The 72,089-nt window shown below is 46.6% G+C and overlaps 1 protein-coding gene across 1 annotated transcript; it reads left to right on the top strand.

The window, feature by feature from the left end:
• The first annotated feature begins 19,308 nt into the window (after positions 1-19,308).
• On the top strand, positions 19,309-57,371 carry LOC141152752 (intelectin-1-like). The gene is made up of 8 exons (XM_073637397.1): positions 19,309-19,436; positions 20,721-20,800; positions 40,822-40,989; positions 47,419-47,666; positions 51,985-52,143; positions 52,325-52,445; positions 53,406-53,509; positions 55,026-57,371. Exons 1-8 carry the CDS (start codon positions 19,330-19,332, stop codon positions 55,176-55,178), a joined length of 1,140 nt encoding a protein of 379 aa, XP_073493498.1. The 5' UTR covers positions 19,309-19,329; the 3' UTR covers positions 55,179-57,371.
• Positions 57,372-72,089: the final 14,718 nt, after the last annotated feature.

Here is a 72,089-nt window from a genome sequence, read left to right as displayed (position 1 = left end):
GACACAATAGGTGAAAAGTGCTTGTTCTTTCAGGTCTGCAATTATAATAAATAGGGATTTTCATATAAAGCTGTATGATCAGGTCATCAACCTGTATGTTTAAGTGCAATAATCAAGTACTGAGTGCATTTATCTTGTGCATGGAGGGTGTAGAGACAGATGAACAGTAGGGGGCAGATTCTAGATAATATTTAGAAGGAGGGAAGGGGGGAGAGTTAGTTTGCTGAGTAGGTAAGGTGGTGGGCTTGTTTAAAGAGATGAATTTTTAAAGCGCGCTTGAAGACATCGGGGCTAGGCATCAATCGGATCGTCTGGGGTAGAGCATTCCAGAGAACTGACGCAGCACGAGAGAAATTTTGGAGACGGAGGTGCGAGGTTCGGATTATGGGGGACGTTAGTCTTAGAGGTCATTTTTTTAGGGAGCACATGACATTTGAAGTGACTTTGAGGGGCCTTTATGACAGAAAATACCAAAAAGTGACACCATTCTAAAAACTGCACCCCTCAAGGTGCTCAAAACCACATTCAAGAACTTTATTAACCCTTCAGGTGCTTCACAGGAATTTTTGGAATGTGGAAAAAAAAATGAATGAATTTATTTTTTTTCACAAAAATGTTACTTTAGAACCCAATTTTTTTATTTTCTCAAGGGTATCATTAAAGAATGAACCCCAAAATTTGTTGTGCAGTTACTCCTGAGCACGCTGATACCCCATATGTGGGGAAAAACCACTGTTTGCGCGCACGGCGGGGTTCGGAAGAGAAGGAGCACCATTTGACTTTTTGAATGTAGAATTTGCTTAAATAATTAGCGGACGCCATGTTGCGTTTGGAGAGCCCCTGATGTGCCTAAACAGTGGAGACCCCACACAAGTAGCCCCATTTTGGAAACTAGACCCCTCAGGAAACTCATCTAGATGTGTGGTGAGCACCCTGAACCCCCAGGTGCTTCACAGAAGTTTATAACATTGAACCGTAAAAATAAAATTTTCACATTTTTCCAACAAAAATGTTTTTCAGCCCCCAATTTTGCATTTTCATAAGGATAACAGGAGAAATTGTACCATGCAAATGCAAATGTAACATTTTTTGAATAATTAGCAGAGGCCATGTTGCGTTTGGAGAGCCCCTGATGTGCCTAAACAGTGGAAACCCCTCACAAGTGACTCCATTTTGCAAACTATACCCCTCAAGGATTTTATCAAGGGGTTTAGTAAACATTTTGAAACCAGAGATACAACACAGAATTTGATAACATGAGGTCATCATATTGAATAAGTGGTCATTAGTCTTGAGCGCAAGTGCTCACTACTTCAGTTTGCATCGGGTACTCGGGTATGCACCATGTATCGCGGGTGCTCGAGTGGCATTCTAGAGTCCCCGCTCGCATGTTTCATGGTTATTAGACACCCCAAACAAAAATGCGGGGATCGCTCGTGCATGGCAGGCAATCCCCACGAGGTTTTTTTGGCTGTATAACAGCTGCAAAACATATGGGGAGGAGACTCAAGCATGTCACTCCAGCACCCGCTATATTCGGTGCATACCCGAGCACCTGATGCAAACTCAAGTAGCGAGCACTTCCGCTCAACACTAGTCGTCATATCGTGGTCATTTTTTTTTGCTTTACTTCTGAAAAAATCCCAACCCGAACCCGAACCTTAGCCCAACCCTAATACAACCCCAACCCTAACCCTAGCCCAACCCTAACCCTAATACAACCCCAACCCCAACCCTAATACAACCCCAACCCTAACCCTAATACAACCGCAGCCCCAACCCTAATACAACTGCCAACCCTAACCCTAGCCCAACCCTAACCCTAACCCAGCCTTAACCCTAGCACAACCCTAATCCTAGCACAACCCTAACCCTAGCACAACCCTAACCTTAGAGTTTATTTTTTACGCCATTCCTCATGCGGTATAAGTGATTAGACGTCTTTATTGTTCGGGACGGTGCAATTACAGCGATACAAGATTCATATCGGGTTTTTATGATTGACAGCTGTCACACACTAAAAAAACCTTTTTTCTTGCAAAGACTAGATTTTGCATCGCCATATTTTGAGAGCTATAATTTTTCCATATTTCATCTGACAGAGTCATGTGACAGCTTGTTTTTTGCGGGACGAGTTGATGTTTTTATTGGTACCATTTTTGGGCACGTGACATATTTTGATCGCTTTCTATTCCAATTTTTGGAAGGCAGAATAAACAAAAACCAACAATTCAGGAATTTTTTGTTTTTCTTTTTTATGCCATTCTACGTGTGGTAAAATTGATAAGGTAGCTTTATTCTTCGGGTCAGTATATTTACAGCGGTACCACATTTATATATTTTGTTATGTTTTGGAGCTTTTACACAATAAAAACTATTTTATAAAAAAATAATTGTTTTTGCATCGCTTTATTCTGAAAGCTATAATTTTTTTATTTTTCGGCCGTTGGAGCTGTATGGTGGCTTGCGTTTGATGGGACAAGATGACGTTTTCAGCGGTATCATTTTTATTTACATTTGTCAATTTGATCGCGTTTTATTCCATTTTTTGTTTGGCGGTATGATGATAAAGCATCGTTTTTGCTTAATTTTTTTTTTTTTTTTTTACCGTGTTCACTAAATAGGTTAAATAGTGGGACAGTTTTATAGGTCAGGTCGTTCCAGACGCGGCGATACCAAATATGTTTACTTTTATTGGTTTATTTTTATTTTTTTTATCATAAGATTATTTATTTATGGGTACAATATATTTTAATTTTTTTGTTGATTATTTTTTCATTTTTCTATATTTTTACAATTTTTTTTCCCTTTCTGACATTTTTCTTACTTTTATACATTGTCCCACTATGGGACTTTCACTTTTTACATTCTGGTCGGCTGTATAGTACAGGAATGCAGAACCATCCCTGTGCTATGCAGCCTGTCAGCGCTGCACAGGGAGAAGATACTTTGGTCGCGCACTGCGCATGACCAAAGCAACTTCCTGCCTCCTGGTGACCCGGATGTTGTCTTGATGACATCGGGTCACCATGACAACATCCGGGACCGGACTCCAGAGAGGAGGTAATTATCGGCGCTTACCTCCCCCTTGTTCCCGCAATGCTGCGATCGATTTCGATCACAGCATTTCGGGGGTTAATGTGCAGGGAGCAGCGCGGGACCACTTCCTGCACATAGCACCGGGTGTCAGCTGTGACAATCAGCTGACACCCGGCAGCAATCGCGCCTGCACAGCCTGTGCGCAGGCGAAATCGCTGAGGCGTACTAACACGTATCAGGTCCATAAGGCCCAGGGCGCAGATACGTATTAGCATGCCTTGGGCCAGAAAGGGGTTAAGATGGAGAGAGGACATGATGTTGGAGACAGCAGACAGACAATCCTTGGTATTTTGTATTAGGGTAGGGGTGATGTCAGGTGAAGAAGTGTATAATTGGGTGTCGTCAGCATAGAGATGATACTGGAACCCAAATCTGCTGATAGTTTGTCCAATAGGGGCAGTGTATAGAGAGAAGAGGAGGGGACCTGGGACTGAGCTCTGAGGAACCCCGATAGTAAGGGGAGGAGGAGAGGAAGAGGAGTCGGCAAAAGAAACAGTGAAGGAGTGGTCAGAGAGGTAGGAGGAGAACCAGGAGAGAACGGTTTCCTTGAGGTCTATAGAGCGGAGCATAGTGAGGAGGAGCTGATGATCCACAGTATCAAATGCTGCAGAGAGGTCTAGGAGAATCAGCAGGGAGCAGTGACTTTTGGATTTAGCTGTTAGTAGATCATGAGAGACTTTAGTGAGGGCAGTTTCAGTGGAGTGTAAATGACTCACCCCCTGGGCCGTGGGGCACTCGGAGCCGGGCAATAGGGAGACAATGGGGGTAGTGGTGGCAACCCGGTCCGTGGCTCAGGGTGGTCAGACCAGTGGCAGTCCTTTATAAGTTTTAAGTGATGTCTGACTACGCCACCTGTGGATTGCGGTCAGTGCTAACCGCCGCTGCAGTGCAGACCTCTGGGGCAGATGTAAATGTGCAGCACTGAATAGTACAACTCCCCATGGGAAGAGTAGGGCCCCAGGGCAGTATATGACGGATGATGGAGGGGATGATTCCGACCGCGATAGCCAGGAGACGGAGGCCTCTTAAACAGTTCAGGGTCTTTATTAGAACAGGTAAAACGACCCAGAAACAGGCCCGGCTAGGAGGGGGCCTGGATGTCTGAGAACAAGTGGGAAGCTGGCCCTGGTCAAGGTGAGGGTGTAGGCCTACCATGCTCTCTGTGCTCCTTCTGGCTATTTCCCTTCTGGTATTGTAACAGCCCACGTTCCTGAGCTCACCGTGTCCTCTAGCCCGTATGGCTTGCAACTTGGGTCCCTTTCTACTCCCGGCCTGGTACGGCTTTGCTGGTCCCTTCTGCTGTGGCGGAGCCTCCGGGCTTCTTAGGCCAAGGAACATACAGTCCCCTGCGGACTGGTTATCTGCTGTAGGACTTGGAATCCTCCCAGCCTCAGACACCAAAGTCTGGTAGATTAGTTTCTTTATCTGCCAGGACAGGCTCACTTCGCCTCTTGTCCCTGGCTCGTGGCTCTCCTACTGCCACACGTCCTCTTAGGCTGCAACACAACTGTCTCTCCCTGCTCTGGGACACCTCTCAATCCAGAGACAGGTCGTCCAGTTCTCCCTCACCCTGCCCCCAGTTCCAGCTTTTATAGGGGCAGCCTGCTCCCCCTACTGGTCTGTGACAGGAGGTATTTCATGCTAATGGTCCTTGACTAGAGAACCTCCCCCTTGCTCTCCGACACAGCTTTATTATACATTTGTGGCATCCAGGCCAGGGTGACACATTCCCCCCTAGTAAAATTTAGTACTCCGGGACTAAACAATAAACAAAGATAATATGCATGACCATAAAACATTAGTAGACAAACGACGCACAGATTGAGTTCTTAAGGTCACAGTGTGGTCTGTGACCGGGTGTCCATTTCACCAACACAACGGGGAGCCTTAACCAGGTGGGGGTCTGTCCTAGCCCCAAGTCCTTTACAGTCTTAGTTCATTCCTTGGTCAGGCTCCGAACGCAGTCCAAACAAAATACAATTAAAAGTTCATAACCTTTGAGTCCGTACGGTTGTTAGAACCTTGCTGTTAGGTTTTTTTTCCTTTGCTGGTCACATGACCTTGTTGGCCTATTTAATCCTGCTCCGCCCTTCTGGCTTTGCTGGACTTCATTGTATATCTACTTTCTAGCTAGCCTGTGCTCTGTATCTAACTCTGTTAGTTTGCTTGGTCTACGGACCTCTATGTTCTATCTATTTTGTTTGTTCGTCTTTCTGCTACTATTTCTGTTAGGAGGTGTCCCATATTCCTCCCAGTCCTTAGTACTTGTAGGGATTCCCTCCCCACATCTATAGGTCTCCGTACAGACTAGATTAGGACTTTAGCAGGTCTGATCGCAGGATCAGGTTCCCTGTTACATCGTAGGGATTCAGCTGAGTCTTATAGTAGGGACAGATCTCCTCTCTTTCCTTAGCTTTGGTAGCAGAACATAACAGTAAGTCCAGCCTGCAAATTCTCTAAGGAAAGATTTTTTTTTTTGTTCCATCATGGTGTCGGTTCAGGATTTGGCTAAACACCTGCAGGGACTCTCTCTGGAAGTGGCCGAGCTCCGTCAGCACGTGAGTAACTGTCCTGGAGCATATTTCTTGGAGCCTAAGGTATGTTTGCCGGATTTATTTTTTGGTGAACATCGAGAATTTTTTTCATTTAAAAATGCTTGCTTATTGTATTTTCGTTTGAGACCCAAGTCCTCTGGGGATGAATCCCAGCGCGTAGGGTTCATAATGTCACTTTTGCGCAAAGAGCCTCAGGAGTGGGCCTTTTCTTTGCAACCTAGTGATACATGCTTCAGATCAGTGGATAGTTTTTTTTCTGCTTTAGGACTATTATATGATGATCCTGACCGTGTGGCATCAGCTGAGACTGAGTTGAGACGTTTAAAACAAGGATCAGGTAATGTCGAAAAATATTGTACTCATTTTCGTCGTTGGTCCACTCAAACAGGGTGGAACGATTCTGCTCTGAAAAGTCTATTTCTTGCTGGGCTCAGTGAAAGGGTTAAAGACCTGCTAATTGCTTATCCTACACCTGAGGATTTGCAACAGGCTATGCAATTAGCTATACGGGTGGATAGGAGACTGCGTGCAAGGGTTAATGAGAGCAAATCCTCTGCTATGTCAGTTTCTGGTTATGATAATGTGTGTACTAACAGTGGTGAACCGATGGAGATTGGATCGGTGGCACCTCGCTCTCAAGAAAAAGACCGTCGTTTTTCGGAAGGCTTGTGTTTCTATTGCGGAAAATCTGGTCATTTGATTAAAGGCTGTGAGCTTCGTATGAAGAAAGAAAAAAAAATGGTCAGTCATGCCCGTATTGCCTGTTTAAATTCCAAGGGTGTATTTTTAGCTGCTTCCACGATTGCTCAGGAAAAATTAATGGAATTTCGGGTGTTTGTTGATTGCGGGTCTACACTGAATGTAATTGATGGGGGATTCGTGGAAAAACTCAATTTAAAACCTGAACCTTTATCATCCCCCATTGCTGTGGTTTCTGTGGATGGCTCCCCTTTGAAGAATATTACTCTCAAGGTCTGTGAATTTCCTCTCACTATTAATGGTGTTCACCATGAGAAATTGGATTTGGTAGTGTTGAATAACTTGCCTTCTCCAGTAATATTGGGTTTGCCCTGGTTAAAATTTCACAATCCTGTACTGGATTGGTCTACCAGTGAAATTAAATCCTGGAGCCATAAATGTTATGACAAGTGTTGTAACGGGCGTATTGCAGCTTTGGATAGGGGAGAATTGCCTGTTCCTATTCAGGATTTTTGGAGAGTTTTTTCTGAGAAGGAATCGCAGGTTTTGCCTCCCCATAGAGACTATGATTGTTCTATTGAATTTGTCCCTGGAGCGACTCTTCCTAAAAGTCGTTTATTTAACCTTACTATTCCTGAGAGGAAAGCTTTGGATGAATACATACAGACAAGTTTGGCCGCCGGTCACATTAGGCCCTCTAAGTCTCCTGTGGCGGTTGGATTTTTTTTTGTAAAAAAAAAGGACGGCGGTTTACGTCCTTGTCTGGATTTTCGTGAGATTAACAAAATTACGGTACGCAATCCTTACCCACTGCCATTGATTCCTGATCTGTTTAACCAGTTATTGGGGGCCAAGTGGTTCTCTAAAATTGACCTTAAGGGGGCATACAATCTGTTGCGCATGAAGGAGGGTGATGAATGGAAGACTGCTTTTAACACTCCTGTGGGTCATTTTGAGAATCTGGTTATGCCTTTTGGTCTTACTAATGCTCCTGCATTTTTTCAGAATCTGATTAATGACATCCTTAGACCTTTGATCGGTAAAAATGTGGTTGTGTATTTGGATGACATTTTGATTTATTCGCCGGATCTGGAGTCTCATTGGCGGAGCGTACGTGAGGTATTACAGTTATTAATGGACAATTCGCTTTTTGCTAAGCTGGAGAAATGTGAGTTCGCTGTACAGAGAATTAGTTTTTTGGGCTACATTATCTCCAGCAAAGGTTTTGAGATGGATCCGGTTAAGGTTCAGGCTGTGCAGGAATGGCCTAGGCCTATTGGTTTGAAATCGATACAGAGGTTTTTGGGTTTCGCCAATTACTACAGAAAATTCATAAAAAAATTTTCTAGTATTGTCAAACCTCTGACTGATCTCACCAGGAAAGGTGCTGATGCGGTTCAGTGGTCTTCTGAGGCCATTGAAGCTTTTGTGTATCTCAAGGAGAGGTTCACCTCTGCTCCCATCCTTATGCAGCCTGATGTTACTAGGCCGTTTTTGGTTGAGGTTGATGCTTCCTCTGTGGGGGTTGGCGCAGTATTGTCTCAGGATAACGGGGATGGATTACATCCCTGTGCCTTTTTTTCAAAAAAATTTTCGGAGACTGAACTGAATTACGATATTGGTAATCGGGAATTATTGGCTATTAAACTCGCATTTGAACACTGGCGCCACTTCTTGGAAGGTGCGGAATTTCCCGTTCAGGTTCTTACGGATCATAAAAATCTGATATATCTTGATGCTGCCAAGCGCCTGAATGCCCGTCAGGCTAGGTGGGCACCGTTTTTCTCGCGGTTTAACTTCTCCGTTACTTACATCCCTGGTACTAAGAATGTTAAGGCGGATGCCTTGTCTCGCAGTTTTTCTCCCATAGTCGGTGCTGAGAAAGAGGAAAACATTTTACAAGAAGGTGTTGTGATAGCTGCTTTAGACTCCGTTTTGGAAGATGAGATTCTTAAAGCTCAGGAGAATGCCCCATCTAACACTCCTCATGGGAGGTTGTTTGTGCCTAGGACCTTTAGGAGAGATTTGTTTGTTGAGTGTCACGAATCTCGGTTGGCAGGTCATCCCGGAATCTCTGAGACCAAGAGACTGGTGGGTCGCAGTTTTTGGTGGCCTGGATGGCAGAAGGAAGTCATTAAGTGGGTGCGCCAATGTACTATATGTGCTAGATCTAAGTCCTCACATACTCCTGCTGCGGGGTTGCTTTGTCCTTTGGAGGTCCCCAGTGCTCCTTGGACACATTTGGCTATGGACTTTATAACTGACCTTCCCCCCTCTGAGGGTTTTACTGTCATCTGGGTGGTCGTGGACCGTTTTAGCAAGATGTGTCACTTGGTTCCCTTCGTCAAACTGCCATGCGCTAAAACTCTCGCTAAGGCCTTTGTCAAGGAAATTGTCAGACTTCATGGCGTTCCTACTGACATTGTTTCTGATAGGGGTCCTCAGTTCGTGGCTCGTTTTTGGCGTGCCTTTTGTGACAGGTTGGGAATTCATTTGTCGTTTTCGTCCGGATATCATCCTGAATCTAATGGCCAGACAGAAAGGAAAAACCAGGATGTTGAGCAGTTCTTGCGTTGTTTTGTGGCAGACAATCAAGAGGGGTGGTCTGAGTTTCTGCCACTTGCCGAATTTGCTCTGAACAATCATACATCTTCTTCTGCTGGTTGTTCGCCTTTTTTTTGTTGTTCTGGGAGACATCCGTCGTTTGGGTCGTTCTCCAAGTTGGGATCTGCCGTGCCTGAGGAGGAGAATTTTTCCGGTGATTTGGAAAGAGTTTGGATGGATGTGCGTGGTAATCTTCAGGAGGCCAACAGAAAATCTAAAGACTACTTTGATAGGAAACGACAGGAGGTTTTGTTCGCTGTTGGTGACATGGTTTGGTTGTCCTCTAGGAATCTGCGGTTGAGGATTCCTTCTAAGAAATTGGGTCCCAAGTTTGTAGGGCCCTTTAAGGTGCTTCAGGTTGTCAACCAATCTGCTGTTAGGTTGGAGGTTCCTACCTCCTGGAGAATTAATCCGGTCTTTCATGTCTCTCTGTTAAAAAAAGCTGTTGTGTCGGATGGTGACGCCTCTGCCTCTGTTCCTCCGGTGGTGGAGGACGGGGAATATGAAATTTCTCGCATCCTTGACTCTAGACGGTATAGAGGTAGTTTGCAGTATCTTGTGGCCTGGAAAGGTTTCGGACCCGAGGATAACTCTTGGGTGAGGTCAGATGATGTTTCCGCGTCCAGACTTATCAGAGCGTTTCACAGGAGATTTCCTGATAAGCCTGGTCCTAGGGGATCCGGAGGATCCTCTTAGAAGGGGGGGTACTGTTAGAACCTTGCTGTTAGGTTTTTTTTCCTTTGCTGGTCACATGACCTTGTTGGCCTATTTAATCCTGCTCCGCCCTTCTGACTTTGCTGGACTTCATTGTATATCTACTTTCTAGCTAGCCTGTGCTCTGTATCTAACTCTGTTAGTTTGCTTGGTCTACGGACCTCTATGTTCTATCTATTTTGTTTGTTCGTCTTTCTGCTACTATTTCTGTTAGGAGGTGTCCCATATTCCTCCCAGTCCTTAGTACTTGTAGGGATTCCAACCCCACATCTATAGGTCTCCGTACAGACTAGATTAGGACTTTAGCAGGTCTGATCGCAGGATCAGGTTCCCTGTTACATCGTAGGGATTCAGCTGAGTCTTATAGTAGGGACAGATCTCCTCTCTTTCCTTAGCTTTGGTAGCAGAACATAACAACGGTAACTGCAAGAAACTGAAATACACAATTACTAATCATGCATGTAACTTTGCAAACATTTCAACACTTGGCAACAGGGTTATTTACAGTTTTAGAGCACCCTTATATTCTCCAGCGAGCGGGTATCTGCCCCTTTGTGCTCCTGGTTGACCTGCGTAGCCCACTGTCTGGTGGTGGACCGACCTGGCTTTCTCCACTAGCGTTAAGGGTACAGCTGCGAGCTGGGTGTACAGGCAGGGCAGGCAGCTGTCTGCGGGTCCTTTGGCTTACCGCAGGCATGGCAGGCTCACTGTCAGCAGAGGGTTGACTCTCCTGGCCTGCTGGTACAGGCTCTTCTGCCTCTGGAACTGCTTGCTCTTCTTCACCTTCCGGCTCTGGTGTAGGTTGTTGCTGAGCCGGTGGCAGGAAATGCAGGACGGGTACCACTATGGCATCGTTTATTCGAGTTCAGGACTGAGGGAACTCTCCGAGAACGGTGCTGATCATTTCTTCCTTGTCCTCTGCGGGTTCAAGGTCACTTTGATCCTCTTCTGCACTACGGAGTTGCTCGGGGCACCTTTTTAGGTGGTCTTTGGAGACGGTACTAGTGGTTTCTCCTCCATCCTTGGTGATCACGCACACCTTCGGGTTGTCGTGATCAGACTGCAGTACGGTGTAAGGTTCCCTTTCCCACTGGTCGTCCAACTTATGTAGCCTTCTCTTTCGCTTCAGGACCTGCTCACCAGGTTCCAGGGGACCAGCAGGGGCGTGTTGGTTGAAGAGTCTTCCTTGCCTTTTTCTCACCTGGGCCAGGCTCTTCTCCACACTCTCCTGTACCTTCTTGTACTGCAGTCGCCTTTCTGTATCCCAGTCAGCATCTGGGGAGGTGTCCTCAGGCATCAGGACTCCCATCTCCAGGTCTATGGGCAGCTTACCTGGTCTGGCTCGCATCAGGTAAGCCGGGGTGCTGTTTGTAGCATTCACCGGGATATGGTTGTATAAGTCTATCAGGTCCGGCAGTTTTTCTGGCCACAGGCTGCGTTCCTCCAGGGGCAACGTCTTCAGGAGATCAATGACTATATTGTTCATTTTCTCACACATCCCGTTGGTTTGTGGGTGGTAAGGCGTTGTCCGAATCTTCTTACAGCCATAGAGGTTGCAGAACTCTTGGAAGATTTCAGCCTCGAACGCTGGACCCTGGTCTGTCAGGACCTGTTCCGGATACCCGTGTGGACGGCAGAAGTATTGCTGGAAGGCTCTGGCCGGCCTTTGGGCTGTCAAGTCTTTTACCGGGACCACCACTAGAAAACGGGAATAGTGGTCCACGATTGTCAGGGCATAGAGGTATCCTGACCGGCTTGGAGCCAATTTGACATGGTCCAGAGCTACCAGCTCAAGAGGCTGCGTGGTGACGATGGGCTTCAAGGGTGTCTTCTGGCTGGTGCGGTCTTTTCTCCTTAAGTTACAAGGGCCACAGTCCCTGCACCACTTCTCTACAGCCCCTCTCATGCCAACCCAAAAGAACCGTCCTCTTAGCAGGAACTTCAGTTTCTTCCAACCGAAGTGCCCCGCTCTGTCATGGTAAGCCCCCAGGACCATAGCTGCATCCCGCCTTGGGACCACAACTTGCCAGGTCAGCTCGTGTGTCCGGTGGTTGACAAGTCTTCTGCATAGCTTGCCTTCATAGAGGAACAGCTTGCTCTTCTCTTTCCATAGCTGCTTGGCTTCCTCTGGAGCATCCGGATCTAAGCGGGCGTCTTCCTGGGTCAGCAGATCTTTCACCAGGCGGATTGCAGGGTCACTATCTTGGGTCTCGGCCCAGCTGTGATGAGGTAGGGGATTGCTCATAACGGTTGTTAAATCTTCCTCCTTCACGCGGTGGGAGTATTGAGCGGCTCCATACCGGTGAAACGCGGGGAGTTCTACCTCTTCCAGCTCTTCTGGGTCTTCGTCACCTTCAGGTAAGTGAGGCATTCTCGATAGGGCGTCAGCGTTGGCATTGGTTTTGCCTGCCCGGTACTTGATCACGAAGTCATAATTGGAGAGATGTGCCATCCACCGCTGTTCTAGGGCACCAAGTCTTGCACTGTCTAGGTGTGTTAACGGGTTGTTGTCCGTGTACACAGTGAACTTTGTGGAGGCCAGGTAATGCTTGAAGCGTTCTGTTACGGCCCACACCACCGCCAAGAATTCTAGCTTGAAGGAGCTGTAATTCTCCGGGTTCCTCTCGGTGGGCCTCAGCTTCCGGCTGGCGTACGCGATCACCCTTTCTCTGCCCTGTTGGTTTTGGGACAGTACGGCTCCCAGTCCCACATTACTGGCGTCTGTGTGGAGAATAAAAGGCTGGCTATAATCAGGGTAGGCCAGGCTCTCATCCCCTGTGAGGGCCATCTTCAACTGGCGGAAGGACTCCTCTTCCGGTTTATCCCACTTGAAGGGTGGCCTTTGGCTCCTGGACTTAGACTGTCCTATCAGGAGGTCTTGCATAGGAGTTGCCATCTTAATGAACCCGGAGATGAACCTTCGGTAGTAGCCTACCAACCCGAGGAATTGCCTCACTTCTTTGATGTTCGAAGGGCTTGGCCAGCTCTTGATTGCCGTGACCTTGTCAGGGTCGGGGGCTACTCCTTCCGCACTTACTACGTTCCCTAGGTACTGGACCTTTGGTTTCAACAGGTGACACTTTGATGGTTTCACCTTCAGGCCATAGCCTGCCAGGGCTTCGAACATCTCGGCCAGGTGCTTTAGATGGTCCTCGTAAGTCTTCGAATAGACAATCACGTTGTCCAGGTAAAGGAGGACCGTCTCGAAGTTTCGGTGCCCTAGACAGCATTCCATCAGCCTCTGGAAGGTCCCGGGTGCGTTGCAGAGCCCGAAGGGCATACAGTTGAACTCGCTCAGTCCGATCGGGGTGGTGAAGGCGGTCTTCTCCTTGTCAGCCTCTGCCACAGGAACCTGCCAGTACCCGCTAGTAAGGTCCAAAGTAGAAAAGAAGTTAGCTGATTTTAGTGCGGCTAAAGACTCCTCTATTCTAGGCAGCGGGTATGCGTCTTTATGGGTAATACGGTTAATTTGTCTATAGTCCACGCACATTCTCATGGTGCCGTCTTTCTTTTTTACCAGAACTAAGGGGGCTGCCCAGGGGCTACAGCTGTCTCTAATGACCCCAGCTTCTTTAATTTCTCTTAGCATGCCCTTTGCGTTCTGATAATGTGCAGGGGGTACAGGTCTGTGTCTCTCTTTTATTGGTGGGTGGCTCCCTGTGGGGATGTGGTGTTCTATCCCTTTTACTCTGCCGAAGTCTAGCGGGTGCTTACTAAAGACTCTCTCGTACTCCTGTACCACCCGGTAGACTCCTTGTTTTTGGTGCAGGGGAGTGGAGTCAGCACCCACATGGAGTTTCTGGCACCAGTCCTCCTTTTGTTTCTGGGAGCCATTACTCTCCACCTGTGGAGATGGAGGCAAAGGTTCCACGGCCCTGATAGCTGTGTGCTCAACAGCAAACAGTTTGGCAAGTGCAGCGTACCTGGGTAAGTGTACCTCCCTCTCCCCAATGTTGAGAATGCGAACGGGCACCCTCCCATGACGGACATCAACCACCCCCCGGGCTGTCAAAATGGTGGGCCTGCTGTCTGAGTACACGGGTTCTACCATGGCTTGGTAGTCTCTACCTCTCAACCCGATTGCAGTCCGACACCAGATCATTATTTCACTTTTGGGAGGCATGGAAATGGGGAATGGGTCACTCAGTCTTACGCTACCGATCTCACCACCAGACAGTTCTACCTGCTGCCGTCTCATCAGGGCTTTTATCTCCTTGTTGAGGACTCTCTGTTGGCTGGAACTAGCATTCACCGCCACCTGTTGTAGAATTACAATTACCTCTGAAAGACAATTTTCAATCACGTTAGTACCCACAGTTATTTTAGGGTGACTTTCACGACGGTCAATGTCCACAATAATCACTCCCTGTGCCGGTAGTTCAACTTTACCAATTTTAATGGTCATCTCCTTGAACCCCATCTGCGGCACGGGCAAGCCATTACTGGCGATGATGCTCAAGTCACGGTCTGGATACCGTGTTACATCAGCATCAGTCCAATACTGCTTAAAAAGTACATAAGGGAAAGTAGTTACTTGCGACCAGCAAGGCGCTCATGGGGATACCGTACAGCACCACGGGTAAAACCGGGCGCCCCCCAACGTACTTATCACGCCAATTATAAGGGCCTGGTGATCTTATGCCTGGGGGTCGGCCCTCTGCCCCAGGTTGGACCCGTTTAAATTACAGTACCTGGAAATGTGTCCGGGTTGGTTGCATTGACGGCAAATGGGCTGTCCCTCCTCTGCGTAGCGGTCTGTGGGCCTCCCTCGGAACGACGGGATCCTCCTCTGTCGACGCCACGGGACATCCTCCGGACTTGAGGCCAACTCGATGGGTTTTGACGGGTCCACTTGCAACGCCTGGACGGTTCTGGTCAACATCGCGACGCTCCTGGTCAGCTCCTGCCTGTGCATCAGCCCCCACAGAGTCCATAGAGGAGGGCGCTGCCTCCTGGTGATAGGTGAGAGCAGGGCGCCGGGGGTTTATAGCGCCACTTGTTGCGGGTTCACGGAGCACCCTTATGGCCCTGTCCTTGAATTGGGCAACAGTCAGATCAGGGCTCTGAAAGAACATGAGGCGAAGCTGGGTCCTGTGGGCGCTAGACAACAGACCTTCTATGAACTGTTCTGTTAGTAGCTTGTCCGTATCCTGCACGCTGCTAGGGTCAGCTTGTTTGATAGCTCTCAAGGCTTCCTGCAAATTTAGGGCATAGTCCCTGATGCTGTCCTGTGCCCGCTGCTTACATCCGTAGAACCGCATTTTAATTTCAGCGGAGGTACGTGTATCAAAGGTACCCCGCAGCCGGGCCAGAATGTCCTTTACGGTCCTTTTCTCCTCAGCGGGCCATGACTTTACCTCCTGCTGGGCTGCGCCAGTTAACTGCCCGGTCAGTATGCTAATCTTCTGTTCCTCTGTCAGGGGGTAAACTTGGAACAAACTGTACAGCCTTTCCTTAAAGTCAGTTAGGGCATGGGGCTCCCCTGAATACTTAGGCAACCAGGCTGCTCCAGGGATGTAGGGCAGGGAAAATGGCATCACCGCTGCTGCAGCTGCGTTGGTGGTAGTGGGCGCCTCCGTGTCCGACATCTTCCTCCCCCCTAGTTAAGCGTGGCCTACCTTCCAACGATCCTCTTCTGTAGGCTGCGGCTCCGCTGGTGCTGCTCCGGACGAGGACCTTGCGTCGCATCCTGGTGACGTCAGTGTCGCTCTCTCTCCCTTTCAGGACCTTGCGCAGCGTCGGTGCGTGGGGCAGAGATTCGGGTCTCGCGCGGTTTGGACGTCCACGCCCCTCTTCTTCCCACGCGGCGTCCCTAAGATGGCGTCCGATGGCGGGAAAACGGCTGAAGATGGCGGGAACCGACGGTAGATGACGGGAAACGGCTCCGGATGGCGGGAAACTTCTATTTAAGGTACGTGTACAGTCTTTTTCAGGCACGCAATACCCGTTTGTGGCGGGTTGGTCACAATCCTTCCGACTACGCCAAAGCTGACTCACCCCCTGGGCCGGGCAATAGGGAGACGATGGGGGTAGTAGTGGCAACCCGGTCCGTGGCTCAGGGTGGTCAGACCAGTGGCAGTCCTTTATAAGTTTTAAGTGATGTCCGATTACGCCACCCGTGGATTGCGGTCAGTGCTAACCGCCGCTGCAGTGCAGACCTCTGGGGCAGATGTAAATGGCTTGCAACTTGGGTCCCTTTCTACTCCCGGCCTGGTACGGCTTTGCTGGTCCCTTCTGCTGTGGCGGAGCCTCCGGGCTTCTTAGGCCAAGGAACACACAGTCCCCTGCGGACTGGTTATCTGCTGTAGGACTTGGAATCCTCCCAGCCTCAGACACCAAAGTCTGGTAGATTAGTTTCTTTATCTGCCAGGACAGGTTCACTTCGCCTCTTGTCCCTGGCTCGTGGCTCTCTTACTGCCACACGTCCTCTTAGGCTGCAACACAACTGTCTCTCCCTGCTCTGGGACACCTCTCAATCCAGAGACAGGTCGTCCAGTTCTCCCTCACCCTGCCCCCAGTTCCAGCTTTTATAGGGGCAGCCTGCTCCCCCTACTGGCTTGTGACAGGAGGTATTGCATGCTAATGGTCCTTGATTAGAGAACCTCCCCCTTGCTCTCAGACACAGCTTTATTATACATTTGTGGCATCCAGGCCAGGGTGACACATAAAGAGCGGAAACCAGATTGTAGAGGGTTGAGTAGAGAGTTATCTGAGAGATAGCGGATTAGACGGGAGTGGACCAAGCGTTCCAGGAGTTTAGAGATGAAAGGAAGATAAGAGACAGGTCTGTAGTTAGCAGCGAAGTTCTGGTCCAGGGATGGCTTTTTAAGTAAAGGGGTTATGATGGAATGTCTAAATGAGGTGGGAAAGATACCTGAAGAAAGAGAGAGGTTAAATATTTTTGTCAGGTGAGTGGTGACCACCAGTGAGAGAGACTGCAGGAGATGTGAAGGAATGGGGCCACTGTTGCATGTTGTAGGCCGAGAAGAAATGAGGAGCTGGGTAACTTCTTCTTCTGTAATAGGTTCAAAGATGGCAAGTGAGCTTGAAGTGCGTCAGGGAAGGGGAACCAGGCACTGAGGAGATTGGGCTGAGATGTCCTGATGGATGTGGTTAACTTTTTCTAGGAAATAAGTGGCCAGATCCTCACCACTGAGGTTGGTGATGGGGGCCTGTGCTTTAGGGCTCAGGAGGGAGTTTAAGGTTTCAAAAAGTCCTTTTGGATTGTTGGATAGTGAAGTGATGAGGGTGGTGAAGTAGGATTGTTTGGCCAGATGAAGGGCAGAGTTATAGGTTTTGAGCATGAATTTATAGTGGATGAAGTCCTCTGCTAAAAGAGATTTTCTCCACTGACTCTCAGCGCACCTTGAGCAACGATGAAGAAAACGTGTTTGCATCGTGTGCCAGGGCTGCCGTTGTCTGTGTCTGGTCTTTCTGCGAGTAGAAGGAGCTGCTTCATCTAGGACGCTCTTCAGTGTATTATTGTAGTGTGACAATGCTAAGTCTGGACAGGAGAGGGAGGAGATGGGGGCTACAGATGTGTGTAGATTGTCCATAAGCTGCTGTGTATTAATGGTACGTGTATTCCTATAAGTGTGGTAGGTGGGGGTGTCTCGGGTGAGGAGACAATTCTTGACAGAGAAGGAAAGAAGGTTGTGGTCCAAGAGCAGGAGAGGGGAGTTAGTAAAGTCATGCAGCAAGCAGAGATGGGAGAAAACCGGGTCCAGAGTATTACCGTCTTCATGCGTTGAAGAATTAGTAAACTGGGAGAGGCTGAATGAGGAGGTTAGAGAAAGTAGATGAGAGGCAGATTGGGAGAGGGGATCATCGATGGGGATGTTAAAGTCTCCCATGATGAGGGCGGGGATGTCACAGGATAGAAAGTGAGGAAGCCAGGTGGCAAAGTGATCCAGGAACTGGTGGGAGGAGCCTAGAGGGCGATACACAACCGTCACTCGCAAGGAGAAGGGTTTAAAGAGTCTGATGGTGTGGACTTCAAAGGAAGAAAACATAAGTGAGGGAATGGGGGGATGACCTGGAAAGCACATTGTGATGAAAGTAGCAAACCAACACCTTCACCTTGTCTGTTCTCAGGTCTGGCGGTATGTGAAAATTTCAGCCCACAAAACGACAGAGCAGCAGCAGCGGTGGTGTCTGACTGCTGGATCCAGGATTCTATAATAGCCAGAAGGTTAAGGGAATTAGAGAGGAAACAATCGTGAATGTAACATAGTAACATAGTAACATAGTTTGTACAGCCGAATAAAGACTTGCGTCCATCAAGTTCGACCTGTTAGTTCTGTAATTGCTAAAGTTGATCCAGAGGAGGGCAAAAACCCCAAATGATTTGGCCAATCTTCACCTGAGGAAAAATTCCCTCCCGACTCTGAAACCAGCAGTCAGAATAAATCCCTGTATCAACCTACTATTTTATTTTATTTTTAAGTATATGCTGAAATCTGCCTGGTATCTAGAAATGCATCCAGTCCCCGCTTGAATTGGTGTAGTGAATCCGACATTACCGTCTCCTCACTCAGTGAATTCCATATTCTCACTGCTCTTACCGTAAAGAACCCCTTCCTATGCTGGTGCTGAAACCTTTTCTCTTCCAGTCTTAGTGAGTGCCCTCTTGTTACTGTAATATCCCTCCTTTTGAACAAATCCCGGGCAAGATCTCTATACTGTCCCCTAACATATTTGTACACATTTATTATGTCCCCCCTCAACCTTCTCTTTTCCAGGCTGAATAGTTCTAGTTTTGCCAATCTCTCTGGGTATTGCAGTCCCTCCATTCCCTTTATTAATTTTGTTGCCCTCCTTTGTACCTTTTCAAGCTAAGCTAAGCTAAGTTAGTTTGTTACACACAGACCATTGCGTTTCAGAGAGTACAGTGGAAAGCAATAGGAGAGGGCATGCTCTGAATGTTAATAAGATTAGCAGGGTTTCTATATGCAGCTGGAGGAGAGTAGTGTATGCTAGTGGAGGGAGGCCCAGGGTTGGGGGAGATGTCGCCAGCAACTAGGAGATGGAGAAAAAAAGAGAAAGAGCAGGTGGTGCAAAGATTTGTATGAACGTTTTGAGTGCTGTATGGAGGTAGTGGATGGCTTGGAGTGGGTGAGAAAAGTCAATAAGGCCTCAGTGTTGTACATGGGAGAGGGGAGAAGGGAGGGGTGGATATGGAGACAGTGCACAGAATGTGTTAAAGGGCTGGTGAGTTGTGAGAAAGCAGAAGTTGAAACAAATAAGAAGCAGATTGATATTACCAATGCATAATGCAGTCCGACTGACCAAGAAGAATGTTTGTATGAATATCTTATGCACCTTACCTGTCTCCTGTCCAGCTGCCATTGTATAACTGCTTATTAAAAGCACTTAAAGTCTGTTGCACGCGTGACCCTGCAAGCGTGCTATCCTGAGCCAGAGCTGAATATATATGAATTGAAATGTCTGCTAGAATCAAGCACCAGTTGGCCACACTGAGTAATTAGCCAGTTAGCACAAGGCCACAGCCTGGCATTACTATGCAGGATAACCAAACCAATGTACAACAGAGGGCCATAAAACAGTGAAATATACAGCTTCGAACACTTTAAAACAGAACAAAAAAAAAACAACAACCTACATCTGTTCTGAGTTTACGACCTCCCCCCAACATTGCATGGACGACAAGATTACAGCATCATTTAAATATCTTCATGATCAGCCTCCATCGCACATATTTCTCCAGACTTCGCCTGAAGCAAGAAGGAAGATGGACCATAAGAGGTAAGAGCCTGGGTCCACCGGCTGCAGCATGTAACGATGCGGCAGGTATAGGGCTCGTTACTGCGTCATGTCAGAATCATACACAAACGTCGGAGGGATTTTCTGTTTTTGCCTCTTCTTATTCCAAGAGAAGCTATTTTTCCTTACCATGGCCACTTAAGAGCTTCATTTTAGCATTTTTCAACAGGATTATCAACATGGGGCACACAATTAGCATTTTGGTATGGGAGATTACAACAAAAACAAAATAAAAATGTATGTTTTTTTAAACTGTTACATAATAATTATTTTGTGTGGGTAACATGTTTTCATTTTTATTATTATTATTTTTTTTTTTACTATTATTATTTATGGGGCTTAAATTAGTGATTACTTATTTAAAGGGAATCTGTCAGCATGTTTTTGTTACCTAATCTCAGAGCAGCATATGATGTAGGAGCAGAGACCCTGATTCTAGTAATGTGTCACTTATTGGGCTGCTTTTTGTGGTTTTGAAAAAAATGACTATTTTATCAGCAAGAGATTATCACTAGAGGACTAGTAAACCTGCTGCCAGGTAGTCAAGCCATGCTGCCACCATTGATTGGCAGCTTTCTGCCTATGCACAGTGTACACAGAAAGCAGCCAATCAGTGGTGTGGGTGGGGTTAGACGGGGCTCAGCATTCAGAGAATTGGTAAATCTGCAGCAGAGAAAACAGGGATTTTATTAAAACTGCAGCTAACAGCCCACTAAGTGATACAATGCTGGAATCAGGGTCTCTGCCCCTATGAGCAGAAAAAGCCTGGTGATAGATTCCCTTTAACTATAACACATTCTAAAACATTTATAGATGCAAAACTTTTTTTTTTTTTTTTTTTTTTAATATATTGTGTCCTGCATGAAAAGCTATGACATAAGTTTCCACACTGGACAAAAGTATTACAAAAATGAAAGTTTAGTTACCCTTTAACTCTTTGACCAATGACTGAATGAGGTGGAACATACTTTACAACATTTAGAGCAGCAAAGTTGTAAAGTTTAAGAAACCCTCCCATGAACACTTGGAAACTTCCCTAAAATTGGCACTGATGCGAATGTTCATTTTGCCAACTTGGATTTTGGGGTAGGCAAACTCATGACGGTTGGTGAGTACGCGTGAGAGTATTGGGGACAACCATGGAACGTGAGAAATGAAACACCACTGAGTTTAAAAGCAGTTGTCATGCTGGGAGCTGTAGTGCTGACAACCTGGGGGCCACAGCTTGGTTGTTTTTGTATAGAAGGTTCTCTATTTGTGTCTTAGGGTCAAGATGATAATGCCGGTGATAATGCTGCTGCAAGTGATACAGAGCTCAGCTACTACACAAGACGCGACTTTCTGCAGTGAGTACAGACTATTGCATCCTTGTTCAGAATTAATCCTAATCAATGTGTATAAGTAGATAACTTTTACAGTTGGTTTCTTATCTCCGTTGACCCTAGTGACTACACAGTTTTTGTCCTTCGTTTGCTCCTGCTGCTCCCTCGATTCTTCTATTATTCAGATTTTTTTTTTTTTTTTTTTAAATCCACCATACGGTTCCAGAGATATGGACATTTATATTTTGTGCAAATCGTTATGGTCTTTTTAAAGTTGGGGCGAGGCCTACAGGATCCTCTGGGGCGTCTCTTCAGGTTGTTCTCTGATCTACACCCCCTTGTAAACGTTAGCACCTAATAATAACCCCCATATCTCTGGAACCGTATGGCGGATTTAAAAAAGGCAAACACCGAATTACTCAGGAATGTAGCGGAAATAAACTAAAAACAAAAACTGGACACTTTTCACCTAGTTCCATGTCCTCTTTAAAGGGAGTGCCCACTTTCAGTAAACTATTTGGTATAAGCTTTGGTATTCTAAAAAACAGACCGAGTATTATTTCCCCTCCTGGGCTTTCCACTGCTACATCTGTAGTGCTAATATGTCAAGAGCGCTGCTGCTAGTCACAAAGCTCGGCAGCTCGAGCCACACAGACTGCAAGAGCTGTTGAGCTTACTGATTGGCTACAGCATTGTCAACACTGCTAACAATCCATACAGACTGGGGCAGCGGTGTAGAGCAGGTATTGGACCTAAGAAGGGTAAGTAATAGTGTTGAGTGAACATGCTCGACACTGCTCGGTACTCGCCCAAGCATCACGCTACTCGGGATGTTCGGCGAGCACCGAGCATTTCCGGGTTACTCGGGCGGGAGCTCAGGTCTCCGCCCTGCATGTTTGGCGCTCTATACAGAGCCAATGAACATGCAGGGATTGCCAGCCAGTCACTGTAATGCTGCAGCCATGTTGTTTGTGGGCATTACAGTGATTGGCTGGCCGCACAGCGTCACCTCGAGTATTTAAAACGGGGCGCCGCCATCTTGGACACAGTCGCTCCGGATTAGACAGTGTAGGGACAGCACTGCTGATTTAGGGAGAGATATAAACTGCAAAATAGTTAGTGTAGGGTCTGTAAAGGCTGCGAGAACAAACAAACAGTCCTTCTCAGGACTAATATCCATCCCAGATACCAGGCAGGCAGGCAGGCAGGCAGGCTGTATAGGAAACGCAGTGGTTATACCAGCAAACGCTGCATTACAGTCCTGTGTGCTCCTGTTGCTGAAATTGCTGGACTTAGCAACAGGTGTCGGGGGCCAGGAAAAATCCTTTTTTTTTTATCTAAATCCTCCTTTTTTTTCCCTCCTTCACACTGTACAAATACCTGTCTTATTAACCTTTTGGTGTGTCCCCCCCCCCCCCAAAAAAAAGCGTGTCTCTGATTTTTCAGACACAAATATAACTGTTGAAAATAGTCTGGTGTAGGCTAGAGAAACAGAAGTGTGGTTTTGCACTTCCACGGTTCAAACCTCTTTATTATCCATTTTGGGCCATTTGTATCTAAAAAAAAAACAGTTTGAGTATGTCGCTCACTGTTCAGCCGCAAATCTATATATTTAAATAAGTCTGGTATACCCCGGTAAACAATAACTGGTTTTGCCATCCCACGGTAAAAATCTCTATTATTCAGGTTTTGGTATATTTTCCGTAAAGAAAACAGTAGTGTCTCCTGACTGTTGTGACACAAAAATATATCTGTTGAAAATAGTCTTGTGTAGGCCCGACATCCCAGTGTGGTTTCGCAGTTCCACGGGTCAAATCGCTGTACTATCCAGTTTTGAGCCTTTGGTATCTAAAAAAAAAGCAGTTTGAGTGTGTCGCTCACTGTTCAGCCGCAAATATCTCTATTTAAAAAAGTGGGGTAAACCCCAGTAAACAATAACTGTGGTTTTGCCATCCCACGGTAAAAAATCTCTATTATTCAGGTTTTGGTATATTTTCCGTAAAGAAAAATGGTAGTGTCTCCTGACTGTTGTGACACAAAAATATATCTGTTGAAAATAGTCTTGTGTAGGCCCGACATCCCAGTGTGGTTTCGCAGTTCCACGGGTCAAATCGCTGTACTATCCAGTTTTGGGCCTTTGGTATCTAAAAAAAAAGCAGTTTGAGTGTGTCGCTCACTGTTCAGCCGCAAATATCTCTATTTAAAAAAGTGTGGTATACCCCAGTAAACAATAACTGTGGTTTTGCCATCCCACGGTAAAAAATCTCTATTATTCAGGTTTCGGTATATTTTCCGTAAAGAAAAACAGTAGTGTCTCCTGACTGTTGTGACACAAAAATATATCTGTTGAAAATAGTCTTGTGTAGGCCCGACATCCCAGTGTAGTTTCGCAGTTCCACGGGTCAAATCGCTGTACTATCCAGTTTTGGGCCTTTGGTATCTAAAAAAAAGCAGTTTGAGTGTGTCGCTCACTGTTCAGCCGCAAATATCTCTATTTAAAAAAGTGTGGTATACCCCAGTAAACAATAACTGTGGTTTTGCCATCCCACGGTAAAAAATCTCTTGAAAAAAGGGAAAAGAGGTGTGCTATGAAGCAGTGATCACCCAGCAATACTTCAATAAATTATCAAACGTTATAATAAGTGACAATAAATTTTATTCATTACAAATATAAATACATACAAACAACGTCAAAAAACCCAAATAGCTAAAACACAAGTAAAATCAATATAGTGGGGTTACCCACTAATTTGAAGCCCACCTGCTCCAAAAAAACATCCCTAGTTACAACAGAACAAGCAGTACCATAATACAACAAGTGCCAGTATTATCCCTGGTGATCAATATCGTACACATGCAAATTAGTTATGACTGCCTGACATTAGTATTCAAGGAGGTGTACTATAGTCCAGAAAGATGAAGAGGGAAATATGTGCCTACTACAGCAGAGTATATATTGAAAAATACAAAGAGTCCCAAAAATAAATGAAGCCCATATAGAATATCTGAGCTGACAAATACTATATACTCACATACCACAAAAAGTACTATTCAGGGTATAAATAAATACAAAACCCTTTCATGCTGTAAGTATCCCTCCTGCACATAATAGCGCTACGATCAATCACCTCCCTGAGCACAAAATCCTATGCTGGGATGAAGCAGGCGGGCATTCAGTGCCCAACGCGTGTCGCCACTACACGTGGCTTCATCAGGGGTCTAACGGTAAAAAATCTCTATTATTCAGGTTTTGGTAGTTTTTTCCGTAAAGAAAAACAGTAGTGTCTCCTGACTGTTGTGACACAAAAATATATCTGTTGAAAATAGTCTTGTGTAGGCCCGACATCCCAATGTGGTTTCGCAGTTCCATGGGTCAAATCGCTGTACTATCCAGTTTTGAGCCTTTGGTATCTAAAAAAAAAGCAGTTTGAGTGTGTCGCTCACTGTTCAGCCGCAAATATCTCTATTTAAAAAAGTGGGTTAAACCCCAGTAAACAATAACTGTGGTTTTGCCATCCCATGGTAAAAAATCTCTATTATTCAGGTTTTGGTATATTTTCCGTAAAGAAAAACAGTAGTGTCTCCTGACTGTTGTGACACAAAAATATATCTGTTGAAAATAGTCTTGTGTAGGCCCGACATCCCAGTGTGGTTTCGCAGTTCCATGGGTCAAATCGCTGTACTATCGAGTTTTGGGCCTTTGGTATCTAAATAAAAAGCAGTTTGAGTGTGTCGCTCACTGTTCAGCCGCAAATATCTCTATTTAAAAAAGTGGGGTAAACCCCAGTAAACAATAACTGTGGTTTTGCCATCCCATGGTAAAAAATCTCTATTATTCAGGTTTTGGTATATTTTCCGTAAAGAAAAATGGTAGTGTCTCCTGACTGTTGTGACACAAAAATATATCTGTTGAAAATAGTCTTGTGTAGGCCCGACATCCCAGTGTGGTTTCGCAGTTCCACGGGTCAAATCGCTGTACTATCCAGTTTTGGGCCTTTGGTATCTAAATAAAAAGCAGTTTGAGTGTGTCGCTCACTGTTCAGCCGCAAATATCTCTATTTAAAAAAGTGTGGTATACCCCAGTAAACAATAACTGTGGTTTTGCCATCCCACGGTAAAAAATCTCTATTATTCAGCTTTTGGTAGTTTTTTCCGTAAAGAAAAACAGTAGTGTCTCCTGACTGTTGTGAAACAAAAATATATCTGTTGAAAATAGTCTTGTGTAGGCCCGACATCCCAGTGTGGTTTCGTAGTTCCATGGGTCAAATCGCTGTACTATCCAGTTTTGAGCCTTTGGTATCTAAAAAAAAAGCAGTTTGAGTGTGTCGCTCACTGTTCAGCCGCAAATATCTCTATTTAAAAAAGTGGGGTAAACCCCAGTAAACAATAACTGTGGTTTTGCCATCCCACGGTAAAAAATCTCTATTATTCAGGTTTTGGTATATTTTCCGTAAAGAAAAATGGTAGTGTCTCCTGACTGTTGTGACACAAAAATATATCTGTTGAAAATAGTCTTGTGTAGGCCCGACATCCCAGTGTGGTTTCGCAGTTCCACGGGTCAAATCGCTGTACTATCCAGTTTTGGGCCTTTGGTATCTAAAAAAAAAGCAGTTTGAGTGTGTCGCTCACTGTTCAGCCGCAAATATCTCTATTTAAAAAAGTGTGGTATACGCCAGTAAACAATAACTGTGGTTTTGCCATCCCACGGTAAAAAATCTCTATTATTCAGGTTTCGGTATATTTTCCGTAAAGAAAAAGAGTAGTGTCTCCTGACTGTTGTGACACAAAAATATATCTGTTGAAAATAGTCTTGTGTAGGCCCGACATCCCAGTGTGGTTTCGCAGTTCCATGGGTCAAATCGCTGTACTATCCAGTTTTGGGCCTTTGGTATCTAAAAAAAAAGCAGTTTGAGTGTGTCGCTCACTGTTCAGCTGCAAATATCTCTATTTAAAAAAGTGTGGTATACGCCAGTAAACAATAACTGTGGTTTTGCCATCCCACGGTAAAAAATCTCTATTATTCAGGTTTCGGTATATTTTCCGTAAAGAAAAACAGTAGTGTCTCCTGACTGTTGTGACACAAAAATATATCTGTTGAAAATAGTCTTGTGTAGGCCCGACATCCCAGTGTAGTTTCGCAGTTCCACGGGTCAAATCGCTGTACTATCCAGTTTTGGGCCTTTGGTATCTAAAAAAAAAGCAGTTTGAGTGTGTCGCTCACTGTTCAGCCGCAAATATCTCTATTTAAAAAAGTGTGGTATACCCCAGTAAACAATAACTGTGGTTTTGCCATCCCACGGTAAAAAATCTCTTGAAAAAAGGGAAAAGAGGTGTGCTATGAAGCAGTGATCACCCAGCAATACTTCAATAAATTATCAAACGTTATAATAAGTGACAATAAATTTTATTCATTACAAATATAAATACATACAAGCAACGTCAAAAAACCCAAATAGCTAAAACACAAGTAAAATCAATATAGTGGGGTTACCCACTAATTTGAAGCCCACCTGCTCCAAAAAAACATCCCTAGTTACAACAGAACAAGCAGTACCATAATACAACAAGTGCCAGTATTATCCCTGGTGATCAATATCGTACACATGCAAATTAGTTATGACTGCCTGACATTAGTATTCAAGGAGGTGTACTATAGTCCAGAAAGATGAAGAGGGAAATATGTGCCTACTACAGCAGAGTATATATTGAAAAATACAAAGAGTCCCAAAAATAAATGAAGCCCATATAGAATATCTGAGCTGACAAATACTATATACTCACATACCACAAAAAGTACTATTCAGGGTATAAATAAATACAAAACCCTTTCATGCTGTAAGTATCCCTCCTGCACATAATAGCGCTACGATCAATCACCTCCCTGAGCACAAAATCCTATGCTGGGATGAAGCAGGCGGGCATTCAGTGCCCAACGCGTGTCGCCACTACACGTGGCTTCATCAGGGGTCTAACGGTAAAAAATCTCTATTATTCAGGTTTTGGTAGTTTTTTCCGTAAAGAAAAACAGTAGTGTCTCCTGACTGTTGTGACACAAAAATATATCTGTTGAAAATAGTCTTGTGTAGGCCCGACATCCCAGTGTGGTTTCGCAGTTCCACGGGTCAAATCGCTGAACTATCCAGTTTTGGGCCTTTGGTATCTAAAAAAAAAGCAGTTTGAGTGTGTCGCTCACTGTTCAGCCGCAAATATCTCTATTTAAAAAAGTGTGGTATACCCTAGTAAACAATAACTGTGGTTTTGCCATCCCACGGAAAAAAATCTCTGTTATTCAGCTTTTGGTAGTTTTTTCCGTAAAGAAAAACAGTAGTGTCTCCTGACTGTTGTGACACAAAAATATATCTGTTGAAAATAGTCTTGTGTAGGCCCGACATCCCAGTGTGGTTTCGCAGTTCCACGGGTCAAATCGCTGTACTATCCAGTTTTGGGCCTTTGGTATCTAAAAAAAAAGCAGTTTGAGTGTGTCGCTCAGTGTTCAGCCGCAAATATCTCTATTTAAAAAAGTGTGGTATACCCCAGTAAACAATAACTATGGTTTTGCCATCCCACGGTAAAAAGTCTCTATTATTCAGCTTTTGGTATTTTTTTCCGTAAAGAAAAACAGTAGTGTCTCATGACTGTTGTGACACAAAAATATATCTGTTGAAAATAGTCTTGTGTAGGCCCGACATCCCAGTGTGGTTTCGCAGTTCCACGGGTCAAATCGCTGTACTATCCAGTTTTGGGCCTTTGGTATCTAAAAAAAAAAGCAGTTTGAGTGTGTCGCTCACTGTTCAGCCGCAAATATCTCTATTTAAAAAGTGTGGTATACGCCAGTAAACAATAACTGTGGTTTTGCCATCCCACGGTAAAAAATCTCTATTATTCAGGTTTCGGTATATTTTCCGTGAAGAAAAACAGTAGTGTCTCCTGACTGTTGTGACACAAAAATATATCTGTTGAAAATAGTCTTGTGTAGGCCCGACATCCCAGTGTGGTTTCGCAGTCCCATGGGTCAAATCGCTGTACTATCCAGTTTTGGGCCTTTGGTATCTAAAAAAAAAGCAGTTTGAGTGTGTCGCTCACTGTTCAGCCGCAAATATCTCTATTTAAAAAAGTGTGGTATACGCCAGTAAACAATAACTGTGGTTTTGCCATCCCACGGTAAAAAATCTCTATTATTCAGGTTTCGGTATATTTTCCGTAAAGAAAAACAGTAGTGTCTCCTGACTGTTGTGACACAAAAATATATCTGTTGAAAATAGTCTTGTGTAGGCCCGACATCCCAGTGTAGTTTCGCAGTTCCACGGGTCAAATCGCTGTACTATCCAGTTTTGAGCCTTTGGTATCTAAAAAAAAGCAGTTTGAGTGTGTCGCTCACTGTTCAGCCGCAAATATCTCTATTTAAAAAAGTGTGGTATACCCCAGTAAACAATAACTGTGGTTTTGCCATCCCACGGTAAAAAATCTCTTGAAAAAAGGGAAAAGAGGTGTGCTATGAAGCAGTGATCACCCAGCAATACTTCAATAAATTATCAAACGTTATAATAAGTGACAATAAATTTTATTCATTACAAATATAAATACATACAAACAACGTCAAAAAACCCAAATAGCTAAAACACAAGTAAAATCAATATAGTGGGGTTACCCACTAATTTGAAGCCCACCTGCTCCAAAAAAACATCCCTAGTTACAACAGAACAAGCAGTACCATAATACAACAAGTGCCAGTATTATCCCTGGTGATCAATATCGTACACATGCATATTAGTTATGACTGCCTGACATTAGTATTCAAGGAGGTGTACTATAGTCCAGAAAGATGAAGAGGGAAATATGTGCCTACTACAGCAGAGTATATATTGAAAAATACAAAGAGTCCCAAAAATAAATGAAGCCCATATAGAATATCTGAGCTGACAAATACTATATACTCACATACCACAAAAAGTACTATTCAGGGTATAAATAAATACAAAACCCTTTCATGCTGTAAGTATTCCTCCTGCACATAATAGCGCTACGAACAATCACCTCCCTGAGCACAAAATCCTATGCTGGGATGAAGCAGGCGGGCATTCAGTGCCCAACGCGTGTCGCCACTACACGTGGCTTCATCAGGGGTCTAACGGTAAAAAATCTCTATTATTCAGGTTTTGGTAGTTTTTTCCGTAAAGAAAAACAGTAGTGTCTCCTGACTGTTGTGACACAAAAATATATCTGTTGAAAATAGTCTTGTGTTGGCCCGACATCCCAGTGTGGTTTCGCAGTTCCACGGGTCAAATCGCTGAACTATCCAGTTTTGGGCCTTTGGTAACTAAAAAAAAAGCAGTTTGAGTGTGTCGCTCACTGTTCAGCCGCAAATATCTCTATTTAAAAAAGTGTGGTATACCCTAGTAAACAATAACTGTGGTTTTGCCATCCCACGGTAAAAAATCTCTGTTATTCAGCTTTTGGTAGTTTTTTCCGTAAAGAAAAACAGTAGTGTCTCCTGACTGTTGTGACACAAAAATATATCTGTTGAAAATAGTCTTGTGTAGGCCCGACATCCCAGTGTGGTTTCGCAGTTCCACGGGTCAAATCGCTGTACTATCCAGTTTTGGGCCTTTGGTATCTAAATAAAAAGCAGTTTGAGTGTGTCGCTCACTGTTGAGCCGCAAATATCTCTATTTAAAAAAGTGTGGTATACCCCAGTAAACAATAACTATGGTTTTGCCATCCCACGGTAAAAAATCTCTATTATTCAGCTTTTCGTAGTTTTTTCCGTAAAGAAAAACAGTAGTGTCTCCTGACTGTTGTGACACAAAAATATATCTGTTGAAAATAGTCTTGTGTAGGCCCGACATCCCAGTGTGGTTTCGCAGTTCCATGGGTCAAATCGCTGTACTATCCAGTTTTGAGCCTTTGGTATCTAAAAAAAAAGCAGTTTGAGTGTGTCGCTCAGTGTTCAGCCGCAAATATCTCTATTTAAAAAAGTGGGGTAAACCCCAGTAAACAATAACTGTGGTTTTGCCATCCCATGGTAAAAAATCTCTATTATTCAGGTTTTGGTATATTTTCCGTAAAGAAAAATGGTAGTGTCTCCTGACTGTTGTGACACAAAAATATATCTGTTGAAAATAGTCTTGTGTAGGCCCGACATCCCAGTGTGGTTTCGCAGTTCCATGGGTCAAATCGCTGTACTATCCAGTTTTGGGCCTTTGGTATCTAAATAAAAAGCAGTTTGAGTGTGTCGCTCACTGTTCAGCCGCAAATATCTCTATTTAAAAAAGTGGGGTAAACCCCAGTAAACAATAACTGTGGTTTTGCCATCCCATGGTAAAAAATCTCTATTATTCAGGTTTTGGTATATTTTCCGTAAAGAAAAATGGTAGTGTCTCCTGACTGTTGTGACACAAAAATATATCTGTTGAAAATAGTCTTGTGTAGGCCCGACATCCCAGTGTGGTTTCGCAGTTCCACGGGTCAAATCGCTGTACTATCCAGTTTTGGGCCTTTGGTATCTAAAAAAAAAGCAGTTTGAGTGTGTCGCTCACTGTTCAGCCGCAAATATCTCTATTTAAAAAAGTGTGGTATACGCCAGTAAACAATAACTGTGGTTTTGCCATCCCACGGTAAAAAATCTCTATTATTCAGGTTTCGGTATATTTTCCGTAAAGAAAAACAGTAGTGTCTCCTGACTGTTGTGACACAAAAATATATCTGTTGAAAATAGTCTTGTGTAGGCCCGACAACCCAGTGTGGTTTCGCAGTCCCATGGGTCAAATCGCTGTACTATCCAGTTTTGGGCCTTTAGTATCTAAAAAAAAAGCAGTTTGAGTGTGTCGCTCACTGTTCAGCTGCAAATATCTCTATTTAAAAAAGTGTGGTATACGCCAGTAAACAATAACTGTGGTTTTGCCATCCCACGGTAAAAAATCTCTATTATTCAGGTTTCGGTATATTTTCCGTAAAGAAAAACAGTAGTGTCTCCTGACTGTTGTGACACAAAAATATATCTGTTGAAAATAGTCTTGTGTAGGCCCGACATCCCAGTGTAGTTTCGCAGTTCCACGGGTCAAATCGCTGTACTATCCAGTTTTGGGCCTTTGGTATCTAAAAAAAAGCAGTTTGAGTGTGTCACTCACTGTTCAGCCGCAAATATCTCTATTTAAAAAAGTGTGGTATACCCCAGTAAACAATAACTGTGGTTTTGCCATCCCACGGTAAAAAATCTCTTGAAAAAAGGGAAAAGAGGTGTGCTATGAAGCAGTGATCACCCAGCAATACTTCAATAAATTATCAAACGTTATAATAAGTGACAATAAATTTTATTCATTACAAATATAAATACATACAAGCAACGTCAAAAAACCCAAATAGCTAAAACACAAGTAAAATCAATATAGTGGGGTTACCCACTAATTTGAAGCCCACCTGCTCCAAAAAAACATCCTTAGTTACAACAGAACAAGCAGTACCATAATACAACAAGTGCCAGTATTATCCCTGGTGATCAATATCGTACACATGCAAATTAGTTATGACTGCCTGACATTAGTATTCAAGGAGGTGTACTATAGTCCAGAAAGATGAAGAGGGAAATATGTGCCTACTACAGCAGAGTATATATTGAAAAATACAAAGAGTCCCAAAAATAAATGAAGCCCATATAGAATATCTGAGCTGACAAATACTATATACTCACATACCACAAAAAGTACTCTTCAGGGTATAAATAAATACAAAACCCTTTCATGCTGTAAGTATCCCTCCTGCACATAATAGCGCTATGATCAATCACCTCCCTGAGCACAAAATCCTATGCTGGGATGAAGCAGGTGGGCATTCAGTGCCCAATGCGTGTCGCCACTACACGTGGCTTCATCAGGGGTCTAACGGTAAAAAATCTCTATTATTCAGGTTTTGGTAGTTTTTTCCGTAAAGAAAAACAGTAGTGTCTCCTGACTGTTGTGACACAAAAATATATCTGTTGAAAATAGTCTTGTGTAGGCCCGACATCCCAGTGTGGTTTCGCAGTCCCATGGGTCAAATCGCTGTACTATCCAGTTTTGGGCCTTTGGTATCTAAAAAAAAAGCAGTTTGAGTGTGTCGCTCACTGTTCAGCCGCAAATATCTCTATTTGAAAAAGTGTGGTATACCCTAGTAAACAATAACTGTGGTTTTGCAATCCCACGGTAAAAAATCTCTGTTATTCAGCTTTTGGTAGCTTTTTCCGTAAAGAAAAACAGTAGTGTCTCCTGACTGTTGTGACACAAAAATATATCTGTTGAAAATAGTCTTGTGTAGGCCCGACATCCCAGTGTGGTTTCGCAGTTCCACGGGTCAAATCGCTGTACTATCCAGTTTTGGGCCTTTGGTATCTAAAAAAAAAGCAGTTTGAGTGTGTCGCTCAGTGTTCAGCCGCAAATATCTCTATTTAAAAAAGTGTGGTATACCCCAGTAAACAATAACTATGGTTTTGCCATCCCACGGTAAAAAATCTCTATTATTTAGCTTTTGGTATTTTTTTCCGTAAAGAAAAACAGTAGTGTCTCATGACTGTTGTGACACAAAAATATATCTGTTGAAAATAGTCTTGTGTAGGCCCGACATCCCAGTGTGGTTTCGCAGTTCCACGGGTCAAATCGCTGTACTATCCAGTTTTGGGCCTTTGGTATCAAAAAAAAAAGCAGTTTGAGTGTGTTGCTCACTGTTCAGCCGCAAATATCTCTATTTAAAAAAGTGTGGTATACCCCAGTAAACAATAACTGTGGTTTTCCTCTTCCACGGTTCTAATCTACTCTTTATTACCCTTTTTCCATTGATAGTGCAAGTGTAAGCTATTTTACTTCATTTACAATGGGCAAGGCGCGTGGCAAGGGACGTGGCAGTGGACGTTCTGGTGATGGTTCGTGCAGAGGACGGGACCGTGGCCAAGATGAAAATGTGCCACAACCAACAGCCACATCTTCTCGCTCCCACTTCTTGACCGAATTACTAGGGAAGCACAGAACAACACCAGTATTGAGAACTGATCAGTGTGAACAGGTTATTAATTGGATAGCAGATAATGCTTCCTGTTACCTGGGCACCACCACCTTTGGTCTGTCTTCCACACGGTCAACTCTTAGTAGCCGTGAGTCTCGACCGCATACTCCTCCTCACCCTGATGCTCCTTCCTCCCACCATGCCGAGTGTCGTCAGACAGCAAGTGATCCCACACTTGGACACTCTGAAGAGCTGTTCACTGGTCCATTTCCATATTTGGGCCCCTCGCCTGATACGCTTGAAGTGGTGGAAGAGGAGATCCCATGTTGCGATGCCCAAATATTTGAACAGCCACGGCCACAGGAAGTCGACGTTGGCAATCTGTCACAAGAGGTGGACGATGACGAGACACAATTGCCAGGAAGTGAGGAGGAGGATCGTGGTACGCAAGTGGAAGAGGAGGAGGTGGTGGATGATCTAGTAACTGATCCAACGTAATAGGAGGACATGCAGAGTGAGGCCAGCAGCACACAGGGGGAGGGAGGCAGAGTACCCCAACAGGCAGGAAGAAGCAGTGTGGTGGCCGCAGACAGAAGGCAGGCAACCGTTCCCCGTAACACCAACACGAGGGACGTTGCCAGTACAAGCGGTAGGTCTTCCAGAGTCTGGAATTTTTTTAAAGACTCTGCTGTTAACCCCAAAAAGGCCATATGTTCCACCTGCCATGCCAGCATCAGCAGGGGTGACAAAACTACCAGCCTGACCACCACCAGCATGATCAGGCACATGGCAGCAAAGCACCCGACTTTGTGGGGCGAAACCCAGGGCCCACGACCAGTGTCAGCGGGTGTCACCACTGCTTCTTCCACTGTTGTGCGTGCAATAGAACCCCCTGTTGTGTGTGCAAGGCAATCCCCTGTCCATACTGCATGTAAAGATGCCCCCTCCTCTCAGTCTTCACTAGTTATGGCAGTTTCTCAAGAAACAGCATCAACGTCCACGTCCACGTCCCACCGCAGCGTTCAATTGTCCATATCCCAGACCTTTGAACGAAAGCGGAAATTCGCAGCTTACGCCCCACAGGCCACAGTCCTAAATTCGCACATTTCATGACTGCTTGCGTTGGAAATGCTGCCTTTTAGGCTGGTGGAGACGGAATCCTTCCGCAATCTTATGGCGGTGGCCGTCCCTCGGTACTCGGTCCCCAGCCGACACTATTTTGCCCGGTGTGCCATCCCCGCACTACACAAGCACGTGTCCCAAAGCATCTGCCGTTCCCTCAACAACGCAGTTACTGGGAGAGTCCACCTGAAAACGGACACGTGGACAAGTGCTTGTGGCCAGGGACGGTACATCTCTCTGACGGCACACTGGGTAAACATAGTGGAAGCGGGACCCAGTCGGACTTTGGGACCGAACACATCCTCCCCACACTGAGGATTGCGGGCATTATGTCAGTCAGAGTTGCCCCCACAGTGTACAGCTCCTGCTCATCCTCCTCCTCCTCCTCCTCTTCATGTTCAGCCTCCATCTCAGATATCACCACATCAGTTACAAGCTGGAAGCATTGCAGTACTGCCTCCGCCAAGCGGCAACAGGCTGTGCTGAAACTCATAAGCTTAGGTGATAAACCTCACACTGCTTGTGAGTTGTGGACAGCTGTGAAAGAGCAGGCAGATCTGTGGCTGAGACCGCTGCACCTACATCCCGGCATGGTCGTGTGTGACAATGGCCGTAACCTGGTGGCGGCTCTGAGGCGAGGTGAGATCACACACGTACCATGCCTGGCTCATGTGCTTAACCTCGTGGTTCAGCGGTTTCTTAAATCGTACCCCGAGTTGCCAGATCTGCTCGTGAAAGTACGCCGCCTGTCAGCTCATTTTCACAAGTCGGCTACAGCTTCCGCCGCCCTTGCTGTGTTGCAGCAGTGTTTGCAGCTTCCGGCACACCGACTGGTGTGTGATGTCCCCACACATTGGAACTCTACCCTCCACATGTTGCAAAGGATTTCTGAGCAGAAGAGAGCAGTTGTGGAGTACCAGCTGCAACAAGGCCGTCGATATTCAGGTCAGACTCCACACATAAGACCTCAGGAGTGGACCTGGATGTCTGACATATGTACCATCCTGACAAACTTTGAGGAGGCCACCAAGATGGTGAGTGGCGATGACGCCATCATTAGTGTCAGCATCTTACTTGTCTGTCTTTTGCAATGCTCTCTGCAGAGAATTAAAGAGGAGGCATTGCAGCCAGAGTATGATGAGATGGATCAAGAAGCCGTAGCGGGCGATTACACACAGCCCAGCCTCATCTCATCCCAACGTGCATTGGGGGACAATGAGGGAGAGGAGGAGGAGGAGGAAGAACAGGAGCTGCTATCATGCGTTGTAGACGGTAGTACCTGTACAAGTGTCATACCGTTGGTTCAGCATGGGTGGCCAGAGGACAGGGCGGAGGAGGAAGAGGAGGAGGAGGAGAGCATGGTCAGTCGTCATCTTGGTGAGGACATGGAAATCTTGCCCGTTACCAGTATGGCACGCATGGCTGACATTATGTTACGCTGCCTTAACCGTGACCCTCGCGTTGTCAAAATGTTGGGTGACAGTCATTACTGGTTGGTGACACTTGTAGACCCCCGCTACAAGGAGAACTTTCACTCTCTTATTCTTGAGGTGGAGATGTCTACAAAAATGGGGCAGTACCAGAAGGCCCTTGCTGCAGAACTCTTAAAAAAATTCCCATCTGAACACGCTAGCGGCAGAGGTCACAGTTCGTTGCCCAACCAAGGCGTACAGGCGAGAGAGATGCAACTCCAATCCAGCAGAGGCAGGGGAACACTGTCAACGTTCTGGGACAGTTTTCTGACACCCGCCCAGCTTACAGGCCCTGAGGCGCGGGGTAATCTCACAAGGAGTGGAAAGTTTCAAAAGATGGTGAGGGAGTACCTTGCCGACCGTACCAGCGTCCTCCGTGATTCCTCTGTGCCTTTTAATTATTGGGTATACAAGCTGGACACTTGGAATGAACTCGCTCTGTACGCCTTGGAGGTCCTGGCCTGCCCTGCCGCTAGCGTGTTATCGGAGCGTGTTTTTAGTGCCGCTGGGGGAATTATAACTGATAAGCGCACTCGCCTGTCAACTGACAATGCTGACAAGCTGAACCTTATCAAAATGAACAAGGGCTGGATAGGGCCAGACTTCTCATCACCACCAAATGACAGCAGAGTAACATAAAGTCAAATCCACTGTGTTATTTCGGGAGGTGTATTCACATGCTCCGCTTCACACCCACACATGGGTATACGCTTCCTCGTTTCGGCTGTTTTATCTTCTTCTCCTTATCCTCAGCCTCCACCACCACTATACCACCAGGGTGCCAGCATTGCAAGTTCCTCCGTCCTTATTTTTGGCAGTTTTTGCTTGCAAGGCATAAGCAAATACTATGGGACATCCACTCCCCAATAATGGGACTTATGTTTGTAATATGCTGTACTGCATGGCTCTTGTAAGGGGCATTGCAAGTTGCTCCATCCTAATTTTTGGCAGCTTTTGCTTGGAAAGCATAAGCAAATACTATGGGAGACCCACTCCCCAATAATGGGACTTATGTTTGTAATATGCAGTACTGCATGGCTCTTGTAAAGGGGCATTGCAAGTTGCTCCGTCCTAATTTTTGGCAGCTTTTGCTTGCAAGGCATAAGCAAATACTATGGGACACCCACTCCCCAATAATGGGATTTATGTTTGTAATATGCTGTACTGCATGGCTCTTGTAAGGGGCATTGCAAGTTGCTCCGTCCTAATTTTTGGAAGCTTTTGCTTGCAAGGCATAAGCAAATACTATGGGACACCCACTCCCCAATAATGGGATTTATGTTTGTAATATGCTGTACTGCATGGCTCTTGTAAGGGGCATTGCAAGTTGCTCCGTCCTAATTTTTGGCAGCTTTTGCTTGCAAGGCATAAGCAAATACTATGGGACACCCACTCCCCAATAATGGGACTTATGTTTGTAATATGCTGTACTGCATGGCTCTTGTAAGGGGCATTGCAAGTTGCTCCGTCCTAATTTTTGGCAGCTTTTGCTTGCAAGGCATAAGCAAATACTATGGGAGACCCACTCCCCAATAATGGGACTTATGTTTGTAATATGCTGTACTGCATGGCTCTTGTAAGGGGCATTGCAAGTTGCTCCGTCCTAATTTTTGGCAGCTTTGGCTTGCAAGGCATAAGTAAATACTATGGGAGACCCACTCCCCAATAATGGGACTTATGTTTGTAATATGCTGTACTGCATGTGACGCGCCCCCTGGGCCGTGTGTACACGTGTGTGGGATACACGGTGCAGGGTCTCTGGGGTCTGTAGTCTCCGTGGCTGTGACCCGGTCCCGTGGCTCAGGCTGGTCAAACCAGTGGCAGTCTTTGTTAGGTTTTGAGGTTAATTGTCCGACTGCGCCACCCGTGGATTGCGGTCAGGGAGTACCACCGCTGCGAGGCAGACCGCTGAGGCTGGTGTTGTGTGCGCAGCAGAGAATGGGATAACTCCCCACGGGAGGAGTATAGCCTCAGGGCAGTGAGTGTGGATGATGGGGGTGATGGTGCACGAGCGCAGCAGGAACGACTCAGAGTCTTTGCAGTGCAGTTCAGGGTCTTTACTGATGATTATAAGGTAGACCCTCCCGGGAGTACTGGCTAGCATAAGAGGCCTGGTCAGTCTGTGATCAAGCAGGAGTTCCCCTGGCCAGGTGGAGTTGTAGGTCTCCCCGTATGTCTGCACTCTTCCTGGCTACCTTGCTGTAAGCGGGTAGAAGTAGCCCACGTCCCTGAGTGTACCGTGTAGTGCTCACCCGTATGGCTGGTGACTTGGGGCCTTCTGTTAGCCTCCGCTCCACGACGGCAGTGCTGGTCCCTTGCTTGTCACTGAGCCTCCGGGCTTCTATGGCCAGAGGACCTGAAATCCCCTGCCGGCTGGTTTCTGCTGCTGGATATATAAGTCCTCACAGCCTCGGACTCCTGTGTCCGGTTCCTATTGTCTTCTGCCAGGGCGAGCTCTGCTCAGCTTCCAGCACCTGGTCTTTAGCTCCTAGCTCCTACAGAGCTCCTTGCTGTTACTTTCCCTTGCTCTCACTCTGACTCTGACTGTTCTCTGTTCTCTGACTCACTCAACCCCGCCCCAGATCCAGTTTATAAGGGCAAAATTCTCCCCTCCCAGGACTGGGGCAGGAGGATGTTGCATGTTTAAGGGATCCTGACCAGGAAACCTCCCACTTGCTCTCCGACGTAATATCTCTATTACTGTGGTGACCAGACCCCTGGCGTGCCACACATGGCTCTTGTAAGGGGCATTGCAGTTCCTCATAATTTTTGGAAAGCCTTCCATTCACTGCTTAGGCCAACAGTGCACAGGAGACCCAGTTGCTATAAATGGAAAAAAAGGTTTAGTTAACGCCCTCTGACCTCCATGTCATTTCCAAGGGGCATTGGAATGCCTCGAAATTTTTGGTAGGCATTGCACTCACTGTATGCCCTATAACTGTGTATTCGAACCGCTCCTTTTGTTACAGAAACATATCCTACAAGACATATCTGGTTGACTGGCCTGATATTGATGTGAATGGTCCCTGTTCCTCCTGCTCTTTCTCCTTTGCCACTACCTCATCCATCATTTATCACCTGAAGCTTTTTTTTAACGGGAGTCATAGAACTTGGATAGTAGCGGGAAAACATCCAGCAATCCTCGGAGGAGGTAGGATATGCGCCAAAACGCTGACCACCTCAGGCCTAGCCGCTACTACATACATGCGCTTGCATTACAACAAAACAAAGCAGATGCTAACTTCTATCATCCTCATCATGCTTCTCACCTTGGCACTCTCAACTCCCCTGATGGAGAAGCCAGGGCCCACCGGAGGAGTCTGAGAGTCCGGTGGGCTCGGCCAATGCTGCCCTAAAGCAGGCCAGGCTAAGAAAAGTGTGGGAAAGGTTACCGGGACAAATAGGGGTGGCTGTGGACCGAGTATGGACACCCAGCCACCCCCTGGAGGCTGGGGAGCAAGCGGGGACACCCGGCCACCCGGCAGCTGGGGACTGAGTATGGATACCAGGACGCCGACACAGCCATGGCGTGGTGGCCAGATTCCGCCTCCACATGCCTAAAAGGCCCAATTTAAAGTGCAAGCAAGCAAGCAGTATGTTATTGCAGCCTGGGGGTGGGCGGGTGGCAGGCTGCATACTTGCGCTTACATTGCAAGGAATGGGAGAGGTACAATTGAACACTGCCCTGGGACTAGGACTTGAATGGGGATAGTTGCAAGTCTGCAACGACAGGTGCAAGGTGGGAGGCATCTTCGCATGTACCATGAACAGGGGTTTGGCATGCACACACTACAGCGGAATAGGCTCTCCTTCCCACTAAATGCACTGGGGAGGGCACAGGTAATGTTTTGGTATACGCGCTTAATCTTATCTATAAGGCACACCAGGACAAATAGGGGCGGCTGGGGACTGAGTATGGATACCTCGCTGCCGAAGCAGCCATGAGGTAGTGGCCAGCTTCGGCCTCCTCCAAACTAAAAGGCCCCATTTCAAGTGCAAGCTAGCAGTATGGAATTGCAGTCTGGGGGTGGGTGGGTGGCAGGCTGCACACTTACACTTGCATTAAAAGAAAACATAGCAGATGCTAACTTCTGTCATCATCATCATGCTCCTCACCTTGGCACTCTCAACTCCACCGATGGAGAAGTCAGGGCCCACCGGAGGAGTCTGGTTCTCTGGTGGGCTCATCCAATGCTGCCTAAAGCAGGCCGGGCTAAGAAAAGTGTGTGGGGGGATGTTCCAAGGAGAAATAGGGGTGGCTGGGGACCGTTTATGGACACCCGGCCGCCGGGCGGCTGGGGACTGAGTATGGATTCAAGGCCGCCAACACAGCCATGACGTGGTGGCCAGATTCCGCCTCCACATGCCTAAAAGGCCCAATTTAAAGTTCAAGCAAGTAAGCAGTATGGTATTGCAGCCTGGGGGTGGGTGGGTGGCAGGCTGCATACTTGCGCTTGTATTGCAAGGAATGGGGGAGGTACAATTGAGCACTGCCCTGGGACTAGAACTTGCATGGGGATAGTTGCAAGTCTGCATCTTCTGATGCGGCAAGGATCACTTATGATGGGCACACTTTTAGACAGTGACCTGGGAGTCAGAGATGCTTCCAGGGGTCTTCCCCATGCTGTTCCCATGTCTTTTCAGCACTTTATGCATGTGTCACAAAGCACATGGCCAGATAAGGTTGTAAAATGTTAAAATGACATTTCCCGGTGAATGCATTTGTCATAGTTGAAAGCAATACAAAAGTGCAAAAACGCATAAAAATGCTACTTGTGAACATAGCCGAAGGTGTGGAGGAGTATTTTTGTTTTTGGTCATTTATTTTAACTTATACACAAGTCTTTTCCCTGGAAAGAATGTTCCTTAACATATTTCACAGGAAAGCAGTTTCAGTTTTGTTTTTGAACGTTTTATTGTGAGCCCGTAAAAGTGGCTTAATACCTCTGACCACGTTGTTGACAGCAGTGACCTGGGGGTCAGAAATGCTTCCTGGGGCGATCCCCATGCTGTCCCCATGTCATTTGAGCACTGTCACTATCGTTTTGGGCACTTGTTAGGCTTTTAAAAGACTGCCGGGGGGTGCCACCGCAAAAATGCTCGAGTCTCCCATAGACTAACATTGGGCTCGTTGCTCGGGTCGAGCACCCAAGTATCACGGCGAGCTCGGCCTGAGCTTCGAGCACCCAAGCATTTTAGTGCTCGCTCAACACTAGTAAGTAACAGTGTTTTTTTCACAACTACTGAATCTTATACCCAAAAGTGTTCTGGAAGGGGACAACCCCTTTAATGGTTAGTTTTTATCCATTGGATCCTCAGGTTCTATTTTCTTTCATTACATTTTTTCAAGATCCGTATCATGAATTAATTTTCGATCCTTTAGTATTTAATATTAGCCCTATTGATTTGATCAATTTCCATCAAGCCTGCTTGTTACAGTATGTGAAATTTGCTGAATTCTTTTCCTTGTATGTTGTGTAGAAGACACATCGGTGTCATCAAAGAAAGAGAAGATCCTACATCTTCTGTCCTGCTGGGAAGATGATAAAGAAAACAAATATAAGACCGATAATTATAATGAGAACCGTGAGCGTGTGGTCAAATACAGGAGCTGTAAGGAGATCCAAGACTCCATCAATGATGTCAAAGGTGAAAATTAATATACTTTCCAAAAACAAAGCCAACAAGTCACAGAAGGTTTTGGGCAAAGTAGATGGCGGTAGCATAAATAGAGAGGTCCCCATGGCAAAGACCAAAACGTGTCTCCCCAAAAATGAGAGAAAGGCCTCATGGTTGTTTTCTGCTCCACCAATCATTCTATGATTCTTCGGTCAATTCCCTACAGTGTGTAACATCCCTGGCGGCGTGCTGGCATGGTTTACCATCTCCAACCATGCAAGACCGCCAACTTACCTACCAGTCCAGGCTGTGCACTATACTCCTCTACTTGCTGTGTGCATGTCTCTTGTCTGCTGGCTTAGGGCGGCGGTGCTGGAACTTCTTGATTCTTAAAGTTACAGCATGCTCAGTCCTAATGCTTCCCCAGCCTATTGCTGTGAGTCGCTGGATACTTAAACCTCCTCCACCCAGTGAGAGGGGCCTGAGCAACACTTTCTTTCAGTGTAGTCTGTGCAACTGAGTTGCCAGGTCCTGTCCTGTATCTAGTCTGTTTCCGCCACCCTGGGGGCTGTATACCCAGGCCCGGTTACCTGTATCTGTGACTTCTAGTCTATTTCTGCCATTCTGGGAGCTGAATGCCCAGGCTCGTTCCTGTATCTTGTTCCTGTGTCAGTTCCTGTCTGAACTGTGTCCTAGCCCGTTACCTGTTTGTCTCTATGTCCGATCCTTCCCTTTTCCTGCAGTGTCTGAACCAGTACCTAACTCCTACTCTTTTTCTCTGTACTTCTGTTTGTGAGTTCTGTGTCCACTCGCTACTTCATAGCAAGTACCTTGTGTGTATCTGGTTCTGCTTGTCCCGTTTCCCTGCTTCCATATCTACCTCCTGTGTTCTGCTATCTTCCTGTGTTTCCCTGTCCCTGTCTGTTCCATGTGAACAGAGCCCTGTCCTGTCTGTCCGCACCTGAGGCTCTGCTCTGCTCCGCTTCCCCTCCACACCTGCGGCTCTGCTCTGCTCCGTTTCCCCTCCACACCTGCGGCTCTGCTCTGCCCTGCTCCGCTTCCCCTATGCACCTGCAGCTTTGCTCTGCTCTGCCCTGCTCCGCTTCCCCTGTGCACTTGCTGCTCTGCTCTGCCCTGCTCCACTTCCCCTCTGCACCTGCGGCTCTGCCATGCTGCACTTCCCATTCACAGCTGTGGCTCTGCTCTGCCCTGCTCCGCTTCCCCTACACACCTGCAGTTCTGCTCTGCTCTGCCCTGCTCTGCCCTTCTCCGCTTCCCCTCCGCACCTGCGGCTCTGCTCTGCTCTGCCCTTCTCCGCTTCCCCTCCGCACCTGCGGCTCTGCTCTGCTCTGCCATGCTCCACTTCTCCTCCGCATGTGCGGCTCTGCTCTGCCCTGCTCTGCTCCGCTTCCCCTCCGCACATGCAGCTCTGCTCTGCCCTGCTCTGCTCCGCTTCCCCTCCACACCTGCGGCTGTACTCTGCCCTGCTCTGTCCTGCTCTGCTTCCCCTCCACACCAGCGGCTCTGCTCTGCCCTGCTCCGCTTCCCCTCCACACTTGCAGCTCTACTCTGCCCTGCTTCGCTTCCCCTGCACACCTGCAGCTCTGCTCTGCTCTGCCCTGCTCCCCTTCCCCTGTGCACCTGTGGCTCTGCTCTGCCCTACCCTGCTCCGCTTCCCCTCCGCACCTGCGGCTCTGCTCTGCCCTGCTCCGCTTCCCCTCCACACCTGCGGCTCTATTCTGCCCTGCACCACTTCCCCTCCGCACCCACGGCTCTGCTCTGCTCTGCCCTGCTCCGCTTCCCCTCCGCACCTGCGGCTCTGCTCTGCCCTGCTCTGCTTCCCCTCCGCACCTGCGGCTCTGCTCTGCCCTGCTCCGCTTCCCCTATGCACCTGCAGCTCTGCTCTGCTCTACCCTGCTTCCCCTCCCCACCTGCGGCTCTGCGTTGCTCCACTTCCCCTCCACACCTGCGGCTCTGCTCTGCCCTGCTCTGCTTCTCTTCCGCACCTGCAGCTCTGATCTGCTCTGCCCTACCCTGCTCCACTTCCCCTCCGTACCTGCGGCTCTGCTTTGCTCTGCCCTGTTCCGCTTCCCCTATGCACCTGCAGCTCTGCTCTGCTCTACCCTGCTTCCGCTCCGCACCTGTGGCTCTGCCCTGCTCCACTTCCCCTCCACACCTGCGGCTCTACTCTGCCCTGCTCCGCTTCCCTTCCGCACCTGCAGCTCTGCTCTGCCCTACCCTGTTCCGCTTCCCCTCCGCACCTGCGGCTCTGCTTTGCTCTGCCCTGTTCCGCTTCCCCTCCGCACCTGTGGCTCCGCTCTGCCCTGCTCCGCTTCCCCTCCGCACCTGCGGCTCTGCTTTGCCCTACTACGCTTCTTCTCTGCACCTGCGGCTCTGCCCTGCTCCGCTTCCCCTCCGCACCTGCGGCTCAGTTTCTGTATCCCAGTCTGTACTGGTCCCTATCCAGCCTGTTTACCTACCTGTCAGTACCCGCCTGTCTGTATTCCAGCCGTGCTTGCCAGTACCCGCCTGTCTGTATACCAGCCGTGCCTGCCAGTACCCACCTGTCTGCATACCAGCCGTGCCTGCCAGTACCTGCCTGTCTGCATACCAGCTAAAGCTGCCCGTTCCTGCATTCCTCGGTGTGGGTCAACAGCTGTGTGACCGGGATCTGACCTGGAGTAGCACCTGGCCACCTCCCAGGTCCCTCCTCGGCCCACTGAGTCAATTAAGCCGCCGTGCGTCCGTGGTCGGATCTGGCGAGGTCCCTAGTCACGCCCCTCCAGGCACTCCTCGGTTCGTGGCCCAGTGGGACCACTAACCACCCTGGCGCCAAACAGTCCGGGCGTGAGCGTAACAGTTTGCTCAGGCCATGGACCCCGTTGAGTTCCACGGCCCTTTGCTCTTGGAGACATTTGAATCCTTGTCTGGCAAATACATGCACCAAGAAAATTTTTTTTCCCAAGCTGAGGTCCAGGCGATTTACGCACCAGCCCAAATGGAGCTATCAGCACTCGTTCCTGCGGATCCACCACGGTACTATGGGGATCCAAAACAAAACCGTGCGTTTGTGGAGCAATGCATGCTACATTTCAAATTCTATGCCAACTATTTTCCCACCGATCGGGTTAAAGTGCCATTTCTGATGTCCTACCTAGCAGATGATGCCTAAAATTGGGTCACCACCCCTATGGGAAGCAAGGGGTCCTATCGTCTCTGACCTGCGGGCCTTCCATGTGGCCTTTCTAATGGTCTTCGATGACCCTAACGCTGAATCTTCTGCTAAAGCTTCAATACCCAATATCCTGGAGCTGTCCAGATGGGTGATGCGTGTAGGTAGCCCACCAGTTCCCCAGCCTGAAGAGGCTGCTGCCCACGCAGAATCCACAGAGGATGACAATGCTCCACAGAATACTTCCCTTCCCAACCTCAAGAGGCAGTCCAGACGAGCAAGGCGTAGAGGGTAAACCGTCACGTCAGGTCCTGTCCTCCCAAAGACCTCCTGTTCCCCAGCCTGTAGAGGCAGCTACCCGCGCAGAATTCATGAAGGTTGACCATGTTCGTCAGGCAAAGCAGGGGCCGGAACTCAGTCATAAAATCAGATTGCGGACCCACTGCGTTTGTTTGGAACACCCTGATGGTCTTTGTCCGGCGAAGGTTGGAGAGTCCCAAGACATTAGGCCTGTAGGAGAGGCTGCTCTTGGCGTTAGTGTTTCCTCTCCACAGATGAATGTGACTGTCTCTGTGGCAAGTGGAGGCTTCGGTTTAACCGGAAGTTTCGGGCTGAAAGCTGTGAAGAGTCGGTGTCTGATCCCTGTCTGACAACTCCAGAATCCGGTTTGGGCATTGTCAGGGGAAGGACGAGCCCTACTCAGAAACAGTCTAAATATGTCTGTACAAATTAAGCTCCAGATTGGAGCATTATACATGAAGAAGATCACATTCCAGGTGCTGTCTGGTTTACCCACAGGTCGTCCAGAGCCGAGAGCTCTAGTGCCCACTCAGGTCTGGAGATCCTGCATGGTGTTTCCTGGAGGACTACTGAGGTACAAGGGGTGTCCAGTCCCCATACCTTCTGGACAGTGAGCAATGTCTTCTTCACCAGATCTGCTAGTCGCTGACTCGCTGTGCGCTGAAGTCTCCGAAGGAAGGGAAGCAGAGGCGATGTCTCCACACAGTCTCGATGATTGTACCAATGATCTGGCTTCAGGTACTGCCCCGCCTCGTAGATGTGTCATCTCAGAGATCAGACTGAAGATGGTCCCGAAGCAAGGATCTTCCATCTCTAACAAGTCTGGCAATAAGTCCATCAAGGTGGTGGCTACCCCCAAGTCTCTGCACCCTCCAACCAGGCAGAGGACCTCCAGTTGTCTCTTGAATCCTTTGGGGTGCTACCTGATGTTAAAAAATGGAGAGAGACTTTCCTATGTCCTGTTCCTGATACTTCGTCCACTTCATCTGATGCTGAGGATGACTTGATGGGAGGAAGCATCCTAGTCACCAAGATGGTGAGACCTGTCTCGTTCCCTCTAGTGGACAGAAGAGGTAGTCTTCTTGAAGAGAAGTCTTGGGAGTCCATTGAGAAGGATCGGACTCCAACTTCTCTGCAAAAAATCCTTGCAGGCTTGAAGAAGAGGGGGCTTAAAGGGGGGGGGTACTGTAACTTCCCTGGTGGCGTGCTGGCATGGCTTATCATCTCCAACCATGCAAGACCGCCAACTTACCTACCAGTGCAGGCTGTGCACTATGCTCCTCTACTTGCTGTGTGCATGTCTCTTGTCTGCTGGCTTAGGGCGGCGGTGCTGGAACTTCATGATTCTTAAAGTTACAGTGTGTGCAGTCCTAATGGGTCCCCAGCCTATTGCTGTGAGTCACTGGATACTTAAACCTCCTCCACTCAGTCAGAGGGGCCTGAGCAACACTTTCTTACAGTGTGTTCTGTGCAACTGTGAGTTGCCAGATCCTGTCCTGAACCTTGTCTGTTTCCGCCACCCTGGGGACTGAGTACCCAGGCCCGTTACCTGTATCTGTGACTTCTAGTCTATTTCCACCACCCTGGTTGCTGAATGCCCATGCTCCTTCCTGTATCTCGTTCCTGTGTCAGTTCCTGTCTGAATTGTGTCCTAGCCCGTTACCTGTTTGTCTCTATGTCCGATCCTTCCCTTTTTCTGCAGTGTCTGAACCAGTACCTAACTCCTACTCGTTGTCTCTGTACTTCTGTTTGTGAGTTCTGTGTCTACTCGCTACTTCATAGCAAGTACCTTGTGTGTGTCTGGTTCTGCTTGTCCCATTTCCATGCTTCCATATCTACCTCCTGTGTTCTAGCTATCTTCCTGTGTTTCCCTGTCCCTGTCTGTTCCATGTGAACAGAGCCCTGTCCTGTCTGTCGGCATCTGCGGCTCTGCTCTGCTTCCACTCCACACCTGCGGCTCTGCTCTGCCCTGCTCCACTTCCCCTCCGCACCTGCGTCTCTGCTCTGCCCTGCTCCGCTTCCCCTCCGCACCTGCGGCTCTGCCCTGCTCCGCTTCCCCTGTGCACCTGCGGCTCTGCTCTGCCCTGCTCCATTTCCCCTCCACACCTGCGGCTCTGCTCTGCCCTGCTCCGCTTCCCCTCCGCACCTGCGGCTCTGCTCTGCCTTGCTCTACTTCCCCTCCGCACCTGCGGCTCTGCTCTGCCCTGCTCCGCTTCCCCTTCGCACCTGCGGCTGTGCTCTGCTCTGCCCTGCTCCGCTTCCCCTCCGCACTTGCTGCTCTGCTCTGCCCTGCCCTGCTCCGCTTCCCCTCCACACCTGCGGCTCTGCCCTGCTCCACTTCCCCTCCGCACCTGCGGCTCTGCTCTGGCCTGCTCCGCTTCCCCTCTGCACCTGCGGCTCTGCCCTGCTCCGCTTCCCCTCCACACCTGCGGCTCAGTTCCTGTATCCCAGTCTGTACTGGTCCCTATCCAGCCTGTTTACCTACATGCCAGTACCCGCCTGTCTGTATACCAGCCGTGCTTGCCAGTACCCACCTGACTGTATACCAGCCATGCCTGCCAGTATCCGCCTGTCTGCATACCAGCCGTGCCTGCCAGTACCTGTCTATCTGCATACCAGCCAAAGCTGCCCGTTCCTGCATTCCCCGGTGTAGTCGACTGCTGTGTGACTGGGGTCTGACCTGGAGTAGCTCCTGGGCCACCTCCCACGTCCCTCCTTGATTAAGCCACCGTGCGTCCGTTGTCCGATCTGGCGAGGTCCCTAGTCATGCCCCTCCAGGCACTCCTCGGTTCGTGGCCCAGTGGGAGCACTAACCAGGCTCACGCCAAACAGTCCGGGCGTGAGCTTAGCACAGTGTTTGCAAAGGCTCTCAACACCTGGTAGCAAAGAAAACAAGGCCAACTCGGGCAGGGTCCTCACTCCCCAAAAGCCCAATAGGAGCTTCATGGTCTGTCTGTATGTTTTCTGATAGTATTTTTATCCCATAGATGGCATTTATTCTTTGACCACAAAAAATGGATTTACCTACCAGGTGTTCTGTGATATGACAACTAATGGTGGAGGTTGGACTTTAGTGGCAAGCATTCATGAGAATAATATACATGGCAAATGTACCTCTGGAGATCGCTGGACAAGTCAACAAGGGAATAATGCAAATAACCCAAAGGGTGATGGCAACTGGGATAATTATGCTACATTTGGGACACCGGAAGGAGCCACAAGTGATGATTATAAGGTATGATGGGTGAAATAGGTTTACATCAGAAATTATGATGCTGTTATAATGGAACACCACCACTCTGGTCAAACAGGACATCATTGCAGTTGCAAAAAAAACATTTTTAAATGACCTTTTTAAGAATGTGAAAGTAGCATGATGGTGCAGCGTTGTAAATAATATTTTACCCGATTAGAGCCTTTGGGGTATAGGTTTGGGCAACGGCAACTATCTAGAAACATCACACAACCCGGGTTCATCAAGATTCAAGGATTAATTTTCATCAAGGTATAAGGTTCATGAATCAAGGTTCATCATGGTCTAAGGTTTACGGATCAGGGTCATCATGATGTAAAGCTAATGAATTAAGATAATCATGGTGTAAGGTTTACGGAGCTAAGGTCATCATGGTGTAAGATTTATGCTTCTAGGTTCATTATGGTGTAGGGTTCAGAAATAAACAGACGTTGTTGTAAACAGTTCATAGAGTAATGGCAGAAAGTGTTGGCACCCTTGAAATTGTTCCAGAAAATGAAGTATTTCTCCCAGAAAATTATTGCAATTACACATGTTTTGTTATACTCATGCTTATCTCCTTTGTGTGTATTGGAACAACACAAAAAACAGTGGAATAAAGGCAAATTGGACATAATTTCATATAAAACCCAAATGATGGTCCGGACAAAATTGTTGCCACCTTTTCAAAATTGTGGATAAACAACTTTGTTTCAACTATGTGATGCTCGTTCAAACTCACCTGTGGAAAGTAACAGGTGTGGGCAATATGAAAATCACACCTGGAACCAGATAAAAAGGGGAGAAGTTGATTCAATCTTTGCATTGTGTGTCGGTGTGTGCCACACTAAGCATGGAGAACAGAAAGAGGAGAAGAGAACTGTCTGAGGACTTGAGAACCAAAATTATTGAAAAATATCATCAATCTCAAAGTTATCTCCAGATATCTTGATGTTCCTTTGTCCATGGTGCACAACATAATCAAGAAGTTTACAACCCATGGCCTTGTAGCTAATCTCCCTGTACGTGGACGGCAGAAAAAAATTGATGAAAGGTTGTAACGCAGGATAGTCCGGATGATGGATAAGTGGCTTCAATCAAGTTACAAAGAAATTCAAGCTGTCCTGCAGGCTCAGGGCGCAACAGTGTCACTGCTGACACATAGACATAAAAAGCTAGTTTGTAGTTTGTCAAAATGTACGTGAGTACACCAAAATCCTTCTGGGAAAGCATTTTGTGGATAGATGACATCAAGATACAGCTTTTTGGTAAATCACATCATTCTACTGTTTACCGAAAACAGAATGAGGTATACATAGAAAAGAACACCGTACCTACAGTCAAATATGATGGAAGTTCAAAGATGTTTTGGGGTTGTTTTGCTGCCTCTGGCACTGGGAGCCTTGATTGTGTGTAAGGCATCATGAAACCGGAAGATTACCATAGTATTGGAGAGTTCTGAAGTGGCCAGCAATGGGTCCAGATCTAAATCCCATTGAACACCTACGGAGAGATCTTAAAATTGCTGTTGGGAGAAGACGCCTTCACATATGAGAGACCTGGAGCAGTTTGTAAAAGAAGAGTGGCCAAAATTCCAGCTGAGAGGTGTCAGAAGTTTGTTGATGGTTATAGGAAGCAATTGATTGCAGTTATTTATTCCAAAGATTGTGCAACCAAATCTTAAGTTGATGCTGCCAACAATTTTGTCCAGCCCATTTTTGGGGTTTTGTGTGAAATTATGTCCAATTTGCCTTTTTTTGTCAGTTTTTTTGTGTGTTGTTCCAAAACACACGAAGGAAATAAACATGTGAATAACATAACGTGTAATTCCAATAATTTTCTGGGACAAATACTGAAATAATTTCAGGGGTGCCAACACTTTCTACCATGACTGTAGAGCTGGGTTTATCATAGTGTAGGGTTCATGGCTAAAGGTTCATCCTGTTGTAAGGTGCATGTATCTACATTGTTCATGACAAAAGGTTCATTATAGTGTAGGGTTTACAATTTAAAATGTATTGTAGTGTAAGGTTCATCATAATGTAAGGTTAATAATGTTCATAATGATGTAAGGTCCGTGGCTGAAGAGTCATCATAGTGTAAGCGTTCATGATGCTCATGATGGTATATAATTCATAGATCAATAGTCGTCATGGTGCAATGTTCATGGATTGAGGTTCATCTTGACGTAAGGTTGATGGGTTAAGGCTCATAGCTGTTATAAACCTCATGAATAAGGATCATGGTATTGTAAGGTTCATGGATCGAATTCATCAATGATGTACCCTTCACTGATCAAGGTTTATCATGGAGTAAAGTTCATGGATCACGATTCATTATGTGTAAGGTTTATGACTTAAGTCATTATGTAAACTTCTTGAAACAAGGTTCATTATGGATAAGGTTCATAGATCAAGATTAATCCAAATGTAGACTTGATGTATAAAGGGCTATCATGATACAAGGTTTATGGATCAAGGGTTATCATGTTGGAAAATTCAGGAATCATGGGTTTTCATGAGTTGTCCATTCAAGATTCATTATATTGTTAGGTTCATGGATCAATATCCATTATGGCATAGGGTTCATAGATCTTAGTGTAAGTTTCCTGGATCAAATGTCATCACACAAACACCTTCTGTCAAGGATATACAGCCAAGAGGAGTCACGCTGACCCATCGCTGCCACCAATATGTCACGGAAACACAGCCAGGGAGGGGGGTCCAGCCGAACCCACCACTGTCACCACTTTGTCACAGATGACACCAGAGAAATCCCACAGATCCCACCGCTGTTACCTTAAAAGTTGGTCAAGGGAACGCAACTCTGCTGCCTCCAATCTTCAAGACAATTAAGCAATTGGCTGACGAATGATGGACGAGACCTCGGCTACTTCCACTACTAGACTGGTTATTGGGGAACTCACAGTGAGCGTATGGTATAAACACCTCTGATTCTAATGCATGGAATATATGTATACCCCCCCCCCCCCCAAACGGTGACTGCCAGGTCTGCAATACCAAAACAGCTACTAGCTGAGACCACCAATCGTTTATACAGACACGTTGCTTCAGGAGTGAGACTTACAGAACAAAAGAAACCGAGCTATTTTATTTTATATATTTAATCCAGAAAGTGAAGCAGTGTTTATAGAAAATATAAAAGATGATTCACAATGGGAACAAAATACAATATATACAATTACACAAAATAGAAAGGAATAACGAAAGAAAAGTACTAAACTTGGTCACGGAAATGACTCAGAGCTTATAGCGAAGGGAAGCACTCTGATTGGGAAAACGGTCTGAACCCACAACGATCTATGTCTTCCAAGGACTGACAAAGGACTCAACTACTGCTTATTATTAGCTCAAAGTTGTGCCCACACACCTCCCCTTGATGAGCTCATGTGGGGGCAGATTGTGGGACAGAATTTTATGAGATCCCAACTTACAGGATATCTTCGCCTTCAAAGGTTCCAGCCAGTAGATATTGATGTCATATTTCTTATCAGGATTTTATCGTTACATAGAGATCAAACATGGCCTGGTTTACATCATCTATCTGACCGTTATTGAGTTAGAGGGATTCTAGTAGCCCTAAGGTGATGCATCACGTTCGTCCTTTCACTACAACGCTGAATATCTATATCCCATAAATATCGGATTGATACAAGACCCCAATATTCATATCTGGACAATGGAGACACGGTCATAAATATATTTTGAACCCAGGATGCTTCTTTCTTTGCAACAAAGGCAGCATCTCCACTTCTCCGCCTAGGCATAAATAAATCTCAATCTGGCTGTCTTTTCCCCAGCAGATATTCTGTTTTAATCACCTGTTCATGGCAGTAGGTCCCGTCTTCAAATGTTATTAGAGTGTCAGCTCTTTCCCTATTTCCCCTGTGTTAATTGTTTTTTTTCCTGTTCTAAGGTCTAATTAATCCCACTTTAAAAAAAAGATATTCTCCAGCTATACCTTGTTTTCCCTCTTCCCATACGTTCAACGTGAGGGGGACAGGTCTTATGGATTTTAATTTTCCTCTATGACTCCTATTTATTTATTTTACTCACTTATATAATGCCATCATATTCCGTATCTATTTACAGACATTTTCCTCACTGTCCCCATTGGGGCTCACAATCTAAATTCTCTATCATTAAGTCTTTAGAGTGTTAGAGCGAAACCAGAGTAATCTTAGGAAACCCGCTCAAACATGGGGAGAACAAACAACTTATCTACATTCTTTGATGAACCGAAATTTTTTAATTCATAGCAACCTTTTGTCATTTTTTTTATTTCCCATTGAATCCCCCAGAACCCTGGATATTTTGATATCTTAACTAAAGATGTGAGTGTTTGGCATGTGCCTAATGATACTCCACTGGAGTTATGGAAGAACTCCTCATTACAAAGGTATCGGACAGACACTGGTTTCATGGAGCATGAAGGTGGAAACTTATTCCACTTATACAAGGTAATGTTTGCCCCATAATTGTCTCCTTCATCGTTGCCAGTCTTCACCTCATACTCAGTCCTTTATAAGTTTTATCACCATATGTTACCTTCCGAAGGCAGAAGGTAAAGGGATCAGTTGGTCCCAATTTCTTCGCTCACCGTGCTGTTGTAAAACAATGTATATGTACTTCATTCACTAGAAATATCCAGTTACTTTCAAGGCAGGAACCTGTTTAGCACATAACGGACCAGCTGTGCCTATAGTGTATGACTATGGATATGCGGAAAGGACAGCCAAGTTTTACTCACCCAATGGAAGAGGTAAAAGTTCCCAATGTCTTAACATCCTTCATTATAAATTTGTAAAAACACAAACAGATGTATTATTGACAACTCTGAAATGATAAATGTTACGTTTGCATTCATCTCGGCAGCACATCGTCGCATCTAAGCAGAACATGTGCTGCCGAGAGCAACGACTGACCATGCGCACAGAGCGCTCGATTAACAATTGTTCTGTGCACATCTAAACAGGCTATTGAAGGACAGCAGACATGCAGCTGATCAGCGGTCGTCCATGGACGACCAATCGGCATGTGAAAAATAGTCATTAGTTTCACCAATTTTTACCGTCACCAGGGCTCAGATTCATCAACGATTTTACTCCAAGAAACTGGCGTGATAAGCTTTGAAAAGTTGAAAAATTTTAGTGCAGTCTGAGTCTGCTTTAACTTTTGCGACTTTTGGCATGTTCACATTATTTTTGCCCAGCTCCGACAAAGTGGGCCAGCTGGGGTGGAAATGTAGGGACGTGATGGGGCGATCTCCACAAAACTTAATTCAGTCCGTGACCGGAGTAACATTAGTGGTGAGGAAAATGCAAATTTGGGGGTACCTCGTAATGAATCAGGTGGCTCTCATTTCATCCTGTCCCCTCAAGACCGATGTGAAAAACTGGCAGGCGGTCAGGGCAAGCGGAAGACAAGAATCAAGGTCAGGATTCACTGGATTGGAAGTAAAAGAAGAAGAATACCTTTGCAGTTAGTAACGAAAGGACCTCATTGCTCAGGCATAGAGCGATGAAGGAGTGTCTCTTATTTATCCAGGGGAAGCTTACGAATTGGTTTTGGCTATGGATCAGAGCAGGAAGAGAATACCGGCACCAAGGGACCAGGAGACTGGGGTGGCGGAGACAGTGAAGAACAGGAGACCAGTGTTAGCAGCCAGTGGCGGTGGTAAAGGCAGTCATCTGATTATGGTCATTTTATGTCATATTCACAGCTCAGTTCATTGCCGGCTTCATTCAATTCCGTGCCATAAACCATGAGGGGGCCGCCTTGGCAATTTGCCCAGGAATGAAAGTGATCGGTTGTGATGCAGAACAGGTATGTGTCATGATTTTTTTTAGCTTTTCAGACCCAAATGATGACATAATAAGGGCTAATAGTCCACATGGATTTGTTGACATGGTTAATTCTGCAATATGTAGGACTACTGTAACTGATGTGTGTTGGATGGATGTACCTAAAAAGTGGCTCGTTTTAGATGGGAGAAATAGTATTATTTTTAATTCAGATTTTTTTTTTCCATTAAATGCAGATATTAAATAAAACTATTTTTGCCAATGTATTTTTATTTTTTAAAGGTATTTTAATCATGTTTTTTTGGGGAAAGCGCACCAGAGAAGACAGAGAGAAGGCTGAGCACCAGAGAAGACAGAGAGAGGCTGAGCAGATAATGTGAATAACAGAAATAAGATATTTTAGAAGCTGATTTTGCTCCTTCTGTGTCAGTTGCAGAGGGTTTGTGTCAGTTGCAGAGGGTTTGTGTCAGTTACTGAGGGTTTGTGTCAGTTGCAGAGGGTTTGTGTCAGTTGCAGAGGGTTTGTGTCAGTTGCAGAGGGTTTGTGTCAGTTACTGAGGGTTTGTGTCAGTTGCAGAGGGTTTATGTCAGTTGCAGAGGGTTTGTGTCAGTTGCAGAGGGTTTGTGTCAGTTACTGAGGGTTTGTGTCAGTTGCAGAGGGTTTGTGAGCAAGAGCCATGTTATTGAATATTGGCTAGCAGATAAGGATTGGAAACATATTGGACCATCTGCTGCACGAGGTTACAGAGAGAAGATTGTCCAAGTTGTTGGAGACCATCTGTCAGTAATTGAGAGGAAGAAGAGATTGCCCTGATAAAGAGGAGCGTCTCTAAAGAACAATAGATTTTATGATGCAGTTTTTCCACGATGACAGAGGCATCCATGAAATGCCCCAGTTACAGGGAAAAGTAGCACCCTGCCATGACCAGTAGCTCTTGTACAGGAGTTAAAGCATTAAAGAAGCGAAACTGGGGAACTGCACCACCCAATTGAAATGAGAGTTGGTGGATGCCAAAAACATGAAGCATTGTCTTGATTACTATCGCAAGTAATTAATAAGGCTCCAAGCGTGTGTCTAAACTATCAACTTTGGTTAAAAGCTAACATTTTGGGTATCCCACCAATTAGACTCCCATTTCTAAAGATTTTCAGCCTATTGCCACATACTGGATATAACTCTTGCATCAAACTTGGAGGCAGCATCCTTTTTGTTCTTCTTTTCATTAGCCGGCCGGGCGCAACATCACATGTGCATCACCCGGAAACGATGATGTAGCACAAAACCGGTTAATCAAAAGAAGAGTCATGGATTGCGTCAAATAACTGATGGTTTTCACAGCTCTGGTTCAGTGGCCACAGAATGTTGGCATGGACGATTGACCGCGTTCAGCGACTCGATGGCCATTTTGGCACCAACTCTAGTGGCCAGGTTTCCATATATATTTATGATGGTTGAGCAATTCCTGACATGAACATTTCTCCAGTGTACAAAGATCCTTGAATTCCCTGACTGTATTGTGATCTTCTTTATACTTTCAGCATTGTATCGGAGGAGGTGGATATGTAGGAGAGGGGCTCACCAGACAGTGTGGAGACTTCACTTCTTATGACTGGGATGGATATGGTACGCATACCAGATGGAGCTCCAGCAAAGAAATCACAGATGCAGCCATCCTGATCTTCTATCGCTAGTGTACCTACATACATATATCGGTCATTAACATAGTGCTATTTCTATTAATTACTGCTATAGCTTGTAGAGACTTTAGACTGGCCAGAATCTACTATTGTGAGAATGAGCCAGTATTCATGAGGGTGTCAAGGTTATAGTCGCATCTGGACCCCAGTTTTTTTATCAATTTACCAGGACATCACTATGTTTACTGTGTACTATTACTTAATATAATATTAATTCATATATTATTACTATTATTAACACCTGCCTAGGGTACTACCTCCTGCCTCCCCAACAGGGGCGCACTTTTGGGGAAAAAAGGACATTGCTGAATGCCTGCGGTTGCCCGATGCCTTCCCCCAGCCGCAGGCATTCAGCACAGTGATGGCCAGGGCGCAGGCACACAGGGAAGCACAGTGTCAGCCACTGACATGGCTCACCCCTCTCTCCCATGCCCTGGCCGACGTTCCCTCCCTGCACTCAATTGTATTTGCATCTGTAAGTGAAGTGATCACGTCGTTCAGCGTCCACTGCTGCATGAGACAGAAGAGGAGATGGAGGCTGCGCTGGACGAAAGCCTGGATTAGAGGAGTATAAGCTTTTTTTTTGTTTTTAATTTGACAATGAATGGGGAAATAGCAAGAGGGGCTGACTGCGGGATTGATTGTGGGGACTTATGTGGAGCTACCTGTGGGAATCTATGTGAGGCTAGCTGTGGGGACCTACGTGGGACTATCTGTGGGGTTCTACATGGGGCTGGCTGTGGGGAAATACTTGGGGCTAGCTGTGGAAACTTGCATGTGGCTGGATGTGGGTGTTAGAACCTTCCTGTTTGTTTTTTCCATCTTGTCTTTTGCGGTCACGTGACCATCTGCCTTTATATTCCAGCTCCGCCCTTTTGGCTGTGCTGGACTTCAGTGTTGTTTGACTGTTTTGCTAGCCAGGTGCTTTTGTGCCTTTCTCTGTCAGTTCGCTTGGTCCTTCTGGGACCTCTAGTACCTTTTTGTCAATTTATCTTTTTTGTGTTCTGCAACAACTTTCTCTGTTCAGGAGGTTTCCCATTTTTGTCCCAGTCCTTAGTTCTCTTAGGGACCCCTTCCTTTATGCATTAGGTCTTCGTTCAGACTAGCTGAGGACTAAGGCGGGTCTGTTCACTAGGAACAGGCAGCCCGCTACATCGTAGGGATTCAGCTTAGTCTTACTGTAGGGATAGCTTTCCCCTTCTTTCCTTAGTACTTGTTGCAGATCATAACAGTGGGGACCTACATGGGGCTGGCTGTGGGGAAATATGTGGGGCTTGCTGTGGGGAAATATGTGCGGATAGCTGTGGTGACTTAAGTGGGGAGGGCTGTGGGGATCTACGTGGGGCTAGCTGTGGGGACTTTTAAAAGGCTGGCTGTGGGGACCTTCATGTGTCTGGCTGTGGGGACATCCATGTGTCTGGCTGTGGGGACCTCCGTGGAGCTGGCTATGAGGACCTACTTGGGCTTGCTGTTGGGACCTATTTGAGGATGGCTGTGGGGAAATACTTGGAGCTTGGTATAGGGACATATGTGGGTCTGGGTGTGGGAAATTACATGAGGCTTTCTGAGGGGACCTACGTGGTGCTTTCTGAGGGGACCTACGTGGGGCTTCTGTGTGGACCTACGTGGGGCTTACTGTGGGGACCTACATGAGGCTTACTGTGGGGACCTACGAGGGGCTGGCTGTGGGTACATACTGTACGTGGGGCTGGCTGTGGGGATGTACATGGAGGGCTATTGAGGACATCATACTGTATATTGGGGGGCTCTAGTGGACATCGTGGTGTTTATTGGGGGGCTGTTGTGGATATCATACTATATGGGCGGCTGTGATGAATATCATACCATGTAGGAGGACAATGTTAGAAAGGAGTACAGTTTGGAGAGGACAATGCGGCGGGCAGTATAAGGGCATAGTGTGAAGTGTGTGTGTGTGTGTATATATATATATTTATTTATATATATATATACACACACCAGTTTTTTTAGCAATGACCTTTTGTGGCTTACCTTCCTTGTGGAGTGTGTCAATGACTGCCTTCTGGATATCTGTCAAGTCAGCAGTCTTCCCCATGATTGTGGAGCCTACTGAAACAGACTAAGGGACCTTTTTAAACGCTTGGGAAGCCTTTGCAGGTGGTTTTTGTTAATTATTCTAATTTACTGTGATAATGTCTTTTGTGTTTTCATTGGCTGTAAGCCATAATCATCAACATTAACAGAAATAAACACTTGAAATAGATCACTCTGTTTGTAATGACTCCATAGAATATGAGTTTAACTTTTTGTATTGAAGAACTGAAAGAAATTAACTTTTTGATGATATTCTAATTTAGTGAGAAGCACCTGTATATTATTTATATATATATACATACATACATATATATATATATATATATATATATATATATATATATATATATATATACACTGCTTAAAAAAATAAAGGGAACACTTAACCAACAGAATATAACTGCAAGCAAATCAAACTTCTGTGAAATCAAACTGTCCACTTAGGAAGCAACACTGATCGACAATCAATCTCACATGCTGTTGTGCAAATGGAATAGACAATAGATGGAAATTATTGGCAATTATCAAGACACCCTCAATAAAGGAGTGGTTCTGCAGGTGGGGACCACAGACCACATCTCAGTACCAATGCTTTCTGGCTGATGTTTTGGTCACTTTTGAATTTTGGTTGTGTTTTCACACTCGTGGTAGCATGAGACGGACTCTACAACCCACAGAAGTTGCTCAGGTAGTGCAGCTCATCCAGGATGGCACATCAATGCGAGCTGTGGCAAGAAGGTTTGCTGTGTCTGTCAGCGTAGTGTTCAGAGGCTGTAGGCACTACCAGGAGACAGGCCAGTACACCAGGAGACGTGGAGGGGGCCGTAGGAGGGCAACAACCAAGCAGCAGGACCGCTACCTCCGCCTTTGTGCAAGGAGGAGTAGGAGGAGCATTGCCAGAGCCCTGCAAAATGACCTCCAGCAGGCCACAAATGTGCATGTGTCTGCACAAATGGTTAGAAACCAACTCCATGAGGGTGGTATGAGGGCCCGACGTCCACAGATGGGGGTTGTGCTCACAGCCCAACACCGTGCAGGATGCTTGGCATTTGCCACAGAACACCAGGATTGGCAAAGTCGCCACTGGCACCCTGTGCTCTTCACAGATGAAAGCAGGTTCACACTGAGCACATGTGACAGACGTGACAAAGTCTGGAGACGCCGTGGACAGCGATCTGCTGCCTGCAACATCCTTCAGCATGACCGGTTTGGCAGTGGGTCAGTAATGGTGTGGGGTGGCATTTCTTTGGAGGGCCACACAAGCCCTCCATGTGATCACCAGAGGTAGCCTGACTGCCATTAGGTACCAGGATGAGATCCTCAGACCCCTTGTGAGACCATATGCTGGTGCGGTTGGCCCTGGGTTCCTCCTAATGCAGGACAATGCCAGACCTCATGTGGTTGGAGTGTGTCAGCAGTTCCTGCAAGATGAAGGCATTGAAGCTATGGACTGGCCCGCCCGTTCCCCAGACCTGAATCCGACTGATCACATCTGGGACATCATGTCTCGCTCCATCCACCAACGTCACGTTGCACCACAGATTGTCCAGGAGTTGGCGGATGCTTTAGTCCAGGTCTGGGAGGAGATCCCACAGGAGACCATCCGCAACCTCATCAGGAGCATGCCCAGGCGTTGTAGGGAGGTCATACAGGCACGTGGAGGCCACACACAATACTGAGCCTCATCAGGAGCATGCCCAGGCGTTGTAGGGAGGTCATACAGGCACGTGGAGGCCACACACAATACTGAGCCTCATCAGGAGCATGCCCAGGCGTTGTAGGGAGGTCATACAGGCACGTGGAGGCCACACACAATACTGAGCCTCAATTTGACTTGTTTTAAGGACATTACATCAAAGTTGGATCAGCCTGTAGTGTGTTCTTCCACTTTAATTTTGGAGGTGATTCCAAATCCAGGCCTCTATTGGTTAATAAATTTGATTTCCATTGATGATTTTTGTGTGATTTTGTTATCAGCACATTCAGCTTTCTACAGAACAAAGTATTCAATGAGAATATTTTATTCATTCAGATCGAGGATGTGTTATTTCAGTGTTCCCTTTATTTTTTTGAGCAGTGTATATATATATATATATATATATATATATATATATATATATATATATATACAGTACAGACCAAAAGTTTGGACACACCTTCTCATTTAAAGATTTTTCTGTATTTTCATGACTATGAAAATTGTACATTCACACTGAAGGCATCAAAACTATGAATTACCACATGTGGAATTATATACTTAACAAAAAAGTGTGAAACAACTGAAAATATGTCTTATATTCTAGGTTCTTCAAAGTAGCCACCCTTTGCTTTGATGACTGCTTTGCACACTCTTGGCATTCTCTTGATGAGCTTCAAGAGGTAGTCACCGGAAATGGTTTTCACTTCACAGGTGTGCCCTGTCAGGTTTAATAAGTGGGATTTCTTGCCTTATAAATGGGGTTGGGACCATCAGTTGTGTTGTGCAGAAGTCTGGTGGATACACAGCTGATAGTCCTACTGAATAGACTGTTAGAATTTGTATTATGGCAAGAAAAAAGCAGCTAAGTAAAGAAAAACGAGTGGCCATCATTACTTTAAGAAATGAAGGTCAGTCAGTCCAAAAAATTGGGCAAACATTAAAAGTGTCCCCAAGTGAAGTTGCAAAAACAATCAAGCGCTACAAAGAAACTGGCTCACATGAGGACCACCCCAGGAAAGGAAGACCAAGAGTCACCTCTGCTTCTGAGGATAAGTTTATCCGAGTCACCAGCCTCAGAAATCGCAGGTTAACAGCAGCTCAGATTAGAGACCAGGTCAATGCCACACAGAGTTCTAGCAGCAGACACATCTCTACAACAACTGTTAAGAGGAGACTTTGTGCAGCAGGCCTTCATGGTAAAATAGCGGCTAGGAAACCATTGCTAAGGACAGGCAACAAGCAGAAGAGACTTGTTTGGGCTAAAGAACACAAGGAATGGACATTAGACCAGTGGAAATCTGTGCTTTGGTCTGATGAGTCCAAATTTGAGATCTTTGGTTCCAATCACCGTGTCTTTGTGCGACACAGAAAAGGTGAACGGATGGACTCTACATGCTTGGTTCCCACCGTGAAGCATGGAGGAGGAGGTGTGATGGTGTGGGGGTGCTTTGCTGGTGATACTGTTGGGGATTTATTTAAAATTGAAGGCATACTGAACCAGCATGGCTACCACAGCATCTTGCAGCGGCATGCTATTCCATCCGGTTTGCGTTTAGTTGGACCATCATTTATTTTTCAACAGGACAATGACCCCAAACACACCTCCAGGCTGTGTAAGGGCTATTTGACCACGAGGAAGAGTGATGGGGTGCTATGCTAGATGACCTGGCCTCCACAGTCACCCGACCTGAACCCAATCGAGATGGTTTGGGGTGAGCTGGACCGCAGAGTGAAGGCAAAAGGGCCAACAAGTGCTAAGCATCTCTGGGAACTCCTTCAAGATTGTTGGAAGACCATTTCCGGTGACTACCTCTTGAAGCTCATCAAGAGAATGCCAAGAGTGTGCAAAGCAGTCATCAAAGCAAAAGGTGGCTACTTTGAAGAACCTGGAATATAAGACATATTTTCAGCTGTTTCACACTTTTTTGTTAAGTATATAATTCCACATGTGTTAATTCATAGTTTTGATGCCTTCAGTGTGAATGTACAATTTTCATAGTCATGAAAATAAAGAAAAATCTTTAAATGAGAAGGTGTGTCCAAACTTTTGGTCTGCACTGTATGTCCCTTATCCTGGTCCCCATCCTGGTAATATGTCCCTTATCCTGGTCCCCATCCTGGTAATATGTCCCTTATCCTGGGCCTCCATGCTGGTATATGTCTCCCATTCTGCCACTGTTCTTTAATGCATAGAAAAATATAAATCATTATACTCACCTTCTCTCCGCTCCCCCACAGTGCAGAGTTTTCTTGTGAAGCCAGTAGCTGACTAGTGTGCACGCCGACTTCATCTGCTGGCCTCTGATTGGCCGGCAGCGTGATTGCTGATCATGGACCCGATGGGTCTGTTCTCTGCAATACACTTCAACTGGATGTGAGTCCGAGGAAGCACATCCAATTGAAGTTTCTGCTGGTGTCTGTGGACCCTTCACCCGCATGGGTACGGTAACGTTCGCGACTTCTGCGACCGCGGTCGTTATGCCCCTGGAGTGGAGATATAGAAATTGTAATGGAAAACAGTGGAGAGGGGCCAGCCATGGCATAGGCCGTGATTTATAAGGGCTGACCATGTGTTGGCTATAGCTGATAATGGTAGACAGTGGGATGGTTATTGATCATTAAGGCAAACGGTCTGGAGGCCAAATACAATAGCAGGCTTATTTAGGGCATAGTATGGAAAGATATTTTTATGCAGAGGGCAGTTTTAATAACACACTTATTTTTAAGGGCACCGTGTTGGGATATGCTGCAGAAGTGCGGAGAAGAGGGAATTGGCTGAGAAGAGCTGTGGATGTGAAAAGTCATCATGGTGTCTGGACAAGACGGAGACGAAAAAGTAAGAAATGACTTAATCAGAGAAGATGTCACCCATAAGTGACCTGGATGTACATGTTTACTTGTTGATACTGACTACATCTCATCACATCACCACAGCCTGATAAAGACTGATAACAACTCCCAGCATCTCCTTAGCATTGTTAAGGATATACTGGGAGGTGTAGGTTCATGAGATACAAATGTATATGGGCCTGAGTTGACATTATAATTAATTGCTGTACTAAGCTTAGTGATGTTTTCATGTACTGATGGTGGTTCTGATGACCTATTTATTTACTGATGGTTTTGGTGATGTATTTATGTACTGTTGATGGTTCTGTTGTTCTGTTTATGTGCAGATGATGATTTTGGTTTTTATTCATGTACTGATGATTGTTCTGGTGATGAGCATAGCATCAGAACCATTATCACTACATGAATACATCACCACAACCATAAGTAGTATATGAATATAGCACCAGAACAACCATCACCTGTTTGAATACATCATCAGAACCACCATCAGTATAAGTATTATGATGATGATGCATTTATCATCTACAGGAGGTGACATGCCTGTGTGCATTATTCTTGTATTATTATGATGATGATGCATTTATCATCTACAGGCGGTGACATGTCTGTGTGCATTATTCTTGTATTATTATGATGATGATGCATTTATCATCTACAGGCGGTGACATGCCTGTGTGCATTATTTTTGTATTATTATGATGATGATGCATTTATCATCTACAGGCTGTGACATGCCTCTGTGCATTATTCTCGTACTATGATAGTGCAGATTTTCTGTCCTGTGATATCACAATATGCAATAATATTTAGCTATTACATTAATATGTTTATTTCTGTTCTGTTACCTCACTGTGTGCATTATTTCTGTACTGTCATCTCTGTGTACTATGACTTCACCGTGTTCAATGCTCATGTATTACTACTAGTGTTGAGCAAGCATGCTCGACACTGCTCGGTACTCGCCCGAGCATCACGCGACTCGGGATGTTCGGCGAGCACCAAGCATTTCCGGGTTACTCGGGCGGGAGCTCGGGTCTCCGCCCTGCATGTTTGGCGCTCTTTACAGAGCCAATGAACATGCAGGGATTGCCAGCCAGTCACTGTAATGCCGCAGCCATGTTGTTTGTGGGCATTACAGTGATTGGCTGGCCGCACAGCGTCACCTCGAGTATTTAAAACCGGGCGCCGTCATCTTGGACACAGTCGCTCCGGATTAGACAGTGTAGGGACAGCGCTGCTGAGCTAGGGAGAGATTTTTCCTGCGAAATAGTTAGTGTAGGGTCTGTAAAGCCTGGCAAATCAAACAAACAGTCCTTCTCATGAGTAATATCCATCCCAGATATCAGGCAGGCAGGCTGTATAGGAGACGCAGTGGTTATACCAGCAAACACTGCATTACAGTCCTGTGTGCTCCTGTTTCTGAAATTGCTGGACTTAGCTCCAGGTCTCGGGGGCCAGGAAAATCCTTCTTTTTCATCTAAATCCTCTTTTTTTTTTCCTCCTTCACACTGTACAAATACCCATCTTATTAACCTATTGGTGTGTCCCCCCCCAAAAAAAAGTGTGTCTCTGATTTTTCAGACACAAATATATCTGTTGAAAAGAGTCTGGTATAGGCCACAGAAACAGAAGTGTGGTTTTGCAGTTCCACGGGTCAAATCTCTGTATTATCCTGCTTTTCGCAATTTTGGGCTGTAAAAAAATAAATAATAGTGTCTCCTGATTGTTCAGACACAAATATATCTGTTGAAAATAGTCTGGTATACACCAGTAAATTATAACTGTGGTTTTGCTGTTCCACGGTAAAAAATCTCTATTATCCTGCTTTTGGCATTTTTTGCTGTAAAAAATAAATAATAGTGTCTCCTGATTGTTCAGACACAAATATATCTGTTGAAAATAGTCTGGTGTAGGCCCGAGAAATACCAGTGTGGTTTTGAAGTTCCACGGTTCAAACCTCTGTATTATCCACTTTTGGGCCATTTGTATCTAAAAAAAACAGTTTGAGTGTGTCGCTCACTGTTCAGCCGCAAATATATATATTTAAAAACATCTGGTATACATACACCAGTAAATTATAACTGTGGTTTTGCTGTTCCACGGTAAAAAATCTCTATTATTCAGCTTTTGGTATTTTTTCCGTAAAGAAAAACAGTAATATTTTCTCCCTGATTGTTCAGATTGTTTAAAAGAGTCGGGTGTAGGCCAGAGAAATAGAACTGTGGTTTTCCTCCTCCACGGTTCTAATCTACATTTTATTACCCTTTTTCCATTGATAGTGCGAGAGTAAGCTATTTTACTTCCTTTACAATGGGCAAGGCGCATGGCAAGGGACGTGGAAGTGGACGTTCTGGTGATGGTGCGTGCAGAGGACAGGGCCGTGGCCAAGGTGAAAATGTGCCACAACCAACAGCCACATCTTCTCGCTCCCACTTCTTGACCGAATTACTAGGGAAGCACAGAACAACACCAGTATTGAGAACTGATCAGTGTGAACAGGTTATTAATTGGATAGCAGATAATACTTCCAGTTACCTGGGCACCACCACCTCCGGCCTGTCTTCCACACGGTCGACTCTTAGCAGCCATGAGTCTCGACCGCATACTCCTCCTCACCCTGATGCTCCTTCCTCCCACCATGCCGAGTGTCGTCAGACAGCAAGTGATCCCACAGTTGGACACTCTGAAGAGCTGTTCACTGGTCCATTTCCATATTTGTGCCCCTCGCCTGATACGCTTGAAGTGGTGGAAGAGGAGATCCCATGTAGCAATGCACAAATATTTGAACAGCCACGGCCACAGGAAGTCGACGCTGGCAATTTGTCACAAGAGGTGGACGATGACGAGACACAATTGCCAGGAAGTGAGGAGGAGGATCGTGGTGCGCAAGTGGAAGAGGAGGAGGTGGTGGATGATCTAGTAACTGACCCAACTTGGCAGGAGGACATGCAGAGTGAGGCCAGCAGCACACAGGGGGAGGGAGGCAGAGTACCCCAACAGGCAGGAAGAAACAGTGTGGTGGCCGCAGACAGAAGGCGGGCAACCGTTCCCCGTAACACCAACACGAGGGACGTTGCCAGTACAAGCGGTAGGTCTTCCAGAGTCTGGAGTTTTTTTAAAGACTCTGCTGATAACCCCAAAAAGGCCATATGTACCACCTGCCATGCCAGCATCAGCAGGGGTGACAAAACTACCAGCATGATCAGGCACATGGCAGCAAAGCACCTGACTTTGTGGGGCGGACCAAAGGGTCTATGACCAGTGTAAGCGGGTGTCACCACTGCTTCTTCCGCTGTTGTGCGTGCAATAGAACCCCCTGTTGTGTGTGCAAGGCAATCCCCTGTCCATACTGCATGCAAAGATGCCCCCTCCTCTCAGTCTTCACTTGTTATGGCAGTTTCTCAAGAAACAGCATCAACGTCCACGTCCACGTCCCACCGCAGCGTTCAATTGTCCATATCCCAGACCTTTGAACGAAAGCGCAAATTCGCAGCTAATGCCCCACATGCCACAGTCCTAAATTCGCATATTTCACGACTGCTTGCGTTGGAAATGCTGCCTTTTAGGCTGGTGGAGACAGAATCCTTCCGCAACCTTATGGCCGTGGCCGTCCCTCGGTACTCGGTCCCCAGCCGACACTATTTTGCCTGGTGTGCCATCCCCGCACATTTTCCAAAACATCTGCCGTGCCCTCAACAACGCAGTTACTGGGAGAGTCCACCTGACAACGGACACGTGGACAAGTGCTTGTGGCCAGGGACGGTACATCTCCCTGACGGCCCACTGAGTAAACATAGTGGAAGCCGGGACCCAGTCGGACCTTGGGACGGAACACATCCTCCCCACATCGAGGATTGCGGGCCCTATGTCAGTCAGAGTTGCCCCCACAGTGTACAGCTCCTGCGCATCATCCTCCTCCTCCTCCTCATGTTCAGCCTCCATCTCAGATATCAACACATCAATTACAAGCTTGAAGCACTGCAGTACTGCCTCCGCCAAGCGGCAACAGGCTGTGCTGAAACTCATAAGCTTAGGTGATAAACCTCACACTGCTTGTGAGTTGTGGACAGCTGTGAAAGAGCAGGCAGATCTGTGGCTGAGACCGCTGAACCTACATCCAGGCATGGTCGTGTGTGACAATGGCCGTAAACCTGGTGGCGGCTGTGAGGCGAGGCGAGATCACACACGTAACATGCCTGGCTCTTGAGCTTAACCTCGTGGTTCAGCGGTTTCTTAATTCATACCCCGAGTTGCCAGATCTGCTCGTCAAAGTACGCCGTCTGTCAGCTCATTTTCGCAAGTCGGCTACAGCTTCCGCCGCCCTTGCTGTGTTGCAGCAGCGTATGCAGCTTCCGGCACACCGACTGGTGTGTGATGTCCCCACACGTTGGAACTCTACCCTCCACATGTTGCAAAGGATTTGTGAGTAGAAGAGAGCAGTTGTGGAGTACCAGCTGCAACAAGGCCGTCGATATTCAGGTCAGACTCCACACATAAGACCTCAGGAGTGGACCTGAATGTCTGACATCTGTACCATCTTGACAAACTTTGAGGAGTCCACCCAGATGGTGAGTGGCGATGACGCCATCATTATCATCAGCATTCCACTTGTCTGTCTTTTGCAACGCTCTCTGCAGAGAATTAAAGAGGAGGCATTGCAGCCAGAGTATGATGAGATGGATGAAGAAGCCATAGCGGGCGATTACACACAGCCCAGCCTCATCTCATCCCAACGTGCATTGGGGGACAATGAGGGAGAGGAGGAGGAGGAGGAGGAAGAAGAACAGGAGCTTGTGTCATGCGCTGTAGACGGTAGTACCTGTACAACTTTCATACCGACGGTTCAGCGTGGGTGGCCTGAGGACAGGGGGGAGGAGGAGGAGGAGGATGAGAGCATGGTCAGTCGTCATCTTGGTGAGGACACGGAAGGCGTACAAGCGAGAGAGAGGCAACTCCAATCCAACAGAGGCAGGGGAACACTGTCAACGTTCTGGGACAGTTTTCTGGGACCCGCCCAGCTTCCAGGCCCTGAGGCGCGGGATACTCTCACAAGGAGTGGAAAGTTTCAAAAGATGGTGAGGAAGTACCTTGCGAACCATACCAGCGTCCTCCGTGATTCCTCTGTGCCTTTTAATTATTGGGTATCCAAGCTGGACACTTGGAATGAACTCGCTCTGTACGCCTTGGAGGTCCTGGCCTGCCCTGCCGCTAGCGTGTTATCGGAGCGTGTTTTTAGTGCCGCTGGGGGAATTATAACTGATAAGCGCACTCGCCTGTCAACTGACAATGCTGACAAGCTGACCCTTATCAAAATGAACAAAGGCTAGATTGGGCCAGACTTCTCATCACCACCAAATGACAGCAGAGTAACATAAAGTCAAATCCACTGTGATTTTTCGGGAGGTGTATTCCCTTGCACCGCTTCACACCCACACATGGGTATACGCTTCCTCATTTCGGCTGTTTTATGTTTTTCTCCTTATCCTCAGCCTCCACCACCACTACACCACCAGGGTAACCGTGGTCCGTGTTGCCATTATTGAAAGTTCCTCCGTCCTTACTTTTGTCAGCTTTAGCTTGGAAGGCATAAGCAAAGACTGTGGGAGACCCACTCCTCAATAATGGGATTAATATTTTTAAGATGCTGTACTGTATGGCTCTTGTAAGGGGCATTGCAAGTTCCTCCATCCTAATTTTTGGGCGCTTTTGCTTGGAAGGCATAAGCAAATACTATGGGAGACCCACTCCCCAATAATGGGAATAATGTTTGCAATATGCTGTACTGCATGGCTCTTGTAAGGGGCATTGCAAGTTCCTCCATCCTAATTTTTGGCAGCTTTTGCTTGGAAGGCATAAGCAAAGACTATGGGAGACCCACTCCCCAATAATGGGAATAATGTTTTTAAGATGCTGTACTGCATGGCTCTTGCAAGGGGCATTAAAAGTGTCTTGTTAAGCTACTGCGACCTTTTCCACTTTTCCGAGGGGCATTAAAAGTGTCTTGTTAAGCTACTGGGACCTCCACGTCTCTTCTGAGGGGCATTAAAACAGTCTTGTTATACCACTCTGACCTCCACGTCTCTTCTGAGGGGCATTAAAACCGTCTTGTTATACCTGTTAGAACTCTCCTGTTAGGTTTTTTCTATCTTGCTGGTCACATGACCTTTTTTGCCTATTTAATCCTGCTCCGTCCTCCTGGCCTTGCTGGACTTCATTGTAATTTCTACTCTTAAGTTAGCCTGGTGCTTAGTTACCTTTCCCAGTCTGTTTAGCTTGGTCTTCGGACCTTTATGTTCTATGTTGTGTGTTTGTCTTTTACTGCTACAATTTCTGCTAGGAGGTGTCCAACTTTATCCCAGTCCCTAGTTCTTCTAGGGATCCCTCCCTTGCATCTATAGGTCTTCGTACAGACTAGCCGAGGACTTTAGCGGGTCTGATCGCAGGATCAGGTTCCCCGTTACATCGTAGGGATCTAGCTTAGTTCTATTGTAGGGACAGATCTCCTTTCTTTCCTTAGTGCTCGTAGCAGATCATAACAGTAAGTCCAGCCCAAAAATATCTCTAAGGAAAGACTTCCAGTTTCCATCATGGTGTCGGTTCAGGATTTGGCTCAACGCCTGCAGGGACTCTCTCTGGAGGTGGCCGAGCTCCAACAACACGTGAGTAGCTGTTCTGGAGCACATTTTGTGGAGCCAAAGGTACGTTTGCCTGATTTATTTTTTGGTGATCAAGAAGAATTTTTTTCCTTTAAAAATGCTTGTTTGTTGTATGTTCGTTTGAGACCCAGATCCTCTGGTGATGAATCACAGCGCATAGGGTTCATAATGTCACTTTTGCGCAAAGAACCCCAGGGATGGGCCTTTTCTCTCCAACCTAGTGATCCATGCTTTAGATCAGTGGATAGTTTTTTTTCTGCTTTGGGTTTGTTGTATGATGATCCTGATCGTGTCTCATCAGCTGAGACTGAATTGAGACGTTTGAGGCAGGGATCAGGTAATGTGGAAAAATATTGTTCTCACTTCCGTCGGTGGTCTTCCCAGGTGGGGTGGAACGATTCAGCTTTGAAAAGTTTGTTTCTTGCGGGGCTAGGTGAAAGGGTTAAGGATTTACTGATTGCTTATCCCACACCTGGAAACTTGCAGGAGGCAATGCAATTAGCTATACGGGTGGACAGGAGACTGCGTGCAAGGGTTAATGAGAGTAAATCCTCTGCCATGTCAGCTCCGAGTTTTGAGAGGGTCTGTACTGACTTTGGAGAGCCGATGGAGATTGGGGCGATGGCACCCCGCTCTCAGGAAAAAGACCGCAGATCTTCTGAAGGTTTGTGCTTTTATTGCGGGAAATCTGACCATTTTATTGAGAACTGTGTGCTTCGTATGAACAAAAAAAAAAATGGTCAGTTACACCCGTATTGCCTGTTTAAATTCTAAGGGGGTATTTCTTTCTGCTACTTCTGCTGCTCAGGAAGAATTAATTAAATTTCGGATATTTGTGGATTGTGGTTCTACTCTGAATGTGATTGATGGGGGATTCTTGGAAAAACTTACATTAAAACCCAAACCTTTGTCATCCCCTATTGCTGTGGTTTCTGTCGATGGCTCCCCCTTGAAGAGTGTTACTCACAAGGTCTGTGAATTTCCCCTCACTATTAATGGTATTCACCAAGAAAATTTGGATTTGGTGGTATTAAATAATGTGCCTTCTCCAGTAGTTTTGGGGTTACCCTGGTTAAAATTGCACAATCCTGTACTGGATTGGTCTACCAATGAAATTAAGTCCTGGAGCCCTAAGTGTTATGACAAGTGTTGTAACGGACGTATTGCTACGGTGGAAAAAGGGGAATTACCTGTACCTATTCAAGATTTTTGGAGAGTTTTTTCTGAGGAGTCACAAATTTTGCCTCCCCATAGAGACTATGATTGTACCATTGAATTTGTCCCTGGAGCGACTCTTCCTAAAAGTCGTTTATTTAATCTTACTATTCCTGAGAGAAAGGCTTTGGAGGAATACATACAGACAAGCTTGGCCGCCGGTCACATTAGGCTTTCCAAGTCTCCTGTGGCTGTTGGATTTTTTTTTGTTAAAAAAAAGGACGGCGGTTTACGTCCTTGTCTGGATTTTCGTGAGATTAATAAAATTACTGTACGCAATCCTTACCCACTGCCATTGATTCCTGATTTGTTTAACCAGTTAGTGGGGGCTGTAACGGGTCTGGGAGGCGGAACCTCTGGGCTACTATACAAGGGAGCGGTCCTTGTAAGGGAGCGGGTGGCGACTAGGCAGGAGGTCACGGCAAGTGATCAGGGCAGTCTCTGGAAGAACGGGCTGGAGGTCACGGCAAGTGACCGGGGCAGTCTCTAGGTAAAGGGTAGGTACGACCTGTGATGGCTGAACCTCCAGGTAGGCTAGCAAGGCAGATGGAGGATGTGTGCTCCCAGGTGAGCAAGCGAGAGTCTCTGGAATAGCAGGTGGTCACAGCACGTGACGGCGGAGCCTCCAGGTAGGCAAGCAGGCAGGTAGCGGAGAAGCGCTCCCAGGTGAGCGGGCAAGAGTCTGGAATAGCTGGTGGTCACAGCACGTGACAGCGGAGCCTCCGGGCTGGCAAGCAGGCAGGTAGCGGAGAAGCGCTCCCAGGTGAGCGGGCAAGAGTCTGGAATAGCTGGTGGTCACAGCACGTGACAGCAGAGCCTCCGGGCAGGCAAGCAGGCAGGTAGCGGAGAAGCGCTCCCAGGTGAGCGGGCAAGAGTCTGGAATAGCTGGTGGTCACAGCACGTGACAGCGGAGCCTCCGGGCAGGCAAGCAGGCAGGTAGCGGAGAAGCGCTCCCAGGTGAGCGGGCAAGCTGGTCCATAGACAGACTGACCGGAGTTGTAAGGCAGACCGTCGGACCTCAGGCAAGCAGGCAGGTAGCTGATGTGCGCTCCCAGGTGAGCGGGCAAGTTGGTCCTTAGACAGACAGACCGGAGTTGTAAGGCAGACCGTCGGACCTCAGGCAGGCAGGCAGGTAACAGGAAATCAGGCAGGATTAGGACAGCAAGCTGGCAGGAATCTGGCAGGTAACTGGCAGGTAACTGGCAAGGGACCTGAGGGCTGAAGCAGAGTAGAACGGTGCAACAACATTGCTCGGGCACCTCCATTTTGGAGGAGGTGCCTTATATATGGTAAAGTCCTCCGGCCATTGGCCGGGGACTCCTTAGGACGGCGCGCGCGGCCCCTTTAAGAGGGAGGGAGGGCGCGCGCGCGCGCGCCCTAAGCACAGTGGCCGGGAAGGAGCGCGCGCTGCCAGCAGAGCGGGAGAGGGACGCCGGGCACGGAGCAGAGCGGTGAGGGGAACAGCGTCCCTGCCTAGCAGAGGGCAGGGACGCCGGCACTACAGTACCCCCCCCTTTAGGCCCCCCCTTTTTTAGGCCAGATAGAAATTTAGCTAGGATGAGAGGGGCATGGATGTTCTCCCGGGGCTCCCACGTTCTCTCCTCAGGACCAAACCCCTTCCAATCTACCAGAAAAAAGGTCTTTCCTCTTACCCTTTTGGTGGCAAGAATGTTCTCTACCTCAAACTCGTCCTCAGCAGAAACCGGAGCAGGAGGCGTACCTGTAGACTTGGAAAATGAGTTAAGCACCACGGGTTTGAGGAGAGATACATGGAAGGAGTTAGGAATCCGTAAGTTGGCCGGGAGTTTCAATTTATAGGCCACCAATAGTGCCGGGCAATAAGCTGGAGGGTCTTTTTCTGACCGGCGTGGCCAGCTAGTTTAGACGAATGGCCCCAGTGTAGGATCTTCTCCCGATCAGGTACTGAAACAAACGTCTTACCGGGAGGGAGACGATTTAGACTCACGGGAGCCACCTGCATTACTCTGGCGTGATCGATGATATGTTTAGGTTCTTCCTCGAGATCGGACACCAAAAAGGATCGGGACAAGGCGTCTGCTTTGATGTTTTTGTCAGCCGGGCGAAAATGAAGAACAAAATCAAAGCGAGCAAAAAACAAGGACCACCGGGCTTGGCGCGGGTTAAGTCTCTGGGCATGCTGGAGGTAAGGCAAGTTCTTGTGGTCAGTGTAAATTATTACCGGATGAAGAGCCCCCTCGAGTAGGTAACGCCACTCCTCCAACGCCAGCTTGATGGCCAATAACTCTCGGTCTTCTATGGAATAGTTGCGCTCAGAAGAGGAGAAGAGTTTGGAGAAGAAGCCCCAAGTTACCATTCTCCCGGAAGATGATTTTTGAGTAAGTACCGCTCCGGCTCCAGAGGAGGAGGCGTCAACTTCCAGGAAGAACT

Source organism: Phyllobates terribilis, unplaced genomic scaffold (assembly GCF_046119375.1).
Source record: "Phyllobates terribilis strain yellow unplaced genomic scaffold, ASM4611937v1 Scaffold_6__1_contigs__length_29720123, whole genome shotgun sequence".
Classification (NCBI taxonomy): Eukaryota; Metazoa; Chordata; class Amphibia; order Anura; family Dendrobatidae; genus Phyllobates; species Phyllobates terribilis.
The sequence above is the reverse complement of the archived record's forward strand: the minus strand, read 5'-3'. Positions and strand labels throughout refer to the sequence as shown.

What these genes read in the sequence shown, in the direction of transcription:
- LOC141152752 (XM_073637397.1), top strand. Translation starts at nt 19,330, where the DNA reads ATGGACGACAAGATTACAGCATCATTTAAATATCTTCATGATCAGCCT. An exon ending in ACAAGACGCGACTTTCTGCA is followed by an intron (nt 20,801 to 40,821) that starts GTGAGTACAGAC and finishes TATGTTGTGTAG; the next exon opens with AAGACACATCGGTGTCATCA. An exon ending in TCGGTTGTGATGCAGAACAG is followed by an intron (nt 53,510 to 55,025) that starts GTATGTGTCATG and finishes TTATACTTTCAG; the next exon opens with CATTGTATCGGAGGAGGTGG.